This window comes from Hydra vulgaris, chromosome 05 (genome assembly GCF_038396675.1).
Source record: "Hydra vulgaris chromosome 05, alternate assembly HydraT2T_AEP".
In the NCBI taxonomy this organism is placed as follows: Eukaryota; Metazoa; Cnidaria; class Hydrozoa; order Anthoathecata; family Hydridae; genus Hydra; species Hydra vulgaris.
In genome coordinates, this window is record NC_088924.1 from 18,879,810 (window position 1) to 18,951,898 (window position 72,089).

The following is a 72,089-nucleotide window of genomic DNA, read 5'->3' on the forward strand; positions in this document are numbered from 1 at the left end:
GCTAAACATGTATATATAACAGGTGATGCGGAAGTTATCGGACAAATCCTAATTTCATTATTTGAGCATAATAATTAGTTTTTTTGGCTTATCTTTGATTTTATCACAAAAACTGATTATTATTTGAGCATAATAATCAGTTTTTGTGGTAAAATGAGGTTAAATGCAGCTGAGCGAGAATCTTTTCGAAAGCGACTAAAAATGTTTTTTGTAAATAAACCTCACATAAAAAAAAAAAAAAAATCGTAAATCATTTTGAAAAGGAAGGATTTGCTCGAAGTACAGTATATGATAACCTAAAAAGACTTGAAACTGTTCAATCGTTTTCTCATAGAAAGCACCCTGGTCGTCCGACATCCTGGACTAGAGAAAAGAAAGCCGAATTAACGAGACTTGTCAACAATCGAAAAGGGGTCAGTCAGAGAAAAATAGGTATTAAATTCGGTGTAAATCAATCGACAATTGGTCGTCAGTTAAAAAAAATGAATATCAAATATAGAAAACGTTAAAAGACTCCAAAATACACTATAGAACAACAAATAAAGGCAAAGAAAAGAAGCAGGAAACTAGTTAACCAACTCTATAACACAAAATCGCTTCTAGTCATCGATGACGAAAAATACTTTTGTTTTGCAGGGGACAACATGCCTGGAAATTCTGGATACTACACAAACAACAAAAAGACATGCCCAGAAAGTGTTCGTTTTATAGGAAAAGAGAAATTTCCAAAAACATTATTAATGTGGATAGCCATATCTGACCGTGGTATGTCCGAGCCATTGTTTCGCACTTCCAAGGCTGTAGCGATCAATTCATCAATCTATATTAATGAATGTTTAGAAAAACGACTTCTTCCATTTATTCACAAGTATCATGGAGACTTTAACTATTTATTATGGCCAGATTTAGCAAGTTCTCATTATTCTAAAGATTCTCTAAATTGGATGGACCAATATGTCTATTACGTTGATAAACAATCCAATCCCCCAAATATGCCTCAAGCACGACCAATTGAAAACTTGGGGACATTTGGCACAGAAGGTTTACGAGGGAGATTGGCAAGCTTCAACAGAGCAAGTTTTGATTGATCGCATTAAACTAAAACTACAAGAAATTGATTTAAACTTTTTACAGTCGCATATGAAAGGCGTCAGAGCAAAATTGAGATCAATTGCAGATGGTGGTGTTTTTTCATATAAAAAATAATATATTTTTATTAAAAGATAAATGCTTTATTTAAAAAAAATATAATAGTAGTTTGTTTTTTTATTTATAAATAAGTTATTGACGTTTTTATTTTGTCCGATAACTTCTGCATCACCCGTTATCATAATAATAATGTTATTGTTTATTATTATAATTATAGTTATTACAGCTATTAAAAAAAAAAAGTTTAAACAAATTTGTGTCATTAACAATTTGTAGTCAAAGCAACAACATATAATTTATCTCAAACAACTAATCACGTGGGGTTGTTTCATGTTCAATAAAATGGCTAATTTTTCCATATTTCTACAAGATTTCTAAAACTTTAAAATAAACAAAATAAAACAAGCTAATACACGAACCAACACTAAACAAAAATCATCAAAAATTCTGCAAATTTAGACATTTCCTTTTCCTAAATGAGTTGCGTTTACGATGGCTACGGAATTAACATGCCCATTAATATTTACATGAATTAATATTTAAAATAATGCTAAATTACAGTCATAAATAAACAAAGACAATAGTTTATTTATTTTATTAGTAAAAGAAAAACAGATTATTATAATGTTTTATTACGATTTTCAATTTTTTTTTTCTCTGTACGTATATTCAACACACTAGCTTGTCGCAACCATTCTTCCATAAAACTGTGGAGTTGTATAACTTTGGCATCCGCATGCTGACTCCTGACTGCCTCTAAATGAATAAAACTGTACTTTAAAATTTAAAATTAAAATATCTTTTCACATAATACGAGTTACAAAATTTCTTAAAATATACTATGAAAAAATATTTCTTTGTATATACCTATAATAGCTGAATAAACATTTTTGAATTCAGTACAAAAATTGTACTTCTGAGAAGTGCCTTTAATACTATAGCTTGATGCAACATCTTTTGTAATAAGTTTGTTCATACTTTTTTTTGGGTGGTTGCAACAAGCACAAACTAAAACTGTCACCTGTATTAATAATAACTCACAATAATTATGATTAGAATATTCATAGTAACCAGTGGATGATCTATGAGGGCAAGTATCTCCCTCCACTAAATTATTTAAAATATCAGAATAGCAAGCAAAGCAAAAAATCTTGAAAATACCAAGTCAATTTTGGTTAAACACTATTGCCAACAAAGTAGTAACAAAGCATGTGATATAAAAAAGTAACAATGTATGCGATACTTAATTCAGGGTTTCCAATATAATTTTAAAAATTTTACTGTGAGTTTTTCTCGAGTAAAGAGTGTTTTTCCCTGAGTTTAGCTTTTTAAATTCCCTGAATTTTCCATATTCTTTCCAGTTTATCTACTAGATTATTACGATCTTTATTTAAACAAAAGTATTTATATATGACAGACTAAAAGTTTTACAACAACAGCTACATCTTGCAAATTTATTGTTAGAATATTAGTATATTTATTATTAGTATTGACAAGCCATTCTTACAAAAAAAATTATTGTTCAAAAATTTAATCAAAAAAAAAATTTTTTCTAAGTTTTCTCAGAATTTCATAAAAATTTAAAAAAATTCTTGAGTTTTCCGAAATCCAGGTTTTCCCTAGGATTCATACTATTTCCAGGTATTTCAGGTTTTCAAAGGTTGATCAGCAACCCTGTAATTGTATGTGTGTATACATTAATTGTATGTTTATACATTTAATTGTATGTATACATTACTGTATGTATATGTTTGTGAAAACGACTTAACTTAAACAAGCCTTCCTACTAATATTTTATATATTACATTCAGTGTTATAAAGCAAACAACTGATCAAACTGAGCCAACAACTGGTCAAACTTACTATTTAAATCTACTATACGCTATTACTAAAATTATCAAATATAGTAAACTCCCAATAACTCGAACCTCCAAGAGACCAAGAAATTTGTTCGAGTTATTGGAAGTATAATATATATATAAGGGTTAAACGGGTATTCAAAATTAGTTCAAGTTTTTTTTTTTTTTAATTTTATAATTCACCTTCCAAGCCCAAGAAAGCTACTACAGATGAGGAGGCTACTTGTGGTTATAACCCTCTCTCAGCTCTATAACTCCGAAACACGAACCTTGATAAACAAGTCCGCTGCGCGGAGAAACAAGTTGAGCGCGGTACTACCAGGGACGTGGTGGGAATCGAACTTGGAACCTTTCGCTTATGAAGCGAGCGCTCTACCACTACACCACTACCACAAGTTACTGAAAGTTCTAGTTATCGAGGGTTCAAAATATCAAGAGTTTACTGTACTTTTTATTATTTTTAAAAAAATTAATAAAATGTACTATGAAACAGCAAAACAATGATGAATAAAGTTAAATATTGGTAACATTACATACCTTGCTGCAAATATAAATTTTTATCTTCTAATTCAGTTTCCAACCATATCTTTAACATTATCAATAGTAACAAAGACTAACTTATTAACAATATCTACTCCTGTATATTGTACTCCAGATAACTTTTCCATTTGATCCTTTTGACTTTGCTTCACCTCCATTAGTTCTTTTGTTATATTTTTTAGGATTTTCATTACATTTTTCTGGAAAACTATAAATGAAACATTTTTAAGTAATAAAAGTTGTTTAAAGATTAATATTTAAAATTACAAATATTATTTACTTACTAGTAAGTAAATAATATTTGTATTTTATTAAATATAGCCGAATAAAAAACTAATGTTAATAACATAACGTTAAATAAGTTTTTCTGTTTGTTTTTTAAGTTTTATTTGTTTTTATAACTTCTATATTTCAGTTACTTTAGTGTCAAATCATTATATTTTAACCAATCGCTTGTGAGGCACCATCTCTGATTTTCCTGATTTTTACATATTGTTATGTGCATTGTGTAGATAGGTTAAATTTGAAATTTCAGACCTCAAAGTACAACGGTTCAGAAATTATAGCCTTAGAAACATGACACAGTGTCCTCTTCTTGATCTGGTTTTTATAGTAGATGGGGGCACAAATAAAGGGGGCAGTAACTTTTTAGAGACCTTCATTATGGTTCAAATAAAGGATTCTAAATTAATTTAGATATTTACATACTTAAAAAAGTTACTGCCCCCTTTATTTGTGCCCCCATCTACTATAAAGACCAGATCGAGAAGAGGACAACTAACCATACCTTTCTTTTTATTAAGAAGTAACTTATAATTAGTTGCACCCTTTACATAGGCCAGTTGGGAGATTAGAGGGGCGCTGATTTCTAGTAACACATTCAACTGTTGATGATTGAAAAATAGGGTTATTTAAAAATGCTGGCATTTTTAATGTGAATTTGACAAGTTTATAATGTTTGCATTTTTAGATAGTTGGGTCTAATGGTCTTATATGCTGTTAATCTTAGATCAAAACAAAGTGTTAAAAAAATTTACAAGCATCTTGAAAGGGCTGAAAAATAGACTTTTTAGGCATGTGGACATTTTGCTTTTAGGTATATTTAAGTTCTAAACTGCAACAAGCTACCTATATTTTGCCCATTTATTGCAGACAGTAGTAGCTAATCAGAAAACTTATCTGTAAAGACTTGTGGATGAATAGAATAATGCTACAGTTAGTTTCATTTTGGCATATTTTAGCAATTTTAGGATTTTTTTTAAAGTTAAGGAGGTCATAATTTTTTTATAATTTAACACAAGTTAATAAAAACCACTTTTTCAAAAAGAGAACTATCCAGAAAATAGTTCTAGAAAAAATGAGACACTTGTTGAAAGTGAGAAAAAAGTTATACAGCTCTAAAGTAGTCTGTTTTAACCATTTGTAAATCGAGGGGGGCCACTGTGTCATGTTTCTAAGGCTATAATTTCTGAAACGTTGTACTTGGAGGTCTGAAATTTCAAATTTAACCTATCTACATAATGCACATAACAATATGTAAAAATCAGGAAAATCAGAGATGGTGCCCCCGAAAGTTTTCTTTAAATTGGTTGAAATATAATAATTTAACCCTTTGATTATTACTTTTTATTTATTTGTGTTTTTTACTTTTACTTTAATGTTTTATTATGTTTTAAACATTGTATTTTATAGGTTTTTCACTCCATTGATAAGTTTGTAACTATTTGAGTGAGACCTAACCTATTAATGTAAACTTGTGTTTGTAAATCTATAATATGGTTGAATAAAAAAAAATTAATAGTTGTTTTCTAAATTGTTAACAACAAAAGTTTAAAGAAAACATTATAGATAACAATCATACCGTCTTGTGATGAAGAAGAAGTATTATTAACCTCATAACTAATCACAGATTTACTACTGCAATCTGCAATAATAAAATTATTTCATTCATTTACGTAAGTATATTATGAAAAAGTAGTATCAAACATATATAAAGAATAAAACTGTACCATTGCTTGCGAAATGCTGCTTTGTATTGGATTTAATCAACGAAACTTGAGACTGACATTCTGGTTCAATCTCCAAATCAACTTTATGCTTATTTTTGGTCATCGAAGTCCGATTAGAAGGCACTTAAAGTGAAAAAAATTCAAATTATTATAAAACAAAATGAAAACTTTCTGCACCTTAAAAATCCGAAACACCTCTTCAAACATACCTGATATACTTTGTTATAAGTAGATATTTTTTGTTAAATAAATGTTATAAATAGATATTATTTGTTAACTAAGTATTTACTTAGTTAGCATTAGAAATAAAACACACAGATCCTTCTAAACTTGTGTTCAGTCTTTCTAAGTGTGTTATTTGTTATAGTCTTAAAAATACTATAGCAGATTTAAATATTTCTTACCAAAATCATCATCGCTCATGAAATACGATAATGTAAATCGGTTTTTTCGCTTTAACAAGTTTTCATCGCCTGTATCCTCATTTGTATCATTAGCTGAGGGGATCATCTCACATTCAGAAAAGCTGCCTAAAATTAAAAAAAAATACTATAAAATACAGGTAAATAAATTCTAAATTAAAATATATATATATATATATATATATATATATATATATATATATATATATATATATATATATATATATAAATATATATATATATATATAATACAGGTAATTATTGCACTTATAAATATTGTATTAAATAAACATACTTCCACTTCCATATTTCTTTAACAAAATGAACTTAGATCAGTCTTTTTTTGGTATCTGTCTCCATAAAAAAAATGGCTTCACATTCACAACTTTAGGCCAACAGACCCATAAACTGCCATTACTTTCCTCTACCCAATTTGATGGGACTGTACCATATTCAATTGAATGTGAAGGTTCAAGCCATTTTGCTTAGATAAATTTTTTCATATTTTTGTAAAAATTAAAAACTTGAAAAAAAAAACGTAACAAAAGTAAACGTAATTTATAAATAATTATTTGTGAATACATATGTATGAATGATTATTTGTGAATACAATAATAACAAATTAAATATAATAATTAAAATGACCCAATATCATACTTATACAGTTTTTTACATTACAATAACTTTATTTTGCAAAAAACTCTAATTTTGAAACATTATTTTTTATATTATTATATATTTTTTAATTTTATCAATAATATATTGAAGTTTGAAAGTTCTTGAGAGAGTAGGGGGGGGGGGGGAATGAGGGTAATGAATGTACCCTCCTTTTTGATTTTTTATGCTTAAACTAAAAAAATAAAAAATAAAACTAAAAATAAATACTGACATAAAAACAAGTACAACATGTATTCAAATAATATATATTATTGCAGTTTTGTTTTAATATATACATATATATATATATATTTTTTTTTTGTTATTTCACCTCCCCAAGGCCCAGAAGGCCACTACAGATAAGGAGGCTACTTAATTGTGGTTATAACCCTCTCTCAACTCTATAACTCCGAAACACGAACCTTAACGAACAAGGCCGCTGCGCGGAGAAACAAGTTGAGCGCGGTACTACCAGGGACGTGGTGGGGATCGAACTCGGAACCTCTCGCTTATGAAGCAAGCGCTCTACCACTACACCACTACCGCAATATATAATATATATATATATACATAAATATATATATATATATATATATATATATATATATATATATATATATATATATATATATACATATAAAGTTTTTAAAATGTAAATGTTTTTAATACGTTTGGTCTCAAAAGACCTAACATATTAAAAATATTCCAAAAATAATAAATATTTTATACAAAACTGATATTATATGTTTAATTGCATAAAAACCTATTGCATAATCTTTTAACAAAAAATAATTTTTCATGGTTTTTGTTCAAATTTTTTCCCCCCTCTTTTAAGATCCCACATGACATACATTTGAATTTTTGAAAAAAACAAGAAATACATGCAAATTTTAGTTGCTTGGAAGAACCAATAGAATATATATACATATATATATATATATATATATATATATATATATATATATATATATATATATATATATATATATATATATATATATATATATATATATATATATATATATATATATATATATATATATATATATATATACATATATATATATATATATATATATATATATATATATATATATATATATATATATATATATATATATATATATGTATATATATATATATATATATTAGGGTGGAGTGAATTTTAGTTTTTTTTACAATTCGTTTAGCCTGGGTGTGCAAAAGTTGATTATTTATTTCAGAAATACTCTGGAAAAATATCAATGCTCTAGGAAATTATCTTGAGGTTCCTCAAGACCTTTAAAATTTTAATGGGTCCCTAACATTATGCAAAAAAAAATTTTATTATGTATTTATTATTATGTATAACATTATGTAAAAGCAAAATTTTATAAAAATTTCAAAAATAACAATTATTTTATAAAAAAATTATTATTTACGATTTTTTTGAAATTATAATAAAAAAAATAAACTTTTTTTATTTTTAGCTTAAAAGGTTATTTTTTCTGCAATAAACTATAAAATAACAATTTTTTTTTCAAAATAATTGTTATTTTTATAATTTTTATAAAATTTTGCTTCTTTTGAGACCCAACATGATATACTTTTGAAAAACTTTTTATTACATAATATAAGGGACCCATTAAAATTTTAAAGGTCTTGAGGAACCTCAAGATAATTTCCTAGAGCATTGATATTTTTCCTGAGTATTTCTGAAATGAATAGACAACTTTTGCACACCCAGGCTAAACGAATTGTAAAAAAAACTAAAATTCACTCCACCCTAATATATATATATATATATATATATATATATATATATATATATATATATATATATATATATATATATATATATATATATATATATATATATATATATATATATATATATATATATATATATATATATACAGGCTTGGACAGGAAGGCGTGCGATTTCACGCGATAGTATGACCACACAAATAGTTTTTATTTTTAAATCATTTTGAAAGCTTGACCGCGGCTGTTAAAATGCTTTGTTTACATTTTAAAAATGCGCCAAAAAAAAAAGTATCTTAGCTATGAGGAAACTTAAAAAAAAACTTACATGATTATTTTATATTTAACTTATTATTTTATATTTAATATATATACATATATATTAATATACCTATATAATATATTTATTTTTTTAATTTATAAAGTTATGCATATTTTATGATTATAAACGCTTATAAACTAATTCTATAATTTATTCTATAAACGTCGTTCATAGAAAATGTAAACGTTTTTCGTTGACGTATTTCTCACAAAAGATCCAATTTAGTTATTTTTTCTTTTGTTTTTACTACGAAGAATTGTTAAGAATCTTTTTTTGTTAAATGCGTGTATTTATTAAACAATCATTAGAAGTAAGTTGTTACTTTTTTTAAAAGAGTTATATTATAAAAACATTAGCAACGATAAAAGTTAAATTTGTTCCAAACGTAATTATAAACTTAATTTAGCGTTATAGTTTATTATTTATTTTAGTCAAGTATTTTTTCGGTTTTTTTTATTTTAGTTTCAGTTAAGTTTTTTTTATTTTTCATTATTTTCTTCTACGAAGATTTCTTTTCTTTTTTCAAAATAAATTTTGTTTAAGTTTATTTATTTAAGATAAAAGTTTCTTAAGTTAAGATAAAAGTTTTTTGGCGCATTTTTAAAATGAAAACAAACTAATGTAAATGTAAACAAAGTCTTAACAGCCGCGGTCAATTTTTCAAAATGATTTAAAAACAACAAATATTTGCGTGGTCATATTCGCACTCCAAATCGCACGCCTTCCTGTCCAAGCCTGTATATATAATATATATATATATATATATACATACATACATATATATATATACATACATACATACATACATACATACATACATACATACATACATACATACATACATACATACATACATACATACATACATACATACATACATACATACATACATACATACATACATATATATATATATATATATATATATATATATATATATATATATATATATATATATACATACATCCATACATACATACATACATATATATATATATATATATATATATATATATATATATATATATATATATATATATATATATATATATATATATATATATATATATTTATATACATATATATATATATATATATATATATATATATATATATATATATATATATATATATATATATATATATATATATATATATATATATATATATATATATATATATATATATATATATATATATAATATATATATATATATATATATATATATATATATATATATATACTTATATATTATTAAAGTTGAATGAGTACAAAACTAGTTGAAAATAATAGCTTTGTAAAGTCGTCATTAAGATCACAATGAAAAAGAGGAATAAGTACATAACCTCCTTTATCACAAGGCATCATGATGGCTTTGTGTAGCAATGCATTTCGTTTAAGTTCCATTTCTTGGCAATTCGATTGAGTGGTTAAGTGGTATATATGAATGACCGAACTTTGTAATGGACTATCAAAAAAATTCATTAATTTTGAAAATTTAAACAATTTACAATACTTGTTCTGCACAACTCTTTCTTCTACTATTTTGCTTAAATAAAACCTATTTGCTCAAATAAAAACCCTATTTCTAAAACTTGTATTAAAGATTACTGATCTTTTTGTTGGTAAAGAATGTGCATTGCAACTGATAAACCTGTTAATACTCATCATGCAATAATTTGCCTTTCATAACTATAATTCCTGCATATAATAAAAAAAATTAAAACTCAGTTGCTATAAAATCAGAAAACTCATCTAAACTTCTTGGCCAACCTTGAAAGTCTGATGGTGTGCAAGTATTTCGTATTTCAAGCAGTTCTAATGAAATTTTGCTGCGTACAGAAGAACCTATATTGTTAATATAATTGTTCATAAGCTTTTTTGTAATGCAGACAAACTAAATGCATGTAGTCAAGTGTAAATCCAGTCACCATTGGAATTTCAATTTCGATATGGTGATTTGCCGATCTAGTGTTTTAAATAAAAATATTCTTTAAATTTTTTATCATCTCATAATAAAGATTTAGTGCCTTTTTGATATTATGCCTTTTTGATATTAACCATTTTGATATTAACCAAAATCTTATGCCTTTTTGATATTAACCATTTTTTTTGTATCTTTCACAGCTGCCATATCCACTATGTCCTTTTATACATTTTAAAAATGCTCTGGCTGGCGCATTTCATACAAATGCTTTAACCATCACCATTTAGCCCTCATACCCATTTATAAAAAAAGAATTTTATTTCCGCAAAACTTTTCAAGATATTCTCTAAGAATTGAAGGTTTTCCTTTGCCGTACCATAAAACAATTGTATATAGACCTTGTTAGTTTACAGTACACAATATAGACATTTGTTTTTTTCACTATGGTATATTTGAGTGCCATCAACATTTACAATAAGATTAAACTCTGTTGACTTTCTGAAGCATTTTACATAAATGCTGAGTGCACTTTTTAAAGTAATATAAATATCAATAAGCAAACTTTTTCAACATCCACACTTTATAAAGTGTCTTTTCAGTTGTTCTACTTTAAGAAATGTCTTTCATGAAAGAGTTTAAATGTGTCGAAAGCTCATTTAGACCTTATCTCATTTTCAACTGCCTATTTATGGAGAAAAAAAATCTTTTGTAAATAATTTTTTAAAACTTCTATAATCTCTTATTAGAGATTATAGAATCTATAATAAATAATATATAACAAACCCAAGCACTATATAAAAAATTACATTAATGTAATTTTTTATATAGTGCTTGCGCTTGTTATCTGCCATATTTGTTTAAGACGAATCAGTACAAATTTCATCTTATGATAACACAAAACAGTTACTACTGAATAAGCATTAAATCACCACTTACATAAATTCTAAAATTTATGTAAGTGGTGATTTGATGCGTATTCAGTAGTGACTGACAAGCACATAGATAAATTGAATAAATGAGTAATGTATTAGAGTTGATTGAGTGGCGATCACTAATGATCACCACTTAATCACTGCTGATCAATACTAAATCACCAGTGATGCGCGCATAGGGGAGTAATTTAAGTCTACCATATTAAAAAAGTTGTGTCGAATTTTTTTTTAGTTTTTATACTTTATATAAAAATGTGTTTATTTTACAGTAAATAATAAACAAAAGAAAATATTGTGTTATGTAGAAGGATATTTTAATATTGCTAAAAGCTCATTTTGTAGCTGAAATATACTTTCGTATGTAATTTAGAATTAAGGTAAGGCATTCGATCACTTAATTAAACTTCTTTTATATATTAAGAGGTCAACAGAGGTTAACAACTTTTTTCCACTGTCTTTAATGATCTACTATAAAACCTAGCAATAGTAACTACTGTAAGAAATATAAACCACCTATGTGAGCCTTTTTGTTGACTAAATTTAAACCAATATATCATTGATTTTCGTGCATCCCACTATAAGATCAAAAAATTTTCACTTTTTTTTTTTTTTAATTTTGATATACCTACTCTTTGCATCTTTTGAAAATTAAGCTGAAAAACTTTTTACTTTCTTATTTTAATAAAATTTAGAATTAATATTTGTATTATAGAAATATTTATTAAAATTTATTTCCTGTAATAAAAAGTTCGATGTATAAATTACTTCAATATGTTATATTTATAAATACTTAATAACTTATAATTTAGTCTACACTAGTATAAGGTTTTAACGACAAAATCTTAACGATCTATTTTTAGATACCTAGTTTTCAAGGTTGGTAGCATTTGTTTACTAACAAATTGTATTAATTTTTACTAACTTTAATTGAAGGGCTGCCTGCAAAAAGTTCATAAGTCACCTTCTTTTCATTCTGAGATAAAAGCATTTTAAAGTTTTCATTTAATCCTGAAATCAAACTATACATTTTCGGCTTAAAAGCTTCTATCAGTTTATGTATTATGCAATTGTACACATATTAATGCAATAAAAAGTTTTAAAACATTAACGTTTAGCTTTTAATTGAAAAACTAAACTTCATGTAATTAGGTACTTTTTGAACTTTCCCTGCAAAAAGTGCTTTAGTCCAAATAGATTATTTTTAAAAAAATTTTAAAAAAATAACAAATATAAAAAATAAATATTTTTTATTGTTTAGGAACATAAAACAGATTTTTTATTACATAATCTCCATAAATTCAATATCATATCAAATAAAATTAAACATAAAATGCAAAATTTATGTCAACCCATGTTAAGAAAAAATTAAATACACATCTGTGATATAGTTAGTTAAATAACAATGATAATCATAAGTGTTCTTAAATGTTGGATAATTATTATTTAAAAAACAGTATTTTAATATATTAAAATCAAACATACAATGCAAAATACATGCCAACCCATGTTAAAATAAAATAATATTAAAAGCACATCTGTGTCATAGATGGTTATATAATAGTGATAATCATAAGACAGTGTTCTTAAACGTGAGATTTTTATTATATAAAAAACAGTAGTTTATGATATCATTCAACTTCATCAGAAATGTCCCCTACCTCAGTAATATCTTCTACAATGCTGTTTCCTAAAATGCTACAATAGAAAGGACTACCTGCTATCTGAGAATCTACAAACTGTAAAAGATATTTTATGTCTTTTATTTTAGCAGATTTTATTGGTAGAAATTTACCATCATATGCAATATTTGGTTGAATCAAAGCTCTCCTACAAAACCCGTCTTTTCCCTAATGCAATGTTTTCAAAAGTCCCAGTCATAGTGTCTCATGTTTCTATTAGACTGTTGTTGGTGCTAAATCTTACAGTACGTACCTTGGCTATTGGGCAGATAATTTTATTCTTGGTTCTATTGCAGTTTTCCAGTCCATAACTTTTATTATTCTATCTTCACCCTCTGCCTCTAGACTACACCTTAGTGGATAGTTAACAAAAATGACTTTGAATGGATTTTTCTTACTACAGGATTTTTTTTTCAATCTTTGCAAATGATCTATCAATGGGCATCATAGAATGTCCTGGAATGGGATAATAAATAACCACTTCTTTAAAAATTCCTCTAGCACAAAGATTTTCTAAATAATAAAATAGGTCTCTATTTTTGTTCTGACTATAACAGTTATCAGCAAACAGAATCAATTTTTTATTTTTTGATTGTTTGTTTTCTTTGATATAATCATCTAAAAAGGTAATAATTTCATTTGGACCTTTTTCTGCAGCATTCTCTGCATAACAAAAAAGAGTTTTCTTCTCAGAAATGATGTCAATTATCCCAAAGTTATGTATCCATAGCTGTCTTCTGTAATATTCACTACTAACATTAGTTATAGGAAGGGATAAATTTTTTCAAAATCCATGCATAACACTAGACTATCCTCTGGTTTTTCAAAGTGATATCTTTGTAGTTCATCATAGAACACCTGTGCTTTTCTTAAATGTATTTCATGCTGGACTTCAAAACTTTTAGCTGAAACTTTGTCTCCATTTCTAACAGCTGCATCTTTCTGTACTTTCAGTTTTTCACATGTTTTGCAAATGTCATATCCTGGTGTCCCAAAACGAAAATTGAATTCGTAATTAAAAATATGACAAAATGTGTGTTTTGAAATGCTTTCATTTAATGTTGTTTTACAAAATTGCTCGTATAGCTTTTTGATAGTGAGATTGGAATCAAGAGTTTTTTTTATTTTTTTTTTCATTTAAAAAAAAAATCAAAATTCTGTGGTATTAAAATCAATGATATCATTAGTAGTAGTTTTTAATAACTAAAAAAATGTAACCAAATTTTTATTTTTTGATGTCATTTAAAAAAGTTATGAGTTTTTTAGGCACAAAAATATTTTATAGGGAAAGTTGAATAATGTTGTGACCGCAAGTTGTAATTATCAACTTAAATTAATCATAACTTCCGTAAAAATGATCCAATTTACATAAATTTGGTATCAATTGAAAGCTGCAAAAAATAAGAAACATTTTGTAAGTAGTTGGAGTAAATATAAATGATCGGGGCGGGGGGAGGGGATAGTGCTTCTGACACCCACCCAAAAGTGAATAAACTTTTTGTAATTAACAACATAAGTCAATGAGATTCAAAATTTATTTGTTGATAAATTAGTGAACAATAGAAAGCTAAAGAAAAAATCAATTGTCTCTGGGTAGCAAAGATTAATGGGTATATTTAAGGGTGTATATAGGTGGTAGGGCGGTTGGTGTGTGGTAGGTAGTTAAGGTTGGTGGTGTAAGTAAATAATTTTCAAAAGTTTATGTTTTTAGGTAAAACATAATATGTATTAAAAGAAATGCAGTAAAAAAAAAAGGGGGTCAACACAAACTGATAGCTATATTCATTTATTTCATAAAAGTTAAAACTACAAAAACTTCAAAGTCGCATAATGTTTTTAAAACATATGTGGCTATGAAAATAGCCTTTTTTAAATATTAACCAACGCTTAGTTTTCAGGATAACATAAGGTCTCCATATCAGCAGCAAGTTCGTATTTTGAAATGCCATAATCCACTGCATCATTATCATAGGATTCATTATCCTTCCAGTTTGCTACAACATAAACTTGCTAACCATGTTTTACCTTCATTTTTTCAAGTTTACCAAAATAAAGAACTTCTTTTTGCGTTTCTGAATTAAACCATAAATGGCAAATGTTTCTACCAACTACTGTATCTGATATTTTGTTGAAATATCTGACAAACTAAGGTTTTGAATTTGAAGAGCCAGAGTTTTTCTACTTTTATCCTCTTTTTTTGGCTTCTTCAACATGTTACAACCAATCATTTCAAGATTTATTTCATAAATATTTTTTTTATTAAATTTTTATTAAACTCTCTCTTTTTTCTGACTTTGTTTATTGCCCAGTAGGCAACTTTCGTTTTCTCATCTTTATCTACTTGGTCAATGTAATCACTTACATTATTTTTTTTATTGCTCTTAATTTTGATGACAAAAAACATAAAGTAGAGTTAGGAGCACGATGTTAAGCAGCACTGAACATACCCACGACTTCTTCTGCATCAATATTATGAAGCCTGGATGTCTGCGTCTCTTTTATAAGTTGTTCTGATACCTCTAAATTAAAATATCTTTTATACTGTCTTTCTAAAACAGCAATAATAGCTGATAAACAGGATACAATCATTTGTTTAACTTCTTTGTCTTTTGGGCACACCAAAGCTATTTCTTCAAAGATCTTATCATTTTCAATTATATTTCCGAACAAATCTTTTGTGCTTAATAACAATATAGGATTGTCTTTTACATGATAAATATTTTTTAAAACATCTTTAACCAATTTTATCCCTTCAATATGACTTAAACTTCCTGTAGCTGACTGATAAAAAATGTCATCCATGGTCCTGTTAAAGTCTTTCCACATAGCCCTAAAACGCACATTTCTTTTTAAGCTGTTTTATTAATAAAGTCTATTCTTAAACTACTTTGTAGCCCTCCACATGAAACTGTACTGGTACTTAAAAATTTAATAAATAAGTTGTAGTGCTGGATTAATATGCCACATATATGAAACAAAATATGCAATCTGTTCCCTCTGTAACGGGGAATGAGTCCTTTAGGAAGTTTCATCTCATCTAAAAAGATTTTAAAACCTTTAGGATCTCCTTTACCATCTTTGTATCGCATCTTATTCAATTGTAAAACTATATTACCAGCAATACAATCTTTCCCAAACGGCACTCCATTATGTGTTTCAATCATTTTTAATGCAGACCTGCAAGAGCTGGATATTGCTTCAAGAGGGTGTAAGTGACAATTAAGTTCATTTAAAACTTTTGAAGAATTTATTAGCTGAACAGTTGCATGATTAGTGGCAACACCAGATAGTAATGAAAACAAAGATATAGAATTTGTAATGTTTTGAATAATTTTTGAGCGGCTCTTTTGATAGTCACAATTATGGAAATCAGAATACAAAAAAGCAAGCTGATCTATTGAAAATACAACATGAAGATACAACTTTGAACCTGCTCTTGCAGCCAACCTCCAACCATTGTCACATCGTCGTAATGTTGCTTCTCTTTCTCTTTTCTACAAATACTATAATGGGCACTGCTCTAAAGAGCTAGCGTCTCTTGTGCCATCTACTAAAATTCATTCTCGTGTTACTCGTCATTCAATCAAGTGTCATCCTTTTTCTGTGACTGTTCCTAAGTGCTCCAAAAACGCTTATTCGTCTAGTTTTTTTCCTCGAACATCTGCTTTTTGGAATTCTCTTCCTTCGTCTTGCTTTCCTGATTCATATAATTTGCAATCCTTTAAGTCGTCTGTCAATCATTATCTTGCTCTACAATCTTCATCTTTTTTCTTTCATTAACTTCCAACTTTATTTAGTGGCTGCCTGCAGCCTTGTTGGAAGCGAAGATGTTTAAAAAAAATAATAATAATAACATGAGTTTGATAATCGTGTGCAGTACCACCTGACAACTGATCTATTGCTATAACATGACCCTGTATTTTGGCAGTAAAATGAATAGAGTTTATATGTACTCCTTGGATTGTTGCATCAAACCCAAGGGTAAGATTGGCTGTAGAAATCGCAAGTTCAGCAGCATGAAAGTCGCTGATTATACCTAATTTATAAACCATCTCTTCAACTATGCTACGATGAGGGAAATTTTCTATATGTGCAACGCCTAAATGTTTCAAAATTTTTGGAAACAAAGTTGGAATACTTTTTGTTGGTACCTGGTTAACAATGGCATCATATATCATTAATTGTAGTAAATTAGATGAAAGTAATTTAGATGAAAGTAAATTAGATGATTCACATAAACTACTTTTTGCCACTGTTGATGGCTCATTACTTTTAAAAACAATTTTGCATAACTCTTTAAGTTTTCTTTTGTTAGATGACTTAAGGTTGTACACTTTTTTGTATTTCTTGACCAAATTATACATCTGGCTATGAGTTGGATAAAAATCAAAATTTTTATAAATGCTTTTTCATATACAATAACAAAACATGTCCATTGTAGCATTTGTTTTCATTATTATCTGGGGCAAATGTAAAATTGTCCATTAAATATTGCTTTGCAAGTCCAGTTTTAAAAAATATATCAGGAAAACTTTTTTTTGAATTCATATGAACAGCAATGCTATAAAATATATCAATTATAAATAATATTTATTTTGCTAAACCAATACAGATTTTAAAAAGTCCAACTAAAAACTAGTTCAATTGTCACGTGACATCAGAATCAAAACATTTCACGGCATATTTACTGCATAATTACTACTACTTTTTTTCAGAAAAAATGAATCTACTACGAAAATTGCCAGCGATTTTAGCATATATTCCTATCTATAAAATTTCGGCGGACGTGTAATCGGCGCACCACCCCCCCCCCCCCCCGAAATTCGGTAACTATAGACAATTTACGAGTGTGATTTGTTTTAAAATCTATTGGTTAATAAAAAATAAAATGATTGGTGGAAAATAGTTTCGGAATTTGGAAATTCCGAAATCACGTTTTTATATCACTTTATGTTAACTTCTCAACGCACAGTGGGCCGGATATTAGTCATATGGTGGACAAAATTATTTTGATCTTTTTTTTTACTAAAACCCTTTATATGTCCAAAGAATCACTTTGTATTAAGATATGTTTACTTTTATTATAAATTTTAGTTAAATAGTTGCTAATTCTAAAAGTTATTTAACAAACTTGATAAAACTTTAAAAACGCGGATATGCAATTTTTTAGTTTCAAATCCTATAACTTCTTAATATTGTGGAACTGAATAACAAACTCTTCTGGTGGAATAAGCTAAAAAAAAATTGATGCAACAAACTTTAAAAATAAAAATGCGCACTTCAGAAAAAATGAAAATTTATCACTAGATTAGGATCGGATAAAGTTAGCGTTAATATATTAAAATTAGTCTATGATATAATTGAACCATCTTTGTTTCATATGTTCAATCAGTCACTTAAATCAGGTAAAGTTTCGGATAAATTAAAAATTGCTAGAGTAACTCCAGTATTTAAGTCTGGAGATGAGTCAGAACCCTCTAATTACAGGCCTATATCTGTTTTATCTTGTTTATCGAAATTGCTTGAACGTATAGTGTACAATAGGCTGTATAATCATTTAACTGAAAACAACATGTTATATAGTAAGCAATTTGGTTTCAAAAAGCAACACTCAACAGATCATGCAATAGTAGAGTTAGTTAATCACTTATCTAATGCTTTTAAAGAAGACTATTATACGTTAGGAGTTTTCATTGATCTGTCGAAAGCTTTTGATACGGTGAATCACTCCATTCTAATAAAAAAACTGGAATATTACGGAATAAAGGAGACAAACTTACTCTGGTTTGAAAGTTACCTTTCAAACAGAAAACAATATGTACAATTTGAAAATTTAGAAACAACCAAAAAAACTGTAAATTGCGGAGTCCCACAGGGTTCTATACTTGGACCCTTACTTTTTTTACTATACATAAATGATTTGTCTTTAACATCAAACCTATTAAATTTTATTTTATTCGCAGATGACTCAAATCTTTTTTATTCTCACAAAAATATTGAAACACTTTTTACAGTAGTAAATGAAGAATTAAAAAAAGTAAATGAATGGTTTATATGCAACAAATTGTCTTTGAATGTTCAAAAAACTAAATTTTCTCTTTTCCACAAACCAAGCAAAACAAAGGAAATACCATTTATTCTTCCCAATCTTTTGATGAATAAAACTAACATCAAAAGGCAAATATCTGTAAATTTTTTAGGTGTCAACTTTGATGAAAAGCTATCTTGGAAAGTGCATATAAATTCTATAGAAAAAAAAATTTCAAAAAGCATTGGCATGATCTATAGAGTTAAGCCACTTTTAAATTTTAAGTCCCTAAAAAGTTTATATTTTTCCTTTATACATAGTTACTTAACTTACGGCAACATCATGTGGGCAAGTACTAATTACACTAAGCTAAAAAAACTTTATAGCAAGCAAAAACATGCAGTTAGAATCATATTTGGATCTGGTAGAGCGGTTCCTTGTGAACCTCTTTTACGTGTAATTGGTGCCCTGAATATTTTCAAACTTAATATCCATCTTGTTCTACTGTTCATGTATAAAACAAAATATGGACTGTCCCTCAAAATATTTGAAACTTATTTTAAAGTAATACACCATAAATATGCTACAAGATTTTCCGCTAACAACTTTGTTATACCAAAATCTTATTCTAAACAAGTTTCTTATTCAATTCAGAATCGCGGACCACTTTTGTGGAAAAGATTTCCAAACATTGTTTCCGGAAAAAAAAAATCTCTTTATCAGTTTAAAACTGATTCAAAACAGTTTTTTTTAAACGCAGATTTTGACTTATATTATTATAAGTCTTTCTTTTAAAAAAAGATCAGATATATAATTTAAAAACTGAAAAACAAGTTAATTATTCGTATTTTCGTAATTATTCGAAAGAAAAAAAAAAAAAAAAAAAGGTTAAAATTTTTTGACAATAATCATTATCAAAAATCACATTTTCTCGCTTTTTATTTTATTTTTTGTGCGTATTTATATATATAAAGTTATTATATATTCACTTTTACTTTTACCTAATCTAGTTATGATATTTTACTTTATCTTTTATATATTTTACTTAAAATATATATAAAGTTTTATATATTAACTCTTACTTTTACTCAATCTATTTATGATATTATGTATTAAACGATATTTTACTTTATTTATTATATATCTTTTGTAAACATTCATTTAATTTTTCTTTTATGTTATATATTCTTGAAGCAACTTTGTAAAAATTATAAATTGTAACACGGTGCTTGGCGATAAGGCAAATTATGCCTTCTTCTTGCTCCGGCCATTAACTTAATTGTAAACTTATGGAAACTGTCAAATTTGTTAAACGGCAAAATATAATAGAATAATTATAATTTGAAACTCTATTATCGATATTGTATAAAAGATTTGAAATATATATTAGGTAACCAAAAAAGTTCGTGCGGTTTTTGGTAATTGAATTGTTTTTAGCATTTTTTACAACACCCACATCGCACAAGGCAAGTAGCTTTGTTGCGTAATAGAACGCGTGTGTCACGCGCAGTTGCTGCATATATAGTGTAGGCTTGTAACGAGCTTACAGGAAGGTTTTGTGTAAAGAAAGGATGGCAACCCAACCAACGATTATTCGATCTTGCTTACTTTACGAGTTCAAACTTGGAAGGAATGCAACACAAGCGGCCAAAAACATCTGCACAGCATTTGGAGAAGGTACAGTAAGTGAACGCACAGCACAGAAGTGGTTTCAGCGATTCTCTTCGGGAGATGAGTCCATCGAAGACCTGCCGCGTTCTGGACGCCCATTGTTGGTTGATGAGGATGAACTGAAGGACGCTGTCGAGTCTGACTCCAGCCAAACTTGCCAAGAACTTGCAGTGAGGTTTGCTGTGAGTGTTGAAACCATCCGCCTGCATCTGCATGCGATTGGGAAAGCGTGGAAGCTGAGGTGGTGGGTTCCGCACAAATTGTCGATCGACAACAAGAAGCAACGGCTTACGATCTGCACATCACTCTTATCACGCCACAATGTTGAGCCTTTTCTTGATCGTTTATTGACATGCGACGAAAAATGGATTGTGTACAACAATACCAAGCGTTGCTACCATTGGTTGTCCCTCGATGACCCCATCCCAAAGACACCCAAGCCCAATCTCCACGAGCGGAAGGTTTTGCTCTGCATTTTGTGGACTACAGCTGGTGTGGTGCATTACGAGCTGCTCCCAGCAGGCCAAACCATTACTGGACTGGTCTACTCAGCACAGCTGCAACGAGTTCACGACCTGTTGCTTGTAAAGCAGCCTGCACTGGTGCACAGGAGAGGAGTTCTGCTTCTCCACGACAACGCGAGACCGCACACCGCTCGCGTGACTCAGGACAAGCTCCAAAGCCTTGGTTGGGAGAGTTTGCCTCATCCACCATACTCGCCAGACCTCTCCCCTACTGATTTCCATTTTTTCCTTTCCTTGGGAAATCATTTAAAAGGACAGCAGTTCCGAGACCAGGACGCGGTTGAAATGGAGTTGAAAGCTTTTATAGACTCAAAGGACCGAGAATTTTTCAGAAGTGGAATAAATAAGCTTGTTTTACGTTGGGAAAAGGTTTTAGATGCTAATGGTGACTATTTTGATGAATAAATGTACTTACTTTTGTCGTTTTGTGTGTTTTTATTATATACGGAAAAACCGCACGAACTTTTTTGGTTACCTGATAGATAAATTTATAGAAATATATAGAGAATATACATATATTTCTATAAATTTATCTATCAGGTAACCATTATTATATATATAATAATATCAATAATAGAGTTTCAAATCTATATATTCATGTATATTCTCTATATATTTCTATAAATTTATCTATCAGGTAACCAAAAAAGTTCGTGCGGTTTTTCCGACTTTTTTACAGACTTATTCAAAATGTCGTGGGCATATATATGCCCACGACATTTTGAATAAGTCTGTAGATTATTTTTCATCTTTGTATATAAAAATGTATTTTTTTATTTTTAATTTATTAGCCGCACATTCTGGATGAATAATATTACAACGTTTTTATTATTATAAAGTCTACTGAGTTCTAAAGGTACTAAGCAAATAATCAATAGGCACTCTTCATTCGTCACTATTTTCATTTTAACTTACCTGTTTGTAAACACTATATCCTGTAGCACCATTAAAACCAGCCTTGCGTCTAAACGTCAGTTTAGTTACTTCCTTAGCATTATGTTTTGTATACCACATAGTTTTTAACAGTGTGTTTTAGAAAATCTTTTAGCGGTATTTGTACTGAATAGCCATCCATTTGAATGTTCTTGGAATAGTATTTAGCCTTTGAAGATCCTATACTCTTATACAAAGGATATATGTGGCAGCCGTTTTTTCAGCACCATTTCTTAGAAGCTGGTATGTTGATTTTGATATATCACCATTAATTATGAATGCTAAAGCTTCATCAAAAGAATATATCTAAGCAGGTTTAATGGGTATTTATTTTAAATAATAGAAATTTTTGTGCCAGTTTTGTACTTAAACTCTTTTCTTAGTTTCAGTTGCATGTTGCATATTGCATGTTGCATGTTGAAGTAATTTATGACTAAATAAAACATTAAAAACATTGTTAAGCTTATTCTTTTTGTTTTGTTACAAGATTTTTCGAAAGAGCGACATGGTTTCCCAACTTCATTAACTGATGATGTAGCATTTAATGAACTGTAGGTGTATTGAAAATTTTGAGCTAGCCAGTTTTCATTACTTCTCTCAAAATGAGTATTATTATTTTTTGCAGCTTTCAACTTCAAACTTTTTACATTGTATTTTATAAAGTTTTTCACTCAGAATCTTCTAGTTTAATATCTGCAGAAACTAGAACAGTTAATTTCAATGAAAAGAATGGTAGGGGAGACCGGGGCTAGTTGGCGCAGGGGTAAGTTGACGAACTGCGTTTATCTTTAGAGTCTTTCATCAGAAAGTGACAAAAATTACTCAGAAATTTCCTTATTGACCATTTCATCATTCACTGTAGTATTGTCAGGATTTGCGCATGCGCATGGGAGATATTGAGATTTATGCGTTTTTTGGACAAAAACGTAACTTTTAGAACATCGCTTCCTTTTTACTTTACAAAGAAATTATTTAGTCGTATGAAAAAAAAAATTATTGTAAAAGTTCCAGTTACAATTGGTTTACTATATCCAGTCAGACTTTTTTTTCAAAGCTTCCGTTTTTCAGGATCTATAGACTGTTTATTAAAAAAAAAGCTTTCGGGGTAAGTTCACAAATTTTTCACGGGGTAAGTTGGCTCATAGCATTTACTATGGAAAAAAATATTTATTTTTATAAAATTATTTTTTTTTATTTTTTTTATTTTTAACAATATTGAAAATATTTATTCTTACAAAAAAATTTTAAAAAAATTTTGTTTAGCTTTTTTTTCCACTGATAAAAGGTAGGTTACTGTTTGGTTTTTATACGGACTAATATTTGGTACCAGCTAAAAGTAATATTAAATTTTGGAATAAAATTGTTGCAAAAATTAATTTAAAAGAAACTTCTATTAATTTTGCACTTAATAGTGCATTAATAATCATTTTTATAGTTTGCGCCAACTTACCCCGTGGTGGGGTAAGTTGGCGCCAATTTTTTTTTTTTTTTTTGGGGGCGGAAAGGCCCCAAGAATTTTTTTTTGTAAATGAATGCAAAATTCATAAGATACCCTAATCCATACTCTTTAAGACTACACTTTAATATTTTTAAAAAAATGTGTTGTTAGGGCTACAGAGCTCATAGAGTAAAAACCGAGCCAACTAGCCCCGGTCTCCCCTATATCGTAAAAACTAGTTTATTTTGTTGTATAAGTCTGTAAATGTCACCAATTCTTATATTATTACTATATAAAAAAACAAAACAAATGTTAGGTTAACAGTGCAATTTGTATTGAATAAAATCACAAACAAAATAACATGTGTTTTTGTTTACGAGAAATAAAAGTTGATTTCAAGCAAATAACATAAGCTACAAGTCATTATTTTAAAATGTTAAAGAAACCCAAAAGGGGAAGTTGGGGGAAATGTATATAGTTTAAATAGGTTGTACACATATTACATTTACAAGTTCAAGCATTCAATATAGGTTCTCGTAGGTTCCCTAAACTATGTGACAGTTTTTGTACAAAATAAAAGTATTAAATGTTAAAAATTTACTACGTTATTTTAAAGCCAGATTATAAGTGTATTATAAAGGCTAATCTTTGCTTTATTTTTTTTTTTCGAAAAGCTTTAGTGTTAAATATTTTAAATATATAAACTAATCCCGTAAGCTCATAAAACTTTAAAACTTACTCTTTACTATAGCTATGCATAAAAAATTAAAATTTCACGCTTTTTTTTAAAAAATATTTTTTTTCATTATACATGAAACCGCAATTGATTTTTGTGGCTTTTAAAGATACTATTATACTCAAAACAATTTTTAAAATTTTAAACGAGAGTATTACAAATATTTTTTGTTATATGGTTTTGAATATAATAAACATTTATTTTTTAGGTTTTGTCCACCACCTGGCCCACTGTGCAACGCTTTGAAGATGTCTCCTCTTACACATTTTATTGAACTAATAAATAAGGAAAATTTAATAAGATTTCTCCAGCACTACAGATTAATGGATATTCAGAAATTTTGTGAATGCGGACATGCTATAAATGTTCAAAAGTATAATCGCTGTCAGGTAAATGTTTTTAAATATTAACTCATAGTCAAATTGCGAAAAATAAATAATAAAGCCTTTAAAAAATTATCTTTAGTTAAGCTGTGTTAATGTTTATATTAGCTTATATTATGTTTATATTAGTTTATATTAATCTTTGTTTGAGCTTTGTTAATCTTTATTTTTAATAAAGATTAAAGCTAAAATAATATTTAAGCTTTGTTTAATTATCTAAATATTTTAAATAAAGAATAAACAAAGCCTAAATACTATTTAAGCTTTGTTTATCTTTATTTAGGCTTGAGCAATATTTTATTAGCTTTGCTAATCTTTTTTTGAACTTGAGTAATGTTTATATTAGCTTTGTTAACCTTATTTAAACTTTGGGAATGTTTACTATCACAAAAACATTAATAAACTTTCATGAAGCTTAGTTATGATTTTTTTTTGTGCTTATTTTAAGACAAAATAAGTTTTTTTAAGCTTTGAGTTTTTATTATTTGTAGTCAATATCATAATAAGATTTATCAAATTTACTTTATATTTAGGACAAACATATTTGGAGGTGTTGTAAATGCAAGAAGACAAAGACAATTAAAAGTGGCTTTTTTAAAATTTGTTTATCACTAGACATAAGTAGTATTCTTCAACTTATGTTTTTATGGATTGCGGAGGTACCTGTCACAACAGCCAGCGATATAGTTGGTATTTGCAAAAATATATCAATTCAGTGGTATCAGTACTTTAGAGACATATGTTCTTTTAAAATAATTGATGTTCCTGATAGAAATCAGTTAATTGGTCCTGGCCATGTTTTTGAAATTGATGAATCGTTAATGTTTAAAAGGAAGAATAGTGTAGGGCATGTCGTCGAACAACATTGGATATTTGGAGCATATGATCTAATGACTAAAAAGGGATATTTAACACGTGTGGAGGATAGATCTGCTGCAACATTGGTTCCATTAATTCAAAGATGGGTGGCTGTTGGGTCTACAATTCATTCAGATCAATGGGCTGCCTACAATAATTTGTATAACATAGGTTTTAACCATCTCACAGTAAATCACACAACCAACTTTGTTGATCCTGTAACGCAAGCAACATCAGACCATGTTGAGGCTTTTTGGAGTCGAATAAAGCAAAGATTGAAATTTGTTTGCGGGTCACAAGGTGATTTGAAGTGGAGTCGACTTGATGAAGCAATATACAGAGGTTATTTCGCTTTTAAAACTGAAAACCTTTGGCAAAACTTTACAATTTTTTTACAACATATACATGACAAGTATCCTCTCTAATAAAATAAGCTGTTTTATTTTATTTACTGAAATTATGTGTGTGTGTATATATATATAATTTTGAAAAAATTTTATTTAATAGTAAATATTTCTTTTTAGTTTTAAGCAAGCTTTAAAATACTACTAGTAATAATATTAAAAAATATTTTGTAAACAAGTTCTTTTTTGTAAATAAATTGTTTTATCTCGCATCTTTGTGATAAAGAAATGCAACTTTTTTTTTGTTGTAAGTTTATTAAATAACTTTTTTTTAATGTTTAATTTCGCTATATTTTATTTAATATAGAACAATATATAAAGTTAATAAAACAGTGTTTTGTTTTTGTCGATTTTTTTCCTTCCGTACTTTAAGTAAACATTACAAACTAAATTGCACTCATAAATAACTCCGTACCGCAAGTAAACAAGATCCTAAATCACACTCGTAAGTTGTCGGTAGTTACCGAATTTAGGGGGGGTGCGCCGATTACACGTCCGCCTAAAATTTCCTTAAGTTTTCAGAATTAAAAGAAAAATACTTTTTCCTGTTGAAGTTTTAAAAATCGTCGAGAGCAAACTCTTACTTCGATAAAAACTTTGTTTTCCTTTTTGATCAACTTTTTCAGCTCGTCTTTAATGTCATTTATTTGTAAATACTTAAATGTATTTTATACTGAAATTATTAATTGAAATATAAAAATTATAAAAAACAACTATACCTATTCTTAAACCATCAACAAGTTTAGTAATATTATTAAGGCAGAGGATGACCTTGACGCTTCATAAAAAATTCGGAAACACTTTTTTAAGCAAATTTCGGCTAACGTAAAATTGAAATTCACACATCCCAAAATAATGTGATTGGCGATGTGGATATTTTTTTTATTTATAATCCTGCTTGTTTCATTCATTTTATATCAAATAAATATAATTAAACAGAGTTACTGTTTTACTACAGGTTACCAATATAAGTACAAAAACTATTGCAATAAAATAAATATCTACGAATTTTCCGAAAAAAAAGAGTAAGAGACTTTCACTACGGTACTTTCAGTTTCAGAAAATAACAAACAGTTTTTACATTTTATTTTCCTAATAGATTAGGAAAATCGATTTTTAATCATATTGTTAGTATTATTAATAGAAAAGCTATTAATTATTAAACTATTCAGCAGTTTTACTTACCATCTATCTTGTTTTTTTTTCTTTTCATTTCGTTTCCAACTTTCTTCATCAATTTTTTGCTTCCTAGTTGACGCCATGATGGCTTGTATTCATTGTTAAATTTACGTTATCACGTGACAGAGAATTCCCTGCTCATTGGCTGCAAGGAATTCTGCACTTTTTCAGCTTAGAAACCCAGATCTTTGATACTGAAAGTATCATTTTAATGGGACTTACGATCTTCTTCTCATGAAAATATTAGTTGGATATGATAGATTATAAGTCTCTTTACAAACTGAAAGAGTTATCTCTTTTTTTCCAATAATGGACTTGTTAACTTTTTGCAGGCAGCCCTTCAATTATATTGTAAAATTGAGTTAACAAATCTATACTAAAAAGTTAAAAAAAAAAATCCTGTTTGCACCTACGGAGAAATCTGATTAGACCCAGCAAACATTTAGTCTAAAAAAGACGTCTTTTAGATGTATAAAAAACGTCTAATATGTCTAAAAGACATATTTAAGACGTCTTTTTTAGACTAAATGTTTGCTGGGGAATTACTAATTCTGAAACCTAATTAAGTAATTTTTTTAGCGATGCAAAACTATTTTTTTATATAGCCTGTAACAAATTTGTTTTTTTTGTTTATGTTGTCTAGTAAATTATTTTACCAACCATTCGTTAAAGAGATTTTTTTTTTTTATCATTTGATTAATGTTTTCATTTTTATGTTATTAAACTAAAATATCTACCCAAATAACCATTTTTTAACATTCAACTTAAAAATTTTTTTGTTAAATTTTGCTTAGAAATACCTTTATGATAAAGTTGCTTCTCAAATATGTTTATTGCAATATCTTCACTCTCGTAGATCTTTAAGTCCATAGTCGCCAATTAAAGTTGTGATGTGCTGTCAAACAAGACCGGTGCGAGTATGCGTCGAGTGGCAGAGGAGGTGGGGTTGCCTTGCAAGTTTTGCCGACTTAAAAAAAAAGGGACCCTCTAACTCTCAAATTTGCCGAATAGTCGATATTCCATTTTGCTGACTGTATCTAAGAAAAAGGTTTCAATTTGCCGATTGAAGTTACAAAAAGATCCCAAGCTGACTAATGGTGCAAATATTCATTAAATGAGGGGGCAGGGGTTCAACTACCCTTCCCCCTCACACACAAACGCCTCCTTTGCGCCAGACTTGTTGTCAAGACCTGCATATGTAATAAAAATATACGTGTTTAAAATCTCTTAAAACAAATTACTAAAAAAATGTTCACATGTTTACATAACGGGACGTTTGAATTATAAGTTTCTATCTCCTCTTTGTAATGAGAAAATTTAGCAAAACTTGTTATATTCCTTTAAGCTTTTAAAATTAGAAAAACAAATTTTGTTAAATTTATTAAATTAAAAGATTAAAAAAATAAATTTGTTACAATAACTGTTTAGAAAACACATTATTTAATCTTTTTTAAGTAATACAGATTAGTATAAGACAAAATAACATATCGTGACGTGAGAATTATAAGGTTCCATCTGTTTCTTCGAGTTTAAAATACTTTCGGATTTTTTTAAATTATATTATTCTTATATTCACAGTCATATAATTTTAATTTAATAACCTTATAACTAATTTTTTATAACTTTTAAAACTGTTTGTTTTTGTTGATTTAAACTTTATTTTATAAAATTGGAATTAACAATTAGTTTATAAACAATTTTACAATTCTCTCAACATTACAAAAGTGAGATAGAACCCTATATTCTAACGTAACGATAAGTAAATTTGTTTGACAAATACTATTGTTCCTATAGTAACATTATTAGGAAATATATTTCCTATTAAGAACGGTTAGCTGTACATTAATTGAAAATATATTTAGCCGGGGCCGTATTCTCTCCGTTAAGCTTAGCGGAGCGTTAGTCAAAAATTTCTTTTAAATTACATTAAAAAAAATTTATTTAAAATTATAATTTCTTAAGCATAAATGTTTTATTTTGGTATAAGTTTTATTTTAACGAATTTATATAAATTTTTTCTTTACTTAGAATATTGTAATGAAATTTCAGACAAAAGCTCCATTAAGTTTAACGGAGAGATGAAAATACGGACCCTGAACATTAATAGGAAATATAGGTAGCTGAACATTAATAGGAAATATATTTCCTATTAATGACTTCACAATCTGATTGCTGATTGCGTTAGTTAATTTTCCTTTCTTTAGAAAAGTCACCAATCATTTCAAATTGGTTTACCGTTGAAATTCACAGTCTGATAGGCATATGATTTAAGTTTTTGAGTTTATGATCAAATACTATAGTGCTTTATAAGCCATGACAAATGTTTTTTATTTATTTTATAGCGTTTTCGGAATAAATATTTTTTTGTATGTTTAGTAGGGGATAGGGGAGGGGGGGCACGTTGATTTTACATTTTCTGACATTAAAAGCTAAATATTATATTTAGAGTGGAAATATTAACTTGTATATGTTACACTAAGTATCCTGCATATTTTAGTACCACTTGTAACAGCACCCACTTGTTTGACGCCTTTTGGAGCTACTATTTTTGATGGTTTCTGAACTGTGGTTAGTCCAGTCTCATCCACATTCCAAATTTTGTGTGGTTTGAAATGGAAACGAGTGTACAGGCTCTCTAAACTGTTGTAAAACAAATCAACATTTGTCCTGTTAAAACTTGTCATTCTACTTAAAGAAGCGTCTGGCAGATAATTAACAAGTTCTTGCTCCTGTGCAGCAGTAAATAATAATTTGTGTTCGGAATAACCAGATGTGGAAACTCCTTCCTTGGTTTTCTTGCAAAAACGAAATAATGTCATTTTATCTAAGCCATGGGTCAAGGCAACAGTTCTGAGATTTTGCTTTTTAGAAATGACTTTCTCAGCAGCAAGATTAAAAACTTCCAATGAGGCCCCAAAAGTAGTTTTTCATTTATATGTTCGCACCTTCTGAAATTATAAAAAATTAAAAAATGTTTACTTTCTCCGGTAATTTATATTTATAATTAATACCAATATAATTGCACTACGAACTTTTTAAGTGTTTACAAATATACGAAAACATTAATACTAGCGGTACGGCAACTTAAACTCTGATATAATTTTCATTGGTTGATTTTAAAATTTGGGCGCGTTTTTTTAGAAACGTGAAATATGATATGAGAATGGAACAACTTAGTTGGACTGCAATCCAAAAGATTGGATTGCAAAAGTTTTAAATAGTGGTATAAATAATAATTAGGCCGTAGGCCTAACAATGTTTTATTAGGCCTATTTACCTATTTTGGCCTATTTACTATCTCTGCTTAAAAAAAAACATTATTCTACACCAAACAATTTAATTGCATTAATGCAAATACATAAACAAAAATATTTTCGGCCATATTCAAATGCTTTACCAAAGGGGTAAGATAATACAGTGTATCAATTTGACCCAAGTGGTTTGTATCAACGTGTCCCTTTAGACCGCGTTGCATTAAATTCGAGTTAAACTTTAGCAGAAGCAACGAACAAACAAATGACATATACAAAATCATTTAAAAATGTTTTCTTAAACTTATGGAAGGGTTGATGAGCTAAATGTACTTACCTTTTTTTGTAAAATCTCTTACGAACCATGTTGTCAGTTTTTTTTTCGAAAGTTGCTCAATTTACAAAATGCTTCCTAACTTGATCAATTTTGAAATGAACGGAAATCTTTTTACATCGGACGTTAGGAAACTAAAAAGCTATTTCCCGTACCAAATCTTGTTCGCGCAACTAGTGTTATAGCTGTTTTATTAGCTTTGTATCAATTTGCCCTCGTATCAACTTGCCCCCCTCTCCCTTAATCAAAATCTTATAAAAAAAAATTAAAACCTTAAAAAAAAACTTTTTTGATGAACTAAAAAAAAGTCTATAAGAAAAAACTTCTAAAAAATAAAATAAAAAAACCTATTGCACCACTTGATCTATAATATAAAAAAATTTATCAGACTTAACAATTTAAAGTCGATCAAACATAGTTTAAATAAAAACAACAAATTATTTGACATAAAAGGCATATAAAGCTCATAACAAAATAAAGTTTACGATTGATATGTTGCCTCAAGCATTAGAAGCAAAGGGACAACCATTTCCAAATAGCGAATTTGTTCCTGATAGAGTAGCGTTTTTTTCTAACAATGCTTGGAAAAAATCATCTGGTTTGTAATACACTTCAATGCTTTCAATTTTCATGTCTTGATTGACCTTTACTATACAAAAACCATACATTTCATACAATTTGTTGTCGCCATTTTGTTCCATAAACGTACCAGAAAAAGTACCCCAATGTCTCCATGTAAACACAACTTTGGGTGGACCTGAGAATACTTTCAAAAGCTCCCAAGGAAAAGAGTTATTAAAACAACTTCTAAATAGAACGTGGGAGCTTTCAAAATTTTCTTTTTTGGAATCATAAAATTCAGGATTGCAAACGTTTAACAGCACATTGTAGTTTCCTTCTGTAAGGTTTTCTTCACCTGAAAACTTTTTCCCACCATTAGCACTTATGCAATATGTTTCGTGGTTTACCGTGTTCCATTGTTGAAAATCGATTTTATGAGAACATTCCATTTCCCAGGTTTTGACTAAGTCTTCAACAAACTTTTCAATAGATCCTTCTGAATGGTTCATTGTTTTTCCTTTAAAAAACTCTGAATTGGCACGTGTATAATCGGGTTTTCCTGATCGCCATTTTATACTTGGATCATCTAAATTTCCACGGTCAGGAAGCAGAAAAACGATATTTTCCTTCAAACGTTGGTTTTCCTTTAAACTTTGGCTTTTGATTATTTTTTCCATTCTCAAATAAAATAAAGTACAATTATAAACTAATAGGTAGTTTTTAAAAGTACTTTTAAATATATGTAATTATATTATTATTTTAATTATATTAGTTGTATTATTGTTGACGTCAATCCATAATTATATGTATTAGTTGTATTATTGTTGACGTCAATCCATAATTGGTTTGACAATAAAAGTTCTTATTTCAAATGATTTAACAAACCATCAGTCTAATGGATAGAGCTTATAAGCTTGGGCAAATTAAACACACTTATTTTGCGTTATAATAATTGTTGTGTTGTCAATGACAACACTACTATTAATTAACTAATGAAACAATAATATACAAAACTAAAAACAAAAATATAGAGCGTTGTAGAGGTATTGCTCCGACGCACTATGCCTTAGAGAAGCCATAAAGTGGCAAGTACTCCCAATTTTAAGTTAAAAAATATTTTTTAAAACCTCTTTTTCGTACACTCAGACACATATATATTAGTGACATTAGGGTATATATTAGTGATATTATGGTATTGGGATAGTAATTTTAATGAATTAAAAATTAAGTTTATTGAATTAAAAGGCTTTCAGTGTGGATAATGATAGAAAAGATAAAATTCCGTGAATTTTATGCTTCGTGACATTTATGTTTACATTTAAAATGGTGTTAAGGTAAAAAAATAAAAATGTTTTCTCTAAAACCATTGGTAATAAGAAATTTTTTATGAAATCAATCAAAAAAATATTTTTATTTGTATATATAGAACCTTAACTAAAGACATAACTAAAACTTGAGTTTTTTTTTAATCAACTTCTCTCTTTAAATTAACTATAATAAATATTCGACATGCTCCCAAAGTGTTTCCAACTTTATTTTGCTCTTTACACTAATCAAAATCAATTTAAAAAAAAACTAGCTGTACAAAATTGCACAATTTTTTATAATTCGCATTCGAAATTTTAACTTATTGTTGAAAAATAATATACATAAAATTTTTTTTCTGATAGGTTCTGATGACTGTATAAATTTCTATACAGTTTTTTTTCGTATGTATAACCATCCTTCAAAACCATTGTTATGCAAATATCTAATAGAGCAATGTAACAAAATAGTTTAAATTTTCTAAAATTTTAACATAGATTATTTTTTACGCGTTTAGTTAAACGTAACGCGCGCTTCAACGTGTATGCCCGCATCTTACGGTTTAAAGCTGCCCAAAAATCTGTTATTTTTACATATAATGTGTATATTACGATATTTTAAAATAGGTTGAGTTTTTGCCGTTTTTTGATCATTCTGAGGCATAGAGCGGCGGGGAATTCGATAGTGACTAGATAGCGTTATTTGGTAAGGAAAAGGCAGATTTTGCCACGAATATCGCTAGGTTATTATATACTGCATATTCGTATTTATGTCAAGTAGTAAACTATTGTTACATATCATTATTACTATTGTTACATATTATTACTATTGTAACATATCATTATAAGACGGCATCGTATACAAATTTGACGAAATGCGTCTAATTATTAAAAACACCTGATTTCTATTTATAACAACTAATAATATATATTATTGTTAGTTACAATAATAGAAAAATACACGTATACAAATCACAACATTTTAGCTAGCGATATCAACTTCTTTTAGATTTAATGTTATGTTTTAGCAAGCCAATAAGCTACAATATGTAGGTATCAACTTATTGTTTAAAATAGTTAAATAAAAACCGATATGTATACATATCGTGGGTTTTTACTAGCCATTTTAAAATAATTCTATTGACAGAAAATTATTACAGCTATGTTGTAGCTAGCGACAAAACTACCATATGTAGCTGTCGTTATATCGTAATAAAATTGCTAGCTAAAAGCTATGATATCGTCACGATTATTTCACCATCGCTCTCGTCCATTTTGGGAGGTTGTGAGTTAATGGTGATGGTCTTCTAATATACGACAAATCATCTATATCTTAAACCAATCAAAAAATAGTTTTTTTTTGTTTGCTTTATTGGGACGAAAGATAAAAATAGCATTTTTTCTTTTCAGTTTTTTTTTAATAATTTCTAAAAACATGAAAGAATGACTAAGGAGATTGTGAAATGATCGTGACAATATGTAATCCTTTCTTAACTGTGGTAAATCCATCTAGTTTAGTTTTTTTTTCATTACTTAACATTGTTTAACTATTTTTAGTACAATTGTAATTTCTATTCTTTACCTTTATTGTTTTTGTTTGTTAATGCTTATTTAATAACTCTTATCGTTATAAGCAACCGCTGGGTTGTTACTATAGTTTTATTTCAAGTTTTTAATTAACTTTATTGTTTAATTTCATTTTTGACGTATAGCAATTAAATTGGTAACGTTAACAAATTACGATTATTTAAAATACAGGTAGATTAACTGACAATCTGATAAAACATTTTTAAACAATTACATAAACTAAAAACGTGCTGAAACATTTTTATGGAAAACAGTTATAAAAATAGTTTTTAATTTTGAAAATAAATTAAATAGGTTTCTGTTGGAAAGGGTTTTTTATACTTTTTTTTCTTCTTTGGTATTGCATGGACTTATTACCGTAATGACATTTAAGTACAAGCAGATTATAAAATAGAAAAAAAAATTTTATTACAAAATTATTATAAAAGTAAGAGGTTATTATGATGTTAGTTCTAAACAAGTTGGTAATTTGATAGTTGGATATATGTCACAAAAGTTAAAATGTTTGAATAAAAAAACGAAGAAGATAAAGTTAGAATTATTGTACTAGAAACAAATTATTTTTTTCTTAATTTTCTTAGAGACAAATTAAATGACATCAAACTTAACATATCTGATATCTGTGATGAAAGCGAAAAACAGCATGGTACATATTAAACTGGGTTTCAAGATTAAAATGATTTCAACTTTTTTTTTTGAAATGCTTAATTTTAATGCTTCAAAATGCAAACGATAAGTTTTGAATTAATTTTGATTTACAAGATATTTCAACATTTTTTTTTGAAATGCTTAATTTTAATGCTTCAAGATGCAAAAGATAAATTTTGAATTAATTTTGATTTACAAGATATTTCACACAACTAACAAGATTTAATATTTCTGACCATTTAGTATAAAAGTCGTTTATTTTTGTTTTAATAGAATTAAATGTATGAATATTGTTAGAGTTAAGGGATAATTAATTGAAGCGGAGCCAATAAACAATGTTGGTTTAATCATGATTTATATTTTAGGAGAGTTTTCTAAGTATTTTTTACAAAGGAACATATTAGTTTTATTCACAATGTGGTATACTGTAGAAAATTAATTTTTTGATAATATAAAAATTGTAATTTCATAATAGTATTTATACAACTTAAATAAACCATTCAGATATTTGATAAAAAGAAGGAAAAAAAGTAAACAATACTAACATAATACCCAGCCCTCTTGCACACCATAGAAAGATTAGATTTTTTTGTCTAATTCCCAGTTACAGATTCATTCTGTCTGGGATTGTTATAGGTTTTAACTGGAAAATCCCAGCTTTTTTTTTTCTCTATTATTAGATAGTTTTCCTCGAATTTTGATGGAGTACTCGATTTAAAAAAAATGCAGTTTTTGTTTATTTTTGAAAACTTTTTTTTTTTTTGAAAAAAAAAAACGATTTGTTATCTTTAACAGCCCATTTTTGTGTACATCAAAATAGTATATAAAGGAATATAAAAATAACCAGACTCAGTTCTATCGATTAGTGGCCCAGAGTTGAAAAAATGAAGAACATACAACGTTCGCATTATGTAAACAAACAAATACTTCCTATAAAAACTTTTGTTTTATATTCTAAATAACAAATTAAAAATTTACTTTTATTTGAATATGAATTAAATAAAAGTTCAGAAAAAATTACGCAAATAAACGAGTTAAAAGATTATCTCTGTACTTTCTGAATAAATGAGACAAACAGCGTGAATAAACACGAAAATAAGGTATGGGAGACCGGGGCTAGTTGACTTGGTTTTTACTCTATGAGCTCTGTAGCCGTAACGGCACATTTTTTTGAAAATATTAAAGTGTAGTCTCAAAGAGTAAGAATTTGGGTAACTTATAAAGGTTGCATTTACTCACACAAAAAATTCTTTGGACCTTCCCGAGCCCTCAAAAAAAAAAGCGCTAATTTACCCCACCCCAGGGGTAAGTTGCTTATACTCAAGGGGTAAGTTGACTCACAATAATAAAAATTAAAGTTGAAGGTCCTATTTACATGTATTTCAATAATATTTTAACCCTTACCCCAATTTTTTTTTTAAAAGGAATCATAGCTGAAATATACTTTTATCAATATCATCAAAATTTTGGATCAAGTCATTGTAACGTTTTAAGCAAAGGAGTAAATATAGAAATAAAGATATAAAGTAAATAAAAATAAAGAGTATAAAGTGAAAAAAGTGAAAACAAAACAGTGTTCCCAATTTAAGGTTGTACAATAAAAATTAAAACGTATATTACTTTATTATATCAATATTTTCGACTAATTGAGTTTTAAATCGGCTAGCAACAATTATTGCGAATAAAAAACAAAGAGTTATTATGCATGACTCGTGAGCCTAAAGGTGACGTTAGGTGCATTGAACGCAGACTTTCAGAGTCTTTTTTCGAATAAAATCATGTTACTAAAAATGTCAATATTTAGTGGAAAAATTCCTGTTTTTGCAAAACCGGTCTTGATATTATTAGGGGTACATGCTAATGTAAATGAGTTACCCACAATAACTGGTATACTGTAAATAGACATTGTGGAACCAGGGTGCATTGTCATCCATGCATCGCAAGCTGTGTTTGTGTATTTTTTAAAAGGTCCAAATACACTTCGATCTAGATGTTGAAGTTTGTGGCGGACCCAGGATTTTTAATGACTGTAGCAAAAATGCCATAAACATTTTTTGGTTTTAAAAAAAAAAAATCCTTGCTTTTCACATTAGCCGACTGTACGAAAAGTCCAAGTTTGCCGACTGTACTATATGATCTATATATGCCGATTTGCTGGTTTAAAAGAGCTAAATTTGCAGACATAATGAAATAAAATTCATTGATAGGGGGTGGGGGGGGGGGAGGGAATCACACATCATTTGCACCAGTCTTGGATGTACAGTGGCTTGTAGTGATACATGAGGTCCCCTACCACTGCCTTCTTCTTTCTTCCGTTTAGAGCGGAAAAACGTTACCTGATTTACGCGACGTTAAAACTATCTATTTAAACTGAATACTTTTTAACGAAATAATAGTTTACTTATTTTTTATGACTTTTAATCATGACTAAAACCCTAAACGAACCCTTATCCTCAGTCGATGTATTTAAATTTAGTTCTTGGTATTCCTATTGCCAGTCAATGTATTTACGCCAAATAATACACAAAACATGATCATATAAATTTATCTATATATTTAAATTAATACACTATTTGTGGTTATTAAAATGTTTTGGTCTGCAAAAAAATTGGAGGTTGATATTTGAAAATGAAAACGACAAATTTAATCTAAATTTGTTTAAAATTTAATTTTTTTTATTTAATCGAAATTTGTTTTAAAACACATACTTTATTTAATGGCTTACCTAATAAAATATCTGAAAATTAAAATAGACACTTCAACGATTTATATAAATTTATAAAAACAGTTTATAAATACTTTCATATTTTTAATAATATACTTCATTACTTCATTACAATAAACTTTTTGTCAAATAATGAAAAAAAGAAACAGGTTTCAAATCAAATAAAAAATAGTAAATAAACGTTTCAATAAGAATATATTGCTTTAAATAAATAAAGAATGCTTTTAAAATCCCAAAATAGCAAACTCCAGGCATATTACAATAAACAATGGTACAATCAACAAATGTCAGCAAATAATAAAAACAAAAGTGTCAATGAATAAATGTCAACTTTACAAGACAAACTTAATATGGTCGTTCTTTGTTTAAAACAACATAGTTCTTTGTTTGATTTGGGTGTAGAAAGTTTTCAGTTTTTTATAAAAGCATATAGGAAAGTATATTGTGACGATAACACTCAATTTCAATTAAGTAATGCATTAAAGCATAAAAGTATTGAATATGAAAGTCAAATAAACTTTATCTTTAATCAAATTGAAGAAAAGCTATTGAACAGTATTGTCAAAAGGACATTTTAATCCACCTATTTCAAATGATTTTAGATATTGACCAAAGTTTAAAAAAATAAAACATGATACTGGCAAAATTTTATATTCGTTAAGCAAATCATAACTTCAAAGTACATGTTAATGTAAACAAGAGACTTCTTTGGTTTCAAAGAACACTTAAAAAATATGTCTAAAGATACTTTTCATAAATTTCTAAATTCTGCTACAAGTAGTTCTGCAACAAATTTTCCTAACGTAACATATTTGTAAGAAAAGTGTTTCTCTAAAGAGCATTTTAATCAGCTAGATTATTTCTTCACGTGAATAATTTGCAAAATGCTTTGTGACTTGTGTGGACACTTTATGCCTAATATCTGTTTTTTTTCATGCAAAATGCTGTATCGCCAAAATCTGAAACAAACTTTCTTTGTTTATCATTTACATCTCTGAGGAAGCTTTTTGATCATTATTGAACCTAAAAGATATGCCAACACTTTTTAGATTAAAAGTTTTCCATTATGTGAAAGCAAGTTTAATAAAATCACCAGTCTTGTTAACGTTAGAGATAGTAGAGGTTTTAGGTTGATTAAGTTTTATCAGAAAAAAAGGTTTTGCTTTTTGAGCCCATTAATTTGTATATTTTTAATAACGTGGACAAAAGTCAAACAACAAAAGAGTTCTATCTGTAGTTAACCAAGGTTTTTCATTAAATGTTAAAGTTAGATTTTTATCACATATAATTGCCTTTGCTTTGCTATTTGACTTTCTAACTTACTCTAAAGTTAAATGAATTTGATCACATAAAAATTAAGAATTTATTTGTTAACAGGTTTTCACAACATTTTCAAAAGAAATTTAGGTCCATCAAACATATAATAACATACAACTTGTATTACAAGCTATCATAACATCTAAAATACTTTTCGAAAGAGAATTTATATCAATGGTTTTCCCAAAACAGCAACTTCCTGATACAATAACATTTTTGTAACATACACCTTGTCAAAGGGAACAGTAGTTCCTAGTAGAAGTTAAAAAAAAGTAGTGGAATTTCCTTTGATACAGTTTTATTAGACAATTTCTATGGGAATCCTCTAATAAAACTGTATCATAATTTTTAATTAGAGCTGAGCTTTTAACTTTGGAAGATTATATTCGTGCAGATTCTTTAAATACTAGTCTTTCCATCTTGATTGGAAATGCGTCAATAACATGGAAAGATGTTTATTACATTGATTTATAATATATCTATATTTTAATCATTTACGAAAGAGAATTTATGTCATTGGTATTCCAAAAACAGCAGCTTCCTAATACAATAACATTTTTGTAACATACACCTTGTCAAAGGGAACAGTAGTTCCTAGTTGAAGTTAAAAAAAAAAAGTAGTGGAATTTCCTTTGATACAGTTTTATTAGATAATTTCTATGGGAATCCTCTAATAAAACTGCATCATAATTTTTAATTAGAGCTGAGCTTTTAACTTTGGAAGATTATATTCGTGCAGATTCTTTAAATACTAGTCTTTCCATCTTGATTGGAAATGCGTCAATAACATGGAAAGATGTTTATTACATTGATTTATAATATATCTATATTTTAATCATTTACGAAAGAGAATTTATGTCATTGGTGTTCCAAAAACAGCAGCTTCCTAATACAATAACATTTTTGTAACGTACACCTTGTCACAGAGAATAATAGTAGTAATTTCCTAGTAGAAATTTCCAAATTAAAAAAAAGTAGTTGAAGGTTCCTCGCAATTTTAGAATAAACTAAAAATCTATCTGAGAGGAAAATACCGTCAACCGGGGTGACTTCGGACAGAGCATTACTTATTATTCTACTTCAGTTTCTTTTAGCGATGGCGCGAAGCTACAAACGTTAACTAAACTTAAAAGTGTTGTGTGGAACAAGCTCTAAAGAAGGTATAAAAAAAGCTATAGAAGATCACCGTATAGGCATGAGTATTCGAAATGCTGCTGATAAGCATAAAGTCAAAAAATCAACATTGCATGATCACATTAGAAAACCCACATTTAAGAAGGTTGGAGGCCAAACAATTATAAGTAAAGCAGATGAGGTACTCATTGCTCAAATGCTAGAAGCTGTTGCTGATTTGGGTTTTCCTATCGGAAGATTAGATGTCATGAGATGGCTTTTGATTTCCTCAAAAATCGTAATGGGTAAAACAGCAGCAATTTGCAGATACCTGGAATTGACTGGTTAAATTCATTTATAAAACAAAACAATATTTCTGGCAAAAATGCTTCTAACATTAAACGATCGAGATCAAAGTTAGGAATAGAAACGATAAATAATCATTGCAGTTTTATCATTAATTATATGTTTATTTGAAATAGTTTATCAATAGTTGTTTTGTTTTGTTTTTTTATTTGAAATAAAAAAAAAATTTAATTAAGCAGCTTTTTTACATAATTATACATTCATTTTAAAATCCTTGATGTTGAAATTTCAACTTTAAAAATCCTAAGCTTCAAGTGTCCTTTAAGTGTCCGGGAAATGGGGTGTCAAGTCACCCCATTTCTCGATTTTGATTTTTTGATTTTCAGACTGTTTATTTATGCTAATATTATATTTGGAAGCTGAAAGCCAAAATTTTTTTATGTTTTTTATAATTACAGTGGTACGATCCACAAAAATATTTCTATTTTGTATTGATTTTAATGAAACAGTTTAATATTTTCTTCGAAAATTGTCCGAAGTCACCCCGGTTGACGGTAGTGCATTTTAGTTTAACCTTTTCGAAGTTTTGATGTCAATCAGATCATATAATAAAGTGTTGCTAGACGTTTTAAAACTCGCATTAGGTAAACGTTCTATCCAACGTATTTTCTTCTCTTTGTCTCTGGGAAGTCTATAAACTTTTTAAAACGTTTTTAAATCGTTTGACTTCTTCAATGATAAATAACTCGTAGAATAGCAGTAAACACATTTCACCATTTTTCATAATAGGCTAAATAAATAAGCCAACAGACGGTGCTATTTAATTTAGTCTTTATAATTATAAAACCTCTTCATTTAATGTTTCTTACCCACTTTATTATAAAAAGTTTAATTAACGGTGAGTGGATATTTTACAGAATTTCGGTCTTTGCTTCACTATTTTTATTTTTTTTTGCTACAGGTTCTCGCTTGATGACTTTTAGTCATAAGTAAGACCTCCTTGTTAATTAAAAAGATTGCACGTAAATAGGCTCAATATATAAAAAATTATCGAGGTACGTATAGAGTTGTTTCAAAGTATGACAAATTGAATTTTGCTACAGTTGCTACAGTCGATTTGCCATTTTATTCAACTCCCAGTTCATATTAAGTTGATACACTAGGAAATGTTTGACATTCTTTTAAAAATTTATGGGCATGTGAGACAAAACCCGATAAAAACATGGGTTTTTCAGTGAAGCATTTCATTTTTCCGAATGAAATATTTCCGTAAAATAGTCAACTTGGCTCAGATACAGTTTTGAATAAATTTTTGAAGCGCCGTATTTTGATTACTTGTAACCTGCATATCTTATATATATCTTGAAAAAAAAAATGTAGATAAAAAAAAAAAAAAAAAAGAGGAAAAAAACTGACTGTAGCATTTGCTACAGTCAGTTTTTTTCAAAATGGGGTATTTGTTTCTCTTTTTTTTTCAAAATGGGGTATTGGTTTCAGGAGCGGATCCAGCCTGGATCCGCTCCTGAAACCAATACCCCATTTTTTAAATATCATAGTGTTATTTATTTTAATATTGATATTTTAAATATAACAATATAAATATTAAAATAAATAACACTATATATATGCACACACACACACAGATATATATATATATATATATATATATATATATATATATATATATATATATATATATATATATATATATATATATATATATATATATATATATATATATATATATATATATATATATATATATATATATATATATATATATATATATATATATATATATATATATATATAAATATCTGTGACTGTAAAATATCTGATGTTGCTGTTTTTTCAGCATTGCGACAAACTTTTTTTCAGGGATATTAAAGTTTTTTGCTGTTTTTCGTATAGATTTTCCTTCTAATAAAACAGCATCAATAGCATTTTTTATAACATTTTGAGGAGTTATAGCCCTCTCTGTTTTTCTTTTATAGTTTTGCATGTAATCTATCTAATCAATTTTAGTATAATATTTCAAAAAGTTATAAAATTAAAAATAGAAAACTCTTGAAATTTACGTCCCAACACAATTGGGTTTAGTTGAAATTTACGGCCAACTTGCCCCGCCAATATTTTGCCAACTAACCCCGACAGCTATTTGGTCACAAACTTCCTTATCAATCCCTGAAAAAGGTAAATAATAAAAAATGGATGGTTAGACAGATTTCACTGAACCATGAAAGATATAACTCAAATCAAGTTTACGTGCACTTGATGCAATTGCTTTTAAAAATCGAAAAAATAAAGAAGTTGTAAAAGTTGCAAAAATTTCGAAAAAACACATAAACCGCAATATCTTTTATGCGCATGCACAAATTTTTACAATACTACAGTGAAAGATGAAATGATCAACTAGGAAGGTTTCCTGAGATTATTGGCACTTTCTGATGAAAGGCTTAGCAGATAAACGCAACTCGTCAACTTACCCCTGCTGCCAACTATCCCTGGCCTCCCCTATACTTCTTTAATTTAACATAAATCTTTTGGAAAAATAGTAATCCAAAGAAAAACTTATATTTTGAAAATATTAAAAACTTATATAAAGCCACATATTTTGCTTTGTCGTATTACATATGTATTATTTTATTAACATCTCTTATTACATACGACACCTGTTTCAATTGAATTAAGTTTAAAATTCTGGTTTTTGGTATGACGTAACTCATGAAGTTAACAATAAAATTAAATATTTTCATAATTTTGTAACAACCACCTACATTTTTAACTCGCCACATATGGGTGTAGGAGGGTTATATTCAAATCTTTTTTTCAATTATAGAATAAAGTAGGCATTCTCAAAGTTCCAAAAATTTCCCAAACAATTTTGTAGCTACAATTGCACTTTTTTGTGATCAAACTCTAATCAAAATCGTCAATTTGTAATTAAAGATTTTTGAAATTTAAGCTTTATTTTTTGCAGTGTTAATAAGTATTCACATCGTTTTCACCTTTCATTATTTTCGCCCCTGGTGTTGCTGATTCTCTAGATAATATGTATATATAAACAGATAATACAAAGCCAAGAAGTTGTTTTTATTGAATCCGCAAAAATATTTGCTGGAAAAGTTAAAATTTAATTATTAATTATTTTTAGATTACTTTTATATCGTTGAAGTTTTGACAAATTATTTGAAAACCTAGCAAAAAGATTTATGCGAGAAATACTGGTTTTGGTGTAGACTGCATTCAAGTCAAGACAAGTATTTGCAAATGTTTTTTGACTGCAAAATTCTTGCAGTAAAAAAACATTAACTTTTTTGACTGCCAGAACTTTGCGCTTTATAACAAACAATATAGCAATACTATACTTAGAAACAATATTATTTCTTTACATTAGTCTTATTTCACATAAGAGTATTTGAAAGTAAATACCAAAAGGTAATAGGAACTTGTATCATAATATTTGCTTTTCATCAGCCCTTATATATTTTATTCCTAACATTTTTTTGATAAAAATAAACATTAATACAAATATACTTTATAATGTAATTCTGCTCACACTTCTTCAGTTGCCATTGTTCATCATCAATAAAGTTTAAAGTTTCTCTAATCAATTTAGCTTTATGACAAGCACCATACAGAGAAACTAAACAAATGTTTAATGTTTATAGTTAGGCTTGACTTGAACAGGCTAGCAAATAACGTTAGTATAACATCATTATCATTTAAATTTACTGTTAGGATTTGAATCGAATTTAAAAACTTGACATCAAATCCTTATTCACCATGGCTAAGACATGCGATTCTTTCTTAACTTTTTCACATATAATCAATAACACAATGAATGGTGACTTACTAAGCAAATAAAGAATACTTACGAAATGTTTATGATTATTCAAAAATTTGGATTATTTAGGATAAAAACTTCATTTTCAACTTTATCTTGACATTTTGTTATAAATTGATGTTACTAGAGAGTGATTACAATTTAGAACAACCTAAAAATTTTGAAAATGGAAATGCTTGTTACAATATACGCCTAAAACATTTATTATTAAATTGCTATTGCATCAGCGTGGGAAATGAGAAACCAAGGGTGGACTTTTTCCTTAGTGTTAATTTTAACCTTTATAATAGTTAACTAAACTTTGTAAATAAAAATTTTTTTTTTCTGCTACTTTTAAACAACGCAACTGAGTCTTGAAGATGTGCTGATATATTAGCACAACAAAAAAATTGAAGCTCTGGCTTCAATTTTTTTGTTTTTAAAATAATATTAATTGTATTAACATGTACAACATTTATATACTGTTCAATCTTCTTAGCACTTTTCACATGAAATAGGGAAGGGGAGGAGGGTTTGATATTGTAAATAAACCCAAAACGGTCAAAGTATTCATTAAGCGCTTTGAATCGACGTTCAGTGTCGACTATGATTGCGTCTATCATTGCGTTGAAAAAGTTTACTTTATACCGTGTTTCAGCTGATTGTATAGGTTTATCCACGTGTTCATAACTGAACATTCGTTTTTTTTGTGCTAATCTTTTTTCTTTAAATTGTGACTCAGTTTGTAAACCCTTTTTTACACAAACAGTCGAGCATCCGCAATGCTTTTTACAAATCCTGTATCACGGAATTCTTGAATCCAAGTACAAAATGAAGGTAAAGTATCAACAGCGACTTTTAAGTTTACTGGAATCAATTGCCATAATATATCTATATTATTTACATGTAATAAAATCTCATGCCACACGTGTATAGCAACAATAAATTCAAAAGTTAACATTTCGTTCAAAACTGCTTTGCAGTCACTTAGAGTTTTTGAATCGTCCTTTTTTTTAAGTCATTAACACATTCGCTAACATTATCAAATTGCAACAGTATAGCTTTTACTGCTTCTATTCTACTTTCCCACTGCTCTCTGAAAGAGGTTTTAGTATTAGTTTTTACTCTCTGAAAGAGGTTTTAGTATTAGTTTCAATTTAGTTTTTGTAAGTTCCCAACGCTTGCTTGACTTCGAAAAGAGTATACAGATTTTATTAATAAAACCGAATTATGTTGTGGCTATTGTAGAAGAATTGTTTGCATCTATTAAAAGTAAGTTCCAGCTATGACAACCGCACGGTGTGAAGAATGCTCTTGGATTAATGTTGAGTATTCTTGTTTTGACACCTTTATTAATGCCTACCATATTGGCGCCATTATCATATTCCTGTCCTCGATAATTTTGTACATCCAGGCCATTTCTCTCTAGATCTTGTAATATGAAGTTTTCTAAATACTCTCCTATAGTTTCCGTAACGGCAATAAAGCCAACAAAATGTTCCTCTATTGCTCCAGTTGAGAAATTGCAAAATCTTGATATTATTGATATTTGTTCAATACGGATTTGGTGCAATCGAGCAAAATTGCATATTATTTTGCTTGTTTAGCTCTGTGTATAATTTCATAAATAACTGTTTCAGACATTAATTCATTTTGAATGTCGTGGCTCTGATAATTTTGAGCAATTTGCTTTTCATTATATCGTTTCAAGTGCTTCTTTAGCGTCTGATCATATTTGGATAACAACTTAAATAAGTCTATAAAGTTACCCCTGTTTCTGCTATTGTCCAGGTTAAGTGATTCGCGATGACCTCTAAATGCCAGGTTGTGTGAGGCTAAAAAATTTATTATATCAATCAATCTTTTAAACAAGTATACCAATATTTTTGAGATTTTCTAATCAATCCCTCGTTTTTCTCATCAATTGTTTTTCCATTTTTGATTCTTTTATAAAATTCTATCCATTTAATCATGCACTCCATGTGTCCTTGATTTTTTCATGTCTATGCAACACTCAGATTCAGATATCTCTAGTCACAAGATCCTTTTTTCACCATCTGAGTCTGTATATGCGAAAAAAGTGTACAAGGAAAGCAATAAACTTTATCTATTGACAAGGAGTAAACTAACCATCTGTGGTGTTAACTTTTGCCGTTAATCAGTTTTCGCCTAAAATGAAATTTAGAAAAATATCTGTTATTTGCGTCTTGGGGTAACTTTAATCAGATTTCTCTATATTTTGATGGGGACTGTTTTGAATTAAGTCATAACGCTGAAAGGCGTTTATTAGAAATGTTCATTTTCCCGCATCTAAGTTTTTAAATGAATCGCTCAAATGAATTGCTTGCTCTTGATTCAAGTCACAACTTTATTACTTGCCAAATCTTTAATGCGTTTAAACTCTTGGGTCACAGCTGATACATTCGACTCGGAAGCTGATTCTGTTTCAGAAACCAAAGAAACTTGGCCAGAATTGGCCGAGATTCATCAGAGGACTCTGCAGCAGTAACAGTTAAAAGGGGTTTCTTAAGAAATCTCATCATACTGGAAGTCATAACTTGGTTTGATTTTTCTGTTTCAGTCTTTCTTTAATTCTATTCAATGCACCAGATTCCTATGTTCTTCCTATATCTCTGTCTCTCGTTGGTTTTCCAGACTTAATATTGGATCTAGAATCAAAAATTCCTTGTTAATTATATAATTAACGATACGTTAAGCCTCAGAGTCGGTAAACAATAATAAACAGTATTTAAAAATGCTTTTATGTTATCGGAAACAGTTAGAATAAGATTGATCTTAGAAAACGATATTTATTTAAAGTTGAAGTAATATAATACCGATGATAAAACCGACAAATAACCCTATTTTCGTTCAGCAAAGCAAAATAAGATATGTAAAAATATCATCAATTATAAATAAAATACATTATTTAACTTTTCAAGTAATTTTTCTATATAGGCGCCGACGCCTAACGCCTGCTTATTAGCCAAGATCATTATTAGGTATATTTGTAAATTAAAATAAAACTTTTTAGGTATTAAGACATTTAGATATGGTATTGGACATTTAATTTTAATTCATAAATAAATTAAAAATTATATTTGTATAAGGTTTTTAGTTTGAAGCACTAGAATACAAAATTAAATAAAACTATATGTATGTATGTATGTATGTATGTATGTATGTATGTATGTATGTATGTATGTATGTATGTATGTATGTATGTATGTATGTATGTATGTATGTATGTATGTATGTATGTATGTATGTATGTATGTATGTATTTATGTATGTATACATACATACATACTTACATATTATGTATATATAATGTATATTAGACCATTTCAAAATTGTATTTAAAAAAAATAATTTTTGAACTTTATTTGGGCTACCCTTTGATTCAATGTGGTTTGTGGTCAGGAAAATTAGTTCAAAATTGCAAACTTAAATAATGTGTTTTAGGGACAGCTCAATTAACTTTACTTTTTAACAGGTCCCTATTATTTTGAAAAAGTATGTCATGTTGGGTCTTAAAAGTAGCAAAATTATATAAAAAATTTCAAAATAAATGATAATTTCATACTACAATTACTATTTTAGATTTAATTGCACAAAAACTATGGTTTTTTTTAACTAGAAATAAAATAAGTACATTTTTTACAAGTTTTTAATAAAAATAAAAATTTTTTAATTTATTTTTTATAAAACAACTATTATTTTTGAAATTTATATATTATTTTGCTTCTTTTGAGTACCTTTTAGGAACTTTTTTTTTTTAATTTTAGGACCTCATTGAAAAGTAAACTTAATTGAGCTGTTACTAAATATTGGAATAATGCTTTGAACTTTAATGATTTATTTTTTTTCATCAATTAACAACATTTAAACATCTAGCCACTTAATTATTAAAAAATATTGTTTTTGAACTGGTCTAATGTATATATGACATACATACGTACATACATATTATGTATATATAATAAATGTACGTATACATTTGTATTTGCAATATATGTATACAATAAACATTCTATATATGTACCCAATAAACATTCTTTAGCTTAAACTCAATAAACTCCAATGAGTCGCTAAAAATGCCTATACAGGTCCACTGTAAGTCCACTTGGAAAATGTTTGCTGGGTATAAGATATATGCATGTATACCTAATTATGTAACTTCAGTATTAGTTTATTTAGATAATTATATGTAAGACGAAAGTTGACATAGCCTTATTGAATCTCTGCAGTTCCTACAAAACATTATTGTTTGTACATTATAAAACTGCACTTTTTCAAATATTCTATTTCATATACTATTTAAATCTTCTAACTAGAACAAATTCTTTGTCTTACAATTTAAATTTGTTTCAACATATCGTCATCAAACAAATTATCAATAGAAATAACAAGCAATGAAACTTATTTGTTTAGTCTTTTAAAGTCTTCGATAAAAATCTTTACTTTTAATAATACAATATATTAACTTTAAATTTTTTTACCGATGTTATCTACGTGGTGGCAAGAATTTTAAGCTTGTTTAAGTATTTATAATTAACGTCTTTTTTTTAGTTTTTGTCTCAATAAATGTCTCTAGAAAACCCATTACATTGAATTATTATACATAGATTTGACGTCTATAAATGAATCATGTTTATGATTCTTATCAGGTTTTATGCAATATCAATAACATCTATAGTTGCTTTAAACTATAAACAGCTACAACTGTTTTAGAGAAATATTTAACATGTGGCATATGTATATATACATATATATATATATATATATATATATATATATATATATATATATATATATATATATATATATATATATATATATATATATATATATATATATATATATATATATATATATATATATATATATATATATATATATATATGTTAAACATATGTTAAACATGCAAGTTAATGAACAGCATTGTACTATGCTGGTCAATATATATATATATATATATATATATATATATATATATATATATATATATATATATATATATATATATATATATATATATATATATGATAAGTAAAGTATATGTGTTAAATCAATAAAAATATTTAATTTTTATAAACACAGAAGGCCTTTCATAATCTTTAGCTATAAATAAAAATTTTTAATGTTAAACTTCCTATCAAAATTAAAAAGGAATTAATTAAGATTTATTTAACAAAAAAGCTATTTATAAAAAAAAAACTTAAATTATTTGGTGAACAAGTTCTTTTTTTTCTCTACTCCTATATTAATCGTGTACTCTCTTACTATATACTCATACTATGTACTTATTTATGCAGGTGAGGTTCATATATAAGAAATATATTCTCGTTAGGTAGTTTTAACATTGGAAATAAGTTTAATAAAAGTTTGTTTATATGGCATTTTCAAATTTACTATTGGCTAAATTTGTAGTTATAAAAGGTTTAATAATATTCCCTTCTCTTTTCTGCTGGTCTCTGAAGTTAAGCTTTAAAAGTTCCATTATTAATGATTTTGAGCTTGACTTGGCCTTCCTTAAATTACACGGTCTGGTTTGTTGCATTTTCCGTAAAAATTTAAGAGGCCAGTTTTTTTACGGCTAATGTATAAAAGCTTGAGTTCTTGTTCTGCTTATGAGTAGTATTTGTACTATAAATGTTGTATTCTAATTTTATTAGAAAATCTAAATAATAATTAGATTTTCTTTGAGTAGTTACTTTATGTTTTGTTGGATTTTTTGCTAACTGATTGCCTGCTTCAGTTTATTCCAATAACACAGTATAATGAAATAGGCTTTCAGATAGCTATAGCTTTTCAGCAACACAGTATAATGAAATAGGCTTTCAGATGAAAAAGACTTTCAGCTATATTAACAAATATCAACATGCTACTAAAAATAAATTTACATGTTGCTAAAGCTACGTACAACTCTCCATTGGAAATAAATTCAGAGGTTTGTAATTTTGTATTTATTATAATTGAAATTAATAGGAACAAAAAAATTAATTTTTATTAGAAATATTTACGCTGCGAAAAAATGTTTTGCTATGTAGATGATCTAATTTTATACAGAGAACTTATATATCCAAGTCAACCTCTGTCTAATTTTATTTGTCATCTCTTTAGTATTCTAAATGTTATTTCTCCTATTCTAATTAAACGCTGGATTTACTACTTTTCAATTAAAAGTTTCGTAGAACAAATTTTAAAGACTTATCATAGCAGTGTTGATTTTACTATTGAAAATCACCAAGAGGGGGAAATCAAATATAAATCTAGTATTACTAAAAAAAAAAAAATTTTTATATTTACAAAAAGAAGTTACATATTAAATATGCAAATTCTGAATATGATATTCAGTAAGGAAAGATTAGGTGAAAGAATTAAAAAAAAAAGACAGGCCAAAAAACTATTCCTAGTTAAATGGTAATTCCTTTTAACTTCAATTAAATTAAATACAAAATTACAAACCTTTGCTTATATTTTCAATAGAAAGTTTTCAATTTTTTCTTAATGAAGAAGTCACTGTTTTAACGAAAAAACTTCGCGAAGTCATATACTCGAATGAATGATGCTTCAGGATTTTGTCAAACTTAGTTTTGATTAAAAATGAACCTTTTATCAATGAAACTAATAACCTTCAAACGGATGCACTTTCTCAATCCAGTGTTATATATTCGATACTTAATTTAGAATTCTACCTTTAGCATTTTGGAGATGTCAAAGATGTAGCATTTAAAATGCTTGCAGATCTATGCCGTCTGTTTGCAGTTCTTTTGCAGCCAAACAATCCTAATTTTAATCCGCTGCTAGATGTCGCATGTCTCCTTGACCCCACGTGTGCATTAGCACAGTTAGATATTGAGCACTTACAAACCAGAAAGTGTGCTAAGATATATTGTTGGGTGTACAACCACGGCACAGAATGTATAGTATAACAACCACGGCACAAAATGTATACTATAACAACCACGGCACAGAATGTATAGTATAAAGTTACTTTTAATTAAGTTTTTTAACTTTTATATTCGCTTATAGCAGAATTCTACTTCTAATTCTAATTACTTCTAGTTATATAAGTTTATTCCATCTATAAATTTTATTACATTAAAATTAGTTGAGATAAAAAAAAAAACATTAAGAAAATTTTGAAGCAAATTGAAATACATATACAAAAATATTGAAAGTTGAAACAAAATAAACTTGTGGCTAAATTGGAAACTTGAAGAACAGAAGTTGAGATAAAACTGTCTGGGAATCCATCTGAAGCAGCATCCATGGTTCGTCATCCATGGGTGATATATAAGAAGATTTTGATTTCCGTCCTCTTTTAGCCTGTGTAGCTCCCACACAGGCTGAAAGAGGACGGTAAATAAAAAGACTAATGTAAAATTAGGCTGTTGAAATTTATTTGAATTTCTTACGTTTCATGTTATTTGGGAAACCCTGTAGCTTTTCTTTTACTTTTTACAATATATTGTCATTTAATTCAGTGATCAACATGAAAAACTTATCTACAACAGAATTCTGGATGGTTTTGTGGATATTGTTGAAATATATATGAATGAACAGGGAGTAGATAAGTCAAAATACTTAAAAAAAAAAGTTGACCAAAAATGTGGAAAAATGGGGGAGGGAGAAAGAAGTAAAATTCCAAAAATATCAGTACATAACGCAACTGCTTTAATCTACAACTTGGATTTATCTATGAATATATATATATATACATATATATATATATATATACATATATATATATATATATATACTATATATATATATATATATATATATATATATATATATATATATATATATATATATATATATATATATATATATATATATATATATATATATATATATATATATATATATATATATATATATATATATATATATATATATATATGTATATGAGTTTTTTAAAAATGTGTGTTGAAATTTTAGATATTTTCCCAGAAGCTGAGATTTCTCCTAAAACTAAACTTATCCCCTGTGAACAGTGTTTTTAAACTAACTTTATCCCCTGTGAACAGTGTTTTTAAAGATACTGTTGAGTCTCTGCTTCAAACCAACTCTGAGTCAACTGTATAAAAATGAAACTCAGCCAATCCTTTTAGAAAATGCTTTACAAATATTTTTAAAAACAAAAATAAGATGACAAAATGGTAGATTTATTGGAAGGTGATTATGGAGGTTTTTGCCACTACTGTAATTGTTCCAATAGTGATGCCAATGACCAAGTATGTATGCTATATGGGTTCACCATAGATAAAAATTTATTAGTCAAGAACAAGGCAAAATAGATATCATTGCAAATAAATACACATGGCATTTACTTCAGACTTATTATAAAAATATTAATAAAAAAAAAAAAGCCAGTAAAAAAAGACTTTTCCAATGTAGAAAATTTGGACATACCACAAGAGGGTATAAAATAGATGTGAAAAATGTCTTTATTGAGAAAAAAATGATAGTTCAAGAATGTCAATAAGACTTTTATCTGTGTATATTTGTGTTTAATATTAAACTATTTTGAACTCAAATATATTTGATTTAAAATATGATATGATATCCTTTTCCAAAAATTTTATTACTAAGCAATTTACCGGATATTAGTAATACCACATGCCAGAATCATGTAAGTTGACCCTAAAGCAACTTAGCCAGCTTGTAGCTTGTTGGTCACTGGGATCGCGACGCTATTTTTTACGTGGGGTGCGAGGCGGTGGCAGACAAGTTTTTAAAAATTACTTTTCTTTTTTTTAATTTTATTTAATAATTTATTTGAAAAATTTACAAAATATGGATTCATGACTCTCAGTGAACCTCCCCCTTCCCCACCATCATCCCAATTCCCTGAATCAGAGTGCACACACTTAAAATTTAACCTTAAAATCAAATTCTTTGACCCAAAAAAGTAATATACTAAAATTTTCACAAATTTCATAAACATTTAACGGAGTTATGAATTTTTTCCAAAAAACACATTCGGGGCTGTGTATTGTTTCTTTCGATTAATGATTTTTATTTTAGTTTTTCCTTTTCATATGCTTTTCTCATCAATGAATATTTGTACAAAAGTAATGAAAAAACATTATTTTGATTTTCCGGTTGAAAAAGGTCACCCACAAGCCAAAAATTTGAATTTACCATACATGCATATGGATAAATTTTCAAGCAAATTTGTAATCATTATTTTTTAATTAGAGAGATAGTATGTAGTTTTTGAGCGTTTAACAATATATTGTTACATCATAGTACTCAAAATTATAAATAAATATAAAATTACAAGCTGTAATCAGGGCCGACAACACAGGGGGCACGTGAACACCCCCCACCTACCCCCACTTTTTTTCTAAAGGACCTTTTTTTTTAAAGAAAATTTTATATAAAGAAGACTTTTTTTAAAAATTGGCCATTGTGCCCTCCACTTCAAAACCTGTGTCGTCGGCCCTGTAAATAATACAAATACAAAAAAGCTATTGCATATATCGAAAAAAGTTGTGTAATATTCAGCCTAACTAAAGCATAACTTACAATTAATGTGCTTTGTTAGAAAAAATAAATCTAAGCTGAAGGTTTCTTTCTCTTTACTGATTTGTTTTGGGTGTTTTTAGCCTCGATGTTTCCTGATTCTAAAACTTTTTCACTGAGTTAAACGCTTTTTTGTAACGGTGCAAGCTTCTACTTAGCTTTCGATAATCGTCTGCATTGTACATTTAGTCAGTAAACCAATGGTCCGCCCATCTGTAAAGGATGTATCTACAAATTTCGAGTTGTGTCTCTTCTCTCTGGAAGAAGAATAAATGCTAAAGAAACTTTAATTGCTCGGGAGTTCCCTCTTGCATTAATTAATTTAAGAATTTCTGAAACTTCACTTAGGAAACACTTCAGATTCTTCAAAAAAAGCGGAATAGCCGATTTAAATGAAACAGATAATTCATTTCATCGCGCTACCCTGCTGCTTCAGTAATCACTTCTTTATAATTCTTGATATTTTTCCTGAGCTGTTTGTAGTTCATTATAAGTTCTGGGATAAAGGGGTACTCGATATTTGGTGACATGTTGTTTCCTCCAAGTTCTTCATTCATTACTACGCAAAAGAACTCGGTCAAAAATATGATGTTGAAAACCAATGAATTGTTGTTCTTCCAGTTTCTTTTCAGTAATAAGTCTTTGTAACTGACTGAAAATCCCAATCCTTCTTCCAGTGTTTACATTCGTAGTGTTTGCTACAATCATGTCTATACTCTTCTATAAACTGTATTGAGAGTAGCTGTTATTCCTTCAAACAATTTTTGAATGGTATCCTGCTGTTATCTCCCAGTGGTTGTTCTTTTAGTGGAACAGTTTTTCTTTTCCTATGTGGCTCATAAAATCGTACGAGATTCTTCATCCAGATTGTCTTATTTCTTTCAGTAGTGGAAGCACTTTTCTTATAGGACATTATGATTGAAGCTAATACTTGAATATATTTCTGAAAGGTAATAATAATAAATATAAGTCCTATTGCACGTCTACACTATTTGATTGGTATCTGGCCAATACAGATTCATATATAGTTATTAACGTTGCTCAATCAAGCAGCATATATAGTCTAAATCTTGCTAATTTCCTTAAACTTCTTAAGACTCCAGAAAATTCTAGAAAGTTCTGGAAAAAAAGAGATTTCTGAAAAGATCCAAAACAGTCCAGAAAATTCTAGAAAATGTCATAAGATTTAAGAAAATTCTTTAGAAAGTCATAATGCTCTTGCCTGCATATACTACTTTCATACCATTTAAAAAAATTTTATGTTGTGGGTGACTTTATTTGAAAATTAATCAAAACCAAACCCATATTTATTACTTTTGAGTAAAAGTTCATTGGTTTATGACACAGAAAATTAATTATTTTATAAAAAGTTAAAAAAACTTTTAAAAAAAAGTAAAAATTTTATTGAAAAGGTTTTATAAAAAGACAATCAGAATTGTCTTTTATAAAAACTGAATCAACTAGCTTGATCAACTGCTTTTAATCGACACAAGTTTTTTAAAATCCTAAAACAGTGAGAAAGAGATGTATGTAACAGATGTAAATTTGATCCTAACTGTATATATAATGTTGACGAAGCAGGTTTAACAATCGTGCAAAAGCCAGTAAAAGATCAAGCAGGTAGAGGAATTAAACAAGTGGAAAGAATCATATTAACAGAACGAGAAACATTGTCAACTGCATGGTGTTCTTCAAATGCATTTTGAAATTATATTCCTCTACTGATTATTTTTCATAGGGTAAAACTTCATGAATGCATGGTAAAGGAAAGTCCTCCTTTACCATGCATTCATGAAGTTTTAGTGTACATAATATTATAGATCTATAAAATAATTTGAAAATTATTTTATAGATGTATAATATTATGTACACTAACAATCCTTAGCTAAAACATATTTAGCGCTTAGGTATAGCAGTATGAAACATTTAATTAATGTCATTCATAAAAGATCAAAGGGCCCTAAGTTAGGGATTATAGCACCCCATTGCATTGGTTCCAAGATTTGTTGTCTACATCAGGTTGTTCACAATTTAAAATACACTCCTATGGCGATCAATGTGCCCCATCTTCCCTACTCTTTGTATTAATGTATGCACTATTTAAAATTAAGTTTAATGATTTCAAAGTAATTAATATAAACAACATATTGCCAAACAACTAGCACTTTTTCGTTGTTTATTGCAAGCTGAATAATCACTTCAAAATGAATTTTATCGTCTTATCAATATTTGCATGCATTGTGATTTGTGACATCATCTGCCAATATTACTCTATGTTACTCAATATTATCCAACATTATTACTCTTGATAATATGTTGGATAATAACTGATTGCTGAACTTAAACTTTTAAGTTCAGCGTTCAGTTTACCAAGGGTTTATTTTTTCAACTTATAAATAGTTTCAGTGACGAGAAAAAAATATTTATGTAGTTGGGTTACCATTAAACAAATTACAGCATAATGCCGAGTACACTTTTGCAAACAATTGTAAAATCTCTCAGCTAAGGATTCGGAAAAACTGTGGATTGCGTAACAATAGGTGCCAATCTTCAACTGGATATCTTTGCTGCGGACTTGAAACAGAAACAAGTGATAAACATGGTAAAAAATATCTCAAATATTTATTTTAATTTTTTTTAATTTGCTGAAAAGTTTTTATAAAACAACTAACTCTTTTTTTTGGTTTCAATTTTGTTTTGAAAAACAGGCGTAATATAAATACAGTATGATCAGTAGGGTGGAGTGAATTTTAGTTTTTTTTACAATTCGTTTAGCCTGGGTGTGCAAAAGTTGTCTATTCATTTCAGAAATACTCTGGAAAAATATCAATGCTCTAGGAAATTATTTTGAGGCTCCTCAAGACCTTTAAAATTTTAATGGGTCCCTAATACTATGTAAAAAAAAGTTTTCCAAAAGTATGTCATGTTGGGTCTCATAAGAAGCAAAATTATATAAAAATTTTAAAAATAACAATTATTTTTTAAAAAAATTGTTATTTTATAGTTTATAGCAGAAAAAATGACCTTTTAAACTAAAAATGAAAAAAGTTTGTTTTTTTTAATTATAATTTCAAAAAAATCTTAAATAATAATTTTTTTATAAAATAATTGTTATTTTTGAAATTTGTATAAAATTTTGCTTCTTTTGAGACCCAACATGACATACTTTTGAAAAAACTTTTTTTACATAATATTAGGGACCCATTAAAATTTTAAAGGTCTTGAGGAACCTCAAGATAATTTCCTAGAGCATTGATATTTTTCCAGAGTATTTCTGAAACGAATAGACAACTTTTGCACACCCAGGCTAAACGAATTGTAAAAAAAACTAAAATTCACTCCACCCTAGTGATCAGTCTTTATATTTAAAAGTTGTAAGTCGTTAACCAAAAGGTACAATGAACGAATTTGTATTGCCATTGCAAAAATTTAAAAAAGAACTGAATTTTGCTCCATATTATTATATTACCATTTAAACCAGTAAAACCTAAATTTTTATTCTTTTTAAAGTTTAAAAGCAAAATATGTTTGGATCTTTCATGTACATAAAGATCATATGTTGAAATTTATTTATCTCTTATGCATTCATCATTTTCATTTCCCTCATTATCGGCTCCCGGCAATAAAAATTGCTGTATATAACTCTGCTAGGGTGTTTTTAATATGCTCTAAAGTTTAGTATCTTGTGTGCTATGTTGCCGTAAATTATTGTAATGTTTCCCCGCATTGTTGCCATAATTTATTGTAGCTATGAACTAAGCTGAAATATATTGTTAAGACTGAGCATTTATGAATAGACTAGTTTTTTACATGATACCGATTGTTTTGTTTAATTGCGATTTTTTTAAATTTTTATGGGCAAGTCAAATTCTTCTAGCATAATATATTTAGTTTAAAAACACCAAAATTGATGGTATGATGTATCGATTTTGTTTGTATGTCATTAAAAAAAGTCATGCATGATTCGCAAACATATTATAGGCAGGTAACCAACCAATCAAAATTAAAAAAACTAATAACTCGCAAAAACAAGCTTGCAAAATAATTTACAATAAAGGTACGCTAGAACTTGAAAAATTCTTAATTAAAGAAATGAAAATAGTGGATGTATTTGAAATAAATATCGATAAATTTATAGTGGAAACTACCATTACCATAATGAATTATTTATAATACTTTTAATAAATATGAAAGAAAACTTAAAACCTATCGTCACACTCATAATTTTGTTCGATTGTAAAGTAACGGCTCTTTTTTTTCTAATTCGAACATTTTGAAACAAAATTAAGAAACGACGAAAATAAAATGAAATTCAACCTTTAATTATCTGGCTTTAAAACCACAAGTGAAAAACATAAACACAGACGCCTTTTAGAGATACAACTTTTATTTTTTGACATTTGAATGTAATTAGTCGTTTAATTGAAGAAATTGTTTTGAATACAATTATTTAAAATGTTCTGTAAAATAAATTGTTACAGTTGATTTAAATAAAATTATATTTTTCAAATTTAATGAGAAATTCAAAGAAAGTAACGAAAAAGATGTTTTGTTTAATATTAGTTTTAGTAAGTTTATTTTTATTAACATTTTTTTAATATTCAGATGACGAATATAATTAAAATAAAAATTCTTTTTTTCTCTATTTCTCGTAATATAGGCTTTGAACTTAATTTCACCTCAATATAGTTTTTTTCATTTGTAGTTAACAAGATTAATAGATCTTCCATTGACCTTACATGCTGGCGTTAATGACCAGCACAATTACTGTTTGTTAAAATTTGAAAGTTTTTCTTTTTAAAAATTAAAATAAGGAGAAGTAGGGCCATAACAGCCCCCGTAACGTTTGAATTAACTTTATATGAAAATAAAAACAACATGTTTTTTTTTTGATAGTTTGATTGAACAATCTCAATATATATCTTTAAACTGATACAGTTAAGAGAAAATATAACAAATTTTTATTATTAGAATATTGAAATATTAGAAATATTAGAAAAGTTTATTAGAGTTATATAGAAAAGTTTATTAGTAAATATTAGAAATATTTATATTATTATATTTATATAATTATAATTTATATATATATATATATATATATATATATATATATATATATATATATATATATATATATATATATATATATATATATATATATATATATATATATATAATTATATATATAATTATTATATATATATATAAATATATACATAATATAAAATATATATATATAATTATTTTTATTATTATTTATATAAAATTATTTATATAAAATATTTTATATAAAAATAATAAATTTATTAAAAATATAATTTATATAAAAATAATAAAATTATTTATATAAAATATATATATAATTATTATTTTATATAATTATAAATATTTAGAGAAAAGTTTATTAGTAAATATTAGAAATATTTGAAATATTAGAAAGGGTGCAACACAGAGTGACAAGGATGATAAAGAACTTAAGAAGCTTGCTGTATGAAGACCGTTTACAGACACTTGGTTTAACAACATTGTCAGAAAGAAGGAAGAGAGGAGATCTTATTCAAATATTTAAGATTTTTAATGAGATTGAAGCAGTAGACCTTTTAAACAAACCAGTGTTTTCAAAATCATGCAGAGGTCACAGCAGAAAATACAGCAGAGAGCAAACCAAGTTTGTGTCAAGATATGAATTTATCATAAATAGAACTGTGAACTTGTGGAACAAATTGCCATTGGATGTGGTCATGTCGGGAAATGTAAACATTTTCAAAAACAGTTTGGACAAATTTTTGGCATTAAAAAAATAACTTAGAACTAACTATATATATATTTTTTAATTTGTTCATTATTATCTTTAGTAAATTTTTGTATATTTTTAGATTGTCAAAAGCTGTCAAAGTGAGTTTTTAACTCACTCGCTGTTAACACAGCTACAGTTTTAAATACTACTACTACTACATATAATAAAACAAAACTTATAATTAGGGTAAAAAACGGTTGTGCCCCCATTGAAAAGCACGACCGAATGTTAAATGCTCTACTATGTAATATCAACAATTTTTATTTTAACTGTTTATTGCTACATTTACCATTTTCATTCTATAAACAAGAATATTGATTTGCTATTTGATGAGTGGTTTGAATTGGCTTATGCATAGCGTAAATATCTCAACATTTACTGAAGTAAACTGCCGAAATGTAAAAAAAATGTACTTAAATAGTGCAAATTCTGGCAAAAACGACTATCAGGTAGTAAAACACAAAAAAAAATTCTTTACCTGCAGTAATTTTTAATTCACTGCAGGTGATGAAATCACTCAGTGTTTACTTGCTCTTAAGAAATTCTTATAAAAATTTGGCTCTACCATAATGCTCCTTGATGTTTGGTTTACAGTTCTGACAAGTTTCTTCAATCTGTTGTTTGATTGTCCCGTATTTAATTGTACATTTACAAGAGCTGGAGTGGTCTGTTTTGGAGCGCTTGATAGGGGCTGGGCGCAACTTTGATCTAAAATCAAAACATACATATTTTTATTTTTATATTACACTTTGTTCAGAAAGTTTGTTTAAAACTTTCAAATTATTCGCTTTTAAAGTGATTTGAAACTTCTTAAAAATACACATTCTTAAATCTTTTCTCTATTTTTAAAGGTTTTCTTTGAATATATATGTAAAAGTTATTTGAGTATAAATGTTTACCTGGGGCAATTGTAATTGCAGGCCCGCCATATGCTTTAAGTTGAAGTGTTCCTCCAGGGGATAATTCTTTATAGGAAATAACTCGAGATGCAATTTGTTCGGCTATTCTGGCATAATTTGCTGCTAAAGATTGAAGGTTTTCCAGAAATTTATTTGAGAGCATTGGTGGGGCAAACCTTTTCCTAAAAGGAGGAGGCATGTTCTGCAAACTACATTTGGTTCTTTCTCAACGTTGGTTTGCTCTTCAAGAGGATGTTTTTCTTGCAACTTTGAACGACCAATTTGGCAGATTAGGCAAAACCACATTGTGGTTCTTGTTTCAGGCCTCACTTGTATTGAGTTGAAATTAAAAAAAGAAGGGAGTATAACCTTTTCACCCTCTTATTTCCTGTGCAAAATTGTTCTACAAGAGTTGCAGAGTCTTTGTGGTACCCAAGAATCACTGATATTAATCTTTGTCTCGTTAAGTAGACATACTCGATCTGTTTGGAAAGCAGTAAGCTGTCTTAAATATTTTTTCAGACAGAGCAAGCACACAAACTTTCGATTTTCATTTTGAACCTTTGCTTAATTTGGCATTGTGGTATTTCATTAAATCCAACTTTACTAAATCAAACTATCCCTTTTACAAAATTTAACCTGAATTTATATTGGATAACAATCCATTAACATACCTACAAATATATTTAATTACAAACAATTAAAATCAAGGAAATAATTACTTAAATTACAAGGAAATAATTCTTACATAATACTTCCTTTAAAGGAAATAATTATTTAAAATAGTTACACTAGTCATACCTATTGACAACTTAGGTGAGATTTTATTTGTCGACATATTCCTACAAAAAAAAATTTCTGCTTTTCAACGGAATATTCTCCTATTTTTAAAATTTTCCTCTGACTGAGCCAGCCAAGGGTTTTGGCCTGACCCTGGGTCAAAACCCTTAATCTTATCTGAACTTTTATATTTTTTTTGTAGATATCATTATAAAAGCTTTTCAACCATTTTTTAACTTTTTCATGCATTTCGACAGTATTTTATACCTTAGAAAATGCTGATAATTCCACGTAATATATAAGCCAAGTTAAACCACGCTTGAAGTAGCAAATCAAAATGTTGGTCAATTAATGAAAATAGCAGTTAAATCAATAAAACAATTGTTACAAAAATTGTTGTTATTACATAGTAAAACTCTCACGTTATCGTTTCTTTAAAAATAGTTAAAAAGTCACAGTAATTGTTAAAATTTTCAGGTACAAGTTGCAAAAAAAATAACAAAGTATAAACTAAAACTGCCATAAATCCTTAAGCAGCTAACTAATCCGGCTGAAATTCTATTCAGAGTTTGGTGTGGCCATTATTATTTGGTGATTTTATTGTTGCACTATAAAGTCAAATTTCACTTAATTTGAACATTCAAATTAAATTATTTTTTGCAGACAAAATAAAAAAGATTTTAAAATTTGCATTACAGGGTATCTTGATGTGTACGCTATCTCCCTGTAAAAGTGGCGTTCTTGGGTCAGCTAGGTTGGTATTATCAGGATCCGTGCTAACCATGAATTAGAACTGATAAATACCCACATTTCTAGTTGTTTAAGAAGAATTAATGAGGATAATTATGGAAACTAGAATATTAAGGAATAAATCGACTTAAAATTTTAAATGTAAAATATACATGGTATACTAGTTATGTAGCGCGTATATTTATCTCAATAATATTTTTTTTTTTTATTGTTGTTATTTAATTATTACAAATTTATTATTGTACATATTAAAAATAAAATTAATTAGAATGTAAATTTGTTTACTGTAATAATTAATAAACAGTTTTTTGGAATAATAAAGGTTCATTTTGTGTAAATTTAAATTTGTCAAACGTTATGAACAAGTAATAAAGATTTAAATTGAACTAAATATGGGAGCCATCCGTTAAATATTCTCACCAATTGATATTAAGCGAAATAAAAATTAAGAATGGCAATTGTGAAAAGTTTTCCTTAGAGTCAGAAGAAGAAAAAAGTAACTTTAAACGAAATTAAAATTAAAACCTTGATTTTAATATATTATTTAATAAAATATGTTTTTATTTTTTATTAAAAAATATATCAAAATTAGAGATGTACCGGAATTCCGGTATGATCGGAACTCCGACAGGAATTTGTGATTTATTTTTTATTCCGGTTCTAGCAAGAATTAGAATACTTCCAAAGTGAACTGCCGAAGTTTATTTTTAACCTTAAATTTTTAAGACTTGTGTAAATTAAATATTAGGGTGTCCAATAATTATGTCTTAACAACTTTTCGGCAATTTTTACGCCCTCCCCTTGTCAACAACTTGTCAATCTTTCAGAGACCCCTTTTTAAATTACGCCAACAATTAATTTACCCCCTCCCCCCTCCCTTTCTTATGTAAAATAAAAAAATTATGAAAAAAAAATTAAACATTTCTAAATACAGTAGAATCTCTCTAATTCGAATTTTATGGGGGAGAATAAAAGTTCGAATTAGACAGATTTTCGGATAATAGAAAGTTGATTTTTCTTAAACGCATTTCACGGTGACTTTGCATTAAATCGAATTATGGATTTTCGAATTTTCGAATTAAGGAGATTCGAATTAGAGAGATTGTACTGTAGTAGAAATAGCAGTAGTTTACAACTTATAGAAAAAGTGTTTAAAAGTAAAATGTTTAGAAAAAAAACTTTTAACTTACAAACATTTTTTAAATATATATAGCCAAATTATAATATTAAAATTACAAAGGCTTACTCTGAACAAAAAGTAAATAGGAGTAAAAGTGATTACTACATGCAACAGTATTGGTTTAAACTTCTTTCAGTGCATGATAGAAGGTAAAAAAAACTAAAGTCACTCAACTTATCGAAGAACTGCAAGTCGATATTATGTTAATAATGAAAAAAATCGTTCCAGTAGTGGAATTTAAAAGAACAAAAAGATAACTTTGATGGAGGAGAATATTCCTCGATGTTTTCCGAAATTCTTACTATGATAAAGCAATCGTAACTATTGAAATTTTTGAAAAGATCTTCAAGATCTTCTTTTACAAAACAAGTTTATATTTTTAAGTTGTTATATTACGATTAATAATTGCAAACTTAAAATATATATGCATATAATTAATCTGAAAGTTGTGAAATACATATTTTGGAAGAGATAAATTTCGTGTTTAAAAATTTATTTTTCCAAAAACTTTTTTTCGTTAATTGTAGTTTAAACACAATAAAATTATTGTTAGAATAAATTTTGAGCAGAAAATATTTGAACCTAGTAGATAAATTTGAAGAATGTTTTAAAGCAATATTTTAAACAAAACATATCCATTTTTTTGTGTAGAAAGAATCTTTGAGATTATGTCTTGAGTAAAAAGCTTTTACTCTTTAAAAATAATTCAAGTGTTTCTTGGTCACATTCACATCTGCAAAAATTAGGTTGCGTCACTGAACTAAAAGCCAAAAAAGTTTAATTATCACAATGAAATTAAGCTTTAAGGCGAGGTTTTGTTTAGAAATCATGTATTTTAATGTAAACTTTTCACTATTCAAAAAAAATTGGTCAAAAGCATTATATTAACTTATAGTTATAGTTTAAAAGCCTGGTAAGGAAGTCAAAATATCATCCAAATGTTCAGATTTCGTTGTGGGTTTTGTTCGAATAAAATTTGCATTTTAGTATTGTGAAGAGCTATTAGTAAATATTAGAAAACTATTGGTTTATTTATCATTTTCTGCTGGCTGGATTTATGCTGGCATTTTCTTATAAAGTTGTAAATTTTTAAGAAATGGAATCAAAATTAGAAGTAAAAAAAAATGTTGATAAAAAGAAAGAAATGTCCAGAGTAAGATCTAAGAGATGTCGAGAAAATAAAAAAACAGATGTCGAGAAAATAAAAAAACAGCTTATATTGCTAAAGCAAAATTAAGAGTTTTAAAAAGTCGCCCTCTAAAAAGCAAACCTTTAAATCAATCTCAAAGACAAAGCTCATCTTTGTCGAACGTTAAAAACGTTCAACAAAGAGGAAAAGCATTAAAAATAGTTTTAAAAGCACTACTAACTTCAAAGAAGAAACAATATGAAGTTCTTTCTATTCTTTCAAATAGCTCTACTTGTAAAGATAATTCAGGTCTACCTCCAGCATGTTCAAAGCTGTATGGTCTTTCTGAAAGCGATGTTTTAGCAGTAGTAAACTTTTATAATGAAGATGCATTTTTTTTCAAATATCACCAAACAAAAAAGATGTCACTCAAATTCATTTATCTGATGGAAAAGCAAACAATATTTAGATACGTCATTTATATTATAGGCTTAAAGAAGCTTTTGAATTATTCAAGAAGGCTTTTGAATTATTCAAGAAAAAGAATCAGCACATAAAAATTGGACTCAACAAGTTTTGCGACCTTCGTCCACGCAATGTGAAACCAGTTACAAAATTTCCGCATAATGTTTGTGTTTGTAGTTTGCATGAAAATATGCAATTTGCCTTAGATGCATTAACAAAATCGATTCAAGCGTCTTCAATCAAAGTTGGATCTGAAATGATAAATAACTTTTTTTGTAAACCGTATACATACGATTGCGCCTATGACAAATGCGTTGCATGTAAAGTTATGAAACAGTTCGATAAACATTTGCAAACTGTTAATATATTTGGTTTCGAAGTATCCTCGGAAGAGTGGAGAGCCTGAAACTAAAACATATGCAAACATTGAAAAATTTTCAAAAAAGTCTACTGTAACAGAACTCATCTAACACATATCAGCAATGCATGAAAAGTTCGTTAAACTCGCATTTGTAAAGAAAAACTAATCAACAATTTTAAAGAAACTGAAGAAAGTTTCGATGAGTAATAATTCTGAAATTGCGGTAATGCAAGTTGACTGGGCTGAAAACGCTAGGTGTTTCCATCAAAATGAACCGCAAGCGGCTCATTTTGGTTAAAATCAAGTTTCTATCATGACCCTTGCAGTCTAGAACATTGAATTAAAAACATTTGCCATAATTTTTGATTCAACTGATCATATAAAGTCTTCCGTTATACTGTACATTGACAAAATCCTTCACTTTATTCCTGATAAAGTCAAAGAAGTACACATGTTCAGCAATAATGCAGCTTCTCAGTTCAAAAACAAAAACATTATGGCTGCAATGGTTGTGTTTGAAAAACATTTTCATAAAAAAATTTTCTTACATTTCTTTGCAGCGATGGACGGGAAAGGAGTGGTTGACGGAATAGGAGCTACTGTTAGGCGAATCACAGCTCTGAGAGTTGAATCTAGTCAATGCAAGATCAGGTCAGCAGCAGATTTTGTGTTAGCATTATGTCAGAAAACGACACAAGACAACAAAAAAAAATGAACTTGGATTCAGTTCAATTTTAAATTATTCAAGAAAAATCGAAGATATATCAAAATCCCATTATTTTTATGTTCAGAATGATAGCGTTGTTCCGATGCTATTTTTACCTGAGTATAATTAAAATTACAAAATAACAAAACTTTTTTTTTTTTTAAATGATATTAATTCCATCTTTTTGTTTCGTCGCTGAATGTTGCATCGCTGAACTGATAGTTTTTTTCTGTAAAATAAAACGATACGAAAACATTGTTGTTTGTGGCTTTTTTTATGACTGCCTTATTGCCAAATAAATAAATTACAACAAAAAAACCTTATTAGTCTCGTAAGAATTAAAATTTCAGCGAAAACTCCCTTTAAAAGTATGCTGTTAAAAAAACACTTTTTTCCGCGTTGCGTCACTGAACTCGTGTTTCAATTTTTACTAGGCGTCAGTAATTACAATAGTGTTTAATTTATATTATAAAACATTAATTCAAGACGATTTAGAGTTATAAAAAATTATTTTTGAGTTATACTATAACTCAAAAATAACTCGCATATAAACGCGCATAACTATATTTTTTAAACCATTAATTAAACCATGATCCAACCATGAATTAAACCATGATGCAACACCAGCTTCCTCACTACCCCTTGAATGAAATGCCTTTCATGTAGTACGAACTAACCGTACAGCACCACATTCTTTACCACTAAAAGCAAAAACAGTTTCAAAATCATTTTAAAGCAGAATTTTTTCAAAAGAATTTAAAACTTTATCAGTTTCAGAAGCAAAATTAGCAAGCAAATGAAGTTTACAGAAAAAATTACTCATGTCCTTCATATTGTCTTTGACGTTTGAGGAAAGAAAATCCCAGTTACTAATTGCAATAGGCAAAAGTTTTTCCCTTAATATTTTTAACTGTGAGTTAAAAAGAGGATTAACCGAAGAAAGATCAGACATTGTTGATTTTATTGATGTTATTAGTTTAGCAAAATTAATTTCTTTTTCAGTAGCTGAGTTGCTAACAACGTCACAAATGTCATCTATTATATTAGTAAAGTTTTGCAAAACAGTTGCTGCATCTTTGCCAACCACTTCTGACAGACCAAAAGATAAAGTTTTCCCACTAGTTGTAGTAATTTGAAAGTTTTGATAATGCTTATGGTATTTCTGAGTACCATCACCATGCAAACAATTGCCTATATTAGAGTTTTTATTTATCAAATTATTTTCAAGCATTGCTTCCGCAACTTGAAATTGACCTAAAATTGAAGCTTCCTGCATTAACCTACATTTTACAGCGGTTGACGGCAGTCTAGATATGTTCTTTTTGGCTAGTTTGTTTAAAACTACTTTTATGACTTCGTTGACACTATTCATACTCACGTTCATTGAAAGAAGTTTCATTATTGTTTCTCGAATGTCATCACTGTATCTGCCATCTTCAAATGTTATTACTTCGTCATCATCCAGCAAAGAAACCAATTTTTGAAGTTCTAAATTCTCCTCTTTTAAAATGTTTGTCTTACTATATAACGAAACAACTTCCTTCTCTAAACTTATAACATCTTTCATATTGTTGTCATTAATATAGTTGGTTTTATTTTGCAAAATAACTTTTAAATTACTCACTTTTTTTTTGCAGCTTTATTTTTTCGTTTTTTAATTCGGAAATGTTTATGTCTGAGTTTTCAAGAATTGAATTAATATCTGTTATTTTATTTTTTAATTGCAATATTATTATTTTTTCTTCATTTTTTAACGAATTTATTTTATTCTTTTTTATTTCCAGCTGAGTATCACGATATTTTATTTTTTTATTCAAATTTCTAGCATTAAATGATTCTTTTTTTGACTTTAATAGCTCTTATTTGTTTTCGATATTATTAAGCTTTTCTTCTTTTTCACAATAACACTTTTTAATAAAGTTTAATACAGCTTCTATTAGAAAGTTTTTTGAAATAAGTATTTTTAGATTGTTTGACATATCTTCAAAATCTTTTAGATGTGTAAAATAATCCATTTGTAAATCCATCATAGATTCCAATTTCCTTTTTAAAATTTTATTTTCTGTTTTAAGCATTTTGTTTTCGCTTATCAGTATTGTTTCTTTAAGAATTTCGGATGCATTCACTGTATTATCAGAAAAATTTGCCACAGGTGGAAAAAAAGGTTTTACTTAACAACAATGCTAATTTTTTATTTTTTCGTTGTTTCTTTAATTTTCTGATGGTGTCAACTAATCTATTTATCTTTTTGGCTAAAGCTTTCTTGCAGCAGAACAGTTCAACTTTAAAATCCACACAATATCTACAATATATTGCATCATAAGATGTATCTTTTAAAGCCAAATACCAATCATAAATACTTTCATTTATCATTTTATCTAAATAAATAATGATTTTCCAGTCATCAATTCGAAAAAATATATAAACATATAAATATATTATTTTAAGTCTTTTACTTATTATATATATATATATATATATATATATAAACTTAAAAACTAAGTAAATTGTTTAAAAAGAAAATTGTAAGTTACAAATAAGACTAACTGATAAACTGCTGTGATTCAATTACCAAATGGTTAGCAAAAACCACATTAACAACACAAAACAAACTCACTTTAGAATACTTTTAGTAAAAATTTATAATAAAATCTCAGCTATATAAAATATTGAATTCAACGTGTGCAAAAATCTTTAATCAAGTAAAAGAAGAAACGGCAAATTTACCAAAAATATCTAAAGACAGGGGAAATTATAATAATCTTTACTTAGAAAACAAAAAACCCACCCTATAAGACTACAAAAAAAAAAAAAAAAACTTATTCACTTAATAAATAAATAGTTGCAGAATTTCTTTTTACGTGGGGACGAAAGAATTATTTTAACTTACTTGTATTTTAACAAAACTGAAAGATTTAAAACTAAATAACTTTATCAATTCTAAACCAAAACGTCGTCCCCAAACAAATTATTGTAGTACAACCTTTTCTAAAAAATTACATGTACGTATATACTATTTATTTTCATGGGTGGGTTTTTATTCTTCAACACCTACATAAAATCATTTCTGGCGTTTTTTGGACGAAGTTTTTCAAAAATATATTAACGATTTTTTTCCGCGATAAAATGTCACGTGACAAAACTCGCTAGTAGTGAGTTTAGGCAATATTTATATCAAAAATAACTCGCATATAAACGCGCATATAAGAATGAATAAACACGCATATAAAAATGAATAACCCTATAATAAAAAATTTTCTATAACTTATAGAAAATTTTTTATTATAGGGTTATTCATTTTTATATGCGTGTTTATTCATTCTTATATGCGCGTTTATATGCGAGTCGACCACCCATAAAATCTCTAATATAATTTTACATAAACAATAAATAGGCTTTTATTTTTTTTATATAGATGTATTTAAAATATAAAATAGGTTGTTGCCACTGTTGCTTATTTAAAAATGGTTGACGAGCCAGCGCTGGATTTATGTAATAAATATAAATATTTAAATTTAAATCTAGATAAATGAATATTTAGATAAATAATAATTTAATCAATCAATAAATCTAACAATAAAATTAAACAATACTTCGAATGTAAAGTCTTCGTCCTAAGTACTTTTAACCTCGTTCACAGTTTTTCAAAACAAATTGTTCTTGTTTCCTGGTAAAAGAGGTTAAAAATACTTAAGACGAAGTCTTTTTACATTCGATGATAGTTATCACCGAATGTAAAAAGTCACTTAGGATTGGCACTGCTTTTTTCTCTTCCATCCCTACGGATAGAAGATAAAAAAGAATGAATAAATACGCATATAAGAATGAATAAACACGCATATAAAAATGAATAAATATTATGGATACTACAGAGTAGGGTGTGTCATACTTTTTTTTTTTTGAATTTTACTTTGCATAGTTTAAAAAAGGTGAGGTATAATATTAAAAGTTCAGAACCGTTAAAAAAAAAAATGTTTTAGCTACCAGGGAGTCAGTGAGACTATTTCACTAAAAGCCCGGGGGGAAGGGAGAGGTAAAAACTTAAAAAATGGAAGTAAAAAAAGAAAACAACTTACAAAACGTAAAAAAACGTCATCTCTTTTTTTTAAAAAATTTTTTTTTTTGTAAAAACAAATAGAGGGATTTGCCCCCTCCCACTGCCTCCCACTGAAACTGTAAAATTAGATTGTTTTGGAACTAAAAATAAAACTTTTATATAGATCCACACAACATTTACTGGCATTTAATAAAATAAAGTACAATAAAGATTAATTCTTAAACATTGTCAAGCCAGTAAGGTTTTGTTTAGACAGATTATGTGACATCAACTTCTGTGACAACACTAGTCCTTTAATCCAACCATCTCTTCTATCTTCTGTAAAAACATTTTCGCATGCCTGGGTAACTTTTTTTACATTATTAGTATACTGGATCAACTCAGAATTACTATAGTTTCTTCTGTTTAGTTTGTTTGTTTCTCTTTAAAAAATACCATATTTGAGGTTATCTCTCATTGTTGGCAGTTCAGCTGTTGGCAACTCTTTTCCAGATCCCAAATATTGATGTAGACAAGAACCATTTTTCCATCTTGTTCCAGTAGCCATTTTAATTTTAATGTTATTTTTTATCTAGTTATTTTTAAAATTAGAAAGATATAAATATATATTATAAATATATATATATATATATATATATATATATATATATATATATATATATATATATATATATATATATATATATATATATATATATATATATAACTTGCATAACAAATTTCAAAGCAAAATACTTTTGAATAAAGTTTTGTGTGTAGCCATTCATCAAATAAAATGTATAAGTTAAATTACATACAAAACTTTGCAAAAATACTAACTTTTAAGTATTTTGTAAACCAAAATTTCTGAAACAGTATAACTATTAAACGAACTTTGCTTATCCTGCTATAATTTCTTTTGATAAGGTTGTTGTAAAGTAGATATAACTCTAAAATATTAAAATTAACCCTGAAAATATCAAAATATCAAAAGTTCACAATTTTTGACAATTTTCAAGGCAGTTCCCTGGTAGCTTAAACTCATTTAAATTCAAATTTTTTGATAGTTCTGAATTTTATATGTTAAACCTCACCCTTTTCTTAAAAATGCCACTAAGTATGAATTTTAAAATTTTGACCATAGTATTACACATCCTACTACAGAGTTTAATTTAATTCCATTTTTCAATCGTATTCATAGTTACATAATTCTAGCGCTGGCTCCGCAACCATTTTTTAAATAAATAACAGTGGCAACAACCTATTTTATATTTTAAATAAATTTATATAAAAAAATGAAAGCCTATTTATTGTTTATATAAAATTATATTAGAGATTTTATATGTATGTATGTATACAAGAAATAATTGTTTATTAAATCTTTATTGGAGATCTCTGTTATTTAAAAAAATATATTACAACTACAACTATATTAAATATAGTTGTAATTGTAATATATTTTTTTAAATAACAGAGATCTCCAATAAAGATTTAATAAATATAAATATAAATTGTAGAGATTTATATAAATATAATATTTATGTAAATCTCTGCAATTTATAGTATAAAGTATATAATAAATTTATATTGCATACAAAATTTATATTGAAAGATAAATAAATGTAGTTCTATTATTAGTATGAAGAAGTTCGAATTTATTGATTTCAATTTCAAGTTGGATAAAAATAACTCATGGTCATGAGCTCACAAAATAACTCTTTAAAACAAAATTATTTTGCCTATTTGATTATCGTTTGTAGTCCATATTTGTTAATTAAATTTATTGATCTAAATAAAAAGATATTATTATATATAGTTAATATTATTATATATATATTATTATATATAGTTAAGTTAATATTCGATAACTATAACTAAATAGTTTTTTAGAATAAAAATTTACAACATTTAAACTGTTTTTTAAACCATTTTAAAATAATTTTAAATTCACGCACGCGTAAAAGTAGCACACGGAAAAGAAAACAAACCTCCTTTAGATGCGGATGTCCAATCGACGTCCGTCTGACGTCGATTGACGTCGAATTTTGTTTTAAAGAATTTTTTTGTGAGCTCATGACCA

General features: G+C 27.6%; 4 protein-coding genes across 4 annotated transcripts in view; 3 read left to right on the forward strand and 1 right to left on the reverse strand.

The window, feature by feature from the left end:
- The first annotated feature begins 20,839 nt into the window (after window positions 1-20,839).
- LOC136080225 (histone-lysine N-methyltransferase SETMAR-like) lies at window positions 20,840-21,868 on the forward strand. The gene has a single exon (XM_065796839.1). The coding sequence runs from the start codon at window positions 20,840-20,842 to the stop codon at window positions 21,866-21,868; it is 1,029 nt and encodes a 342-aa protein (XP_065652911.1).
- Window positions 21,869-24,733: 2,865 nt separating this feature from the next.
- Window positions 24,734-26,342, forward strand: LOC136079989 (uncharacterized). The gene is made up of 2 exons (XM_065796640.1): window positions 24,734-24,959; window positions 25,487-26,342. The coding sequence occupies exons 1-2, from the start codon at window positions 24,819-24,821 to the stop codon at window positions 26,234-26,236; spliced, it is 891 nt and encodes a 296-aa protein (XP_065652712.1). The 5' UTR covers window positions 24,734-24,818; the 3' UTR covers window positions 26,237-26,342.
- Window positions 26,343-31,479: 5,137 nt separating this feature from the next.
- On the reverse strand, window positions 31,480-32,217 carry LOC136080226 (uncharacterized). Its single transcript, XM_065796840.1, has one exon. It carries the CDS (start codon window positions 32,215-32,217, stop codon window positions 31,480-31,482), a length of 738 nt encoding a protein of 245 aa, XP_065652912.1.
- Window positions 32,218-58,192: 25,975 nt separating this feature from the next.
- The window catches only part of LOC136071898 (uncharacterized), a 125,964-nt gene continuing 112,067 nt past the window's right edge, over window positions 58,193-72,089 (forward strand). The window contains exon 1 of the mRNA XM_065797603.1: window positions 58,193-58,474. Coding sequence (XP_065653675.1) covers window positions 58,421-58,474 — 54 coding nt within the window. The 5' untranslated portion in view covers window positions 58,193-58,420. The remainder of the gene's footprint in view (window positions 58,475-72,089) is intronic.

Coding starts and splice junctions, on each gene's coding strand:
- LOC136080225 (XM_065796839.1), top strand. CDS start 20,840: ATGGCAACCCAACCAACGATTATTCGATCTTGCTTACTTTACGAGTTC.
- LOC136079989 (XM_065796640.1), top strand. CDS start 24,819: ATGTCTCCTCTTACACATTTTATTGAACTAATAAATAAGGAAAATTTA. Junction 24,960..25,486: donor AAAAGTATAATCGCTGTCAG/GTAAATGTTTTT, acceptor CTTTATATTTAG/GACAAACATATTTGGAGGTG.
- LOC136080226 (XM_065796840.1), bottom strand. CDS start 32,217: ATGGAAAAAATAATCAAAAGCCAAAGTTTAAAGGAAAACCAACGTTTG.